General features: G+C 42.0%; 3 protein-coding genes across 4 annotated transcripts in view; 2 read left to right on the top strand and 1 right to left on the bottom strand.

The window, feature by feature from the left end:
- Positions 1-2,668, bottom strand: part of LOC121862383 (GTP-binding protein Rheb homolog) — a 52,495-nt gene extending 49,827 nt beyond the window's left edge. Inside the window, exon 1 of the mRNA XM_042360649.1 lies at positions 2,447-2,668. Within this exon, the coding sequence (XP_042216583.1) occupies positions 2,447-2,495 (49 nt within the window). The 5' untranslated portion in view covers positions 2,496-2,668. The remainder of the gene's footprint in view (positions 1-2,446) is intronic.
- A 19,533-nt stretch (positions 2,669-22,201) lies between these two features.
- On the top strand, positions 22,202-52,362 carry LOC121862382 (facilitated trehalose transporter Tret1-like). Of its 2 annotated transcripts, XM_042360647.1 has the most exons (9): positions 22,202-22,303; positions 29,368-29,480; positions 31,384-31,519; positions 34,304-34,512; positions 37,312-37,544; positions 38,209-38,314; positions 39,213-39,492; positions 40,134-40,333; positions 48,379-52,362. In XM_042360647.1, the coding sequence occupies exons 2-9, from the start codon at positions 29,442-29,444 to the stop codon at positions 48,631-48,633; spliced, it is 1,458 nt and encodes a 485-aa protein (XP_042216581.1). In that variant the 5' UTR covers positions 22,202-22,303; positions 29,368-29,441; the 3' UTR covers positions 48,634-52,362. The 2 variants fall into 2 exon arrangements, with proteins under 2 accessions (XP_042216581.1, XP_042216582.1); XM_042360648.1 differs by lacking the exon at positions 22,202-22,303 and having other exon boundaries at positions 29,297-29,480.
- Positions 52,363-60,324: 7,962 nt separating this feature from the next.
- The window catches only part of LOC121862519 (proton-coupled folate transporter-like), a 51,578-nt gene continuing 39,813 nt past the window's right edge, over positions 60,325-72,089 (top strand). The window contains exons 1-3 of the mRNA XM_042360824.1: positions 60,325-60,614; positions 64,157-64,283; positions 67,027-67,237. Of these exons, the coding sequence (XP_042216758.1) occupies positions 64,182-64,283; positions 67,027-67,237 (313 nt within the window). The 5' untranslated portion in view covers positions 60,325-60,614; positions 64,157-64,181. The remainder of the gene's footprint in view (positions 60,615-64,156; positions 64,284-67,026; positions 67,238-72,089) is intronic.

Here is a 72,089-nt window from a genome sequence, read left to right as displayed (position 1 = left end):
TTGACTTTATTTTTCTTTAAAACTGCTCGTTTTGATAAATGAAGCATGCTTTATTTGCTAATGAATAAACTATCAAAATGTACCTGTTCATCTCTTCTTTATTCCTCCTTAAATTTTAATTTTAAAAGTACTGCCTGAGAATCCGGAAAATCCGAAAATCCGGACCGACCCAATCCCCAAGCAGTCCGGATTTTTGGACTTCTACTGTACATTAGTTAGTCGAGTGATCAGAACTTTTTTCTAGACATGCGTTATGTTGTATACTTTCCTCTTCATGTTTAACAGTGACACTCTAAATTAAGTAGCATAAATGATAAAATGCTCTCCTATTCAAACCTTCCTCTACCCTTTAAATCATATTTATTCACCCTGATAAACCTTACAATTCAAAAGATGGGTTAATATTCATTCATTGGCTGTCTGCAAGATTCCAATTTTCTATATTACAGACAAAAAGACTAGAAAAAGAGAATCTTTCGACTTCATATAGTGTCTTGTGCAAATCAATATTAACGAAGCATTTCACAAATTTCTACGCATATAGTTCTGTATCCACCATGTTGTCAGAGTCACTTGTCTCCTCCTTTCCTCCTCCTCTTCGAGACATGACAACCAGTGACCTTCAAGTATCGTGTCATGTGACATGGCTAGCCAATTATATTTAGCCAGTTTTCCACTTTCAAATTTGAAGGCTCTTGTGGTGGAGTGTGACAAGTGTTCTCTCCCATACCTAGCGGTTATTCAGCGAGTTTATGAGAACGACAGTGTAGCAATAAAATTATTATAAGATCACGGTGTCCTACCAACATCATGACTGTGTCCTGTGTGTGGAAATTGTTTACTTTTAAGAAAAGGCAGAAATTACCATCCTCCACCACGTCCTTCTCCAGATCGTCCAGCTGTTTCCTCCACCACAGTAGCAGGTAAGCTCCAAAAAACTGGGCTAGGTTGTATATATTGTAGGCTAGGTTAAGTATTTCTTTTACATAAGAACATAAGAATGGAGGAAACTGCAGAGGGCCTGATGGCCCATACTGGGCAGTCCCGTTTACACCCAACCCCTATTGCTCATATAAGCTATCCAGCATATTCAAGTTAATGATGATATTTGGTAACGTGTTCCATTCATCCACTACTCTGTTTCCAAACCAATGTTTACCTATTTCGCACCTAAATCTAAATTTGTCTAATTTAAAACAATTGTTACGAGTTCGCTCCTGGTTGGATAGTTTGAGTACATTTTGTAATGTCCCCTTTGTTTAGCCCTGACTTCCACTTATACACCTCTATCAGGTCGCTCTACATCTCTCGAGGGAGTGCAAATTAAGATGCTTTAACCTGTCTCTATACTCAAGGTTCCTAATGCCCGGGATTAGTCTTGTCATTCACCTCTGAATTCTTTCCAAGGATTCTATATCCATTCTGTAATACGGGGTGTTTTATGTGTTTTTCTCAAACCTGCCGCCATTTTTGTGAAATTTAGCTGTTTCTGCTACAAATGAAACTGTTCATTTTTTGCAAAAAAAAAACACTAATTTGCACAAGAAATGAAGGTCAAATTTGAGTAAAACACATAATACACCAAAACAAACTATTCTTGTATCAAAACCAGAAGGCAGCCAATGGACAAATATTTAAATTCAATCAAATTAATTACATAGTAAATATGTTGCCGTGACCGGCTAAGTTTCTACTAACGGTCCGACTAATTACCCAAATGAACCCAAATGAACCCAAATGTACCTAAATGTAGCCACAATGAAGTCAAATGATGGTCCTACAAGCGTAAATAGGGCTGTGAATCACTTCTCGATTAGTATTTGGTGTCACGGTCACAAAAAATTGGTAAACTTAATTTAATCTGAGTTGAGTTAGGTTAGGTTAGGTACATGCACTCGATCTATTAACTCAGATTAAATTAAGTTTACCAAATTTTTGTGACTTCGTGACACCAAATACTAGTCGAGAAGTGATTAGCAGTCCGATTTATTCATGTAGGACCATCATTTGACTTCATTGCGGCTATATTTGGGTACATTTGGGTAATTAGCCGGACCCTCTAATAATGCTATTTTACCGTGGGTGCACTCTGATTGGTTAAGTATTTTCTATTTAATAGGACAGGGGATCCGCCTCCGGCTAGGAAGTTAGGTAAGGTTACTGTAGGTAGGTTTCTTGGGTTGTTTAGGCCAGGCTCTACTAGGTTCTAGTAAATGTCGCCCCATTTATAATAAGTTTCCATACACAACATAAATATGGTTAGATATGTTTACAGCTACACAACAATCATCTCACGGCTAAATAAATGCCTGTAGTAGACGATTAGCCAATCAGAGCGCACTCACGGCAAAATTGCGTTTGTAAGACCTTTGCCCGTCATGGCAAAATATTCACTGCCAATTAATTACAACATACTTGCAAAATGGTTTCATGACCCTATGCTTACCAACACTTCTGTAGCCCATTACGGCTACTTTTCTGTTTTTTGGAGGCATAACTATAAGGAATGTTTCTCACTGGTCCATACGATAGTATTCAATCACAGGAAAACTGAAAAAAAACCACAGGTAAAGTCCTGGTCACGGGAACTTCTCTGCCACACAATGTTTTGATGATGGCGACACACTCGTGGTCCTCGCCTACTCCACCTCAAAATATTTTGCCCACTTTATTACTTTTCCTCCAATTCCTATCATATCATTATTAGATTTGATATATACTTTAGTAATTATTTTACAACAATTACAATTCTGTTATCTATCATACGGCAGTTTTCCTTAGCCAGTAATAACCAGTTGACAAACGCATTTGTCTGACTCTTCTTTATATTTAGCTTTAATACCACACAGTGTGACTTCTATACGATTTGAGAATATTCCTACAGTATTACTTTTATTTTTAATTTTAATTATTTTTGGAATATAATGAGTGTCACACACTATCGAAAACACACTACAAGTATATACCAGATGCCAGCAGGATCAGCTGACACCTTACCAGCTGATTATATCAGCGGGAGTATTTAACTAACTCAGCTGCCCAATAAAAGTTACGTAATATCAAAAGCCAATGCGTCATGCATTAGACAAATGACACTGTTTATTAGTCAATTTTGCTATAACATCTAAAGTATTCCGAAAGGTACAATGATATATCCATCCTACGTTGTAGATCGAGCAACAATTACGTCACTTGTGTGTTGGTTTTTCCCCAATACAGTATCAAGCGGCTTCAAGCCTCAAGGTCACTTCTTTCCTACTTCCGAAATAGTAAACACCCGTAACATTTACGAACATACGTTTATTAAATATTGTATTTTGCAATGAAATTGCGTACAGTTTTGGCCCAATAATGTGAAAAAAAAAAGTTGATAAATACAAGTGACTAGAAAGATTGTTATATTTGGGTGGTTTATTTCTATAGACTCAGTTATCCTGCCCCGAAGAGAGAGGATGAACCTATCAAGGGTCAGAGAAAGGTCGATTACCAGATTGATGAGGACATACTGTACTAGAAAATACTGGCAATATAATATAATATATATATATATATATATATATATATATATATATATATATATATATATATATATATATATATATATATATATATATATATATGCAAGGCAGTGCAGGTGCATGTATATATATATATATATATATATATATATATATATATATATATATATATATATATATATATATATATATATATATATATATATATATATATATATATATATATATATATATATATATATATATATGTTTTCATAATATCTTAATTTCTGTAACAGTTGATATCAACTGGAACAATGAACCAAACGACATAAATAATACTGTAACTTTATTTGTAGAAACTCTCAAGAGAAATTGCCCAATTCCAACTTGCCAGAGAGTGTTGTGACGGAAATTGAAATTGAAATCGAAATACTTTATTGACAATAAAACTATTACAACAAAAGGACAGGGTAGTATACTATTCCCACCCTTACCTTTGGAATCCCCTTCTGGGGCTTACAGAAAGTTATACACAGGGCCGGATTTACCTACTTGTGAGTCCCAGGCCAAACTCATCAGTGGGCCCCCAAATTTATAGAAATGTTTGCATGTTTCAATAATCAATATATATATATATATATATATATATATATATATATATATATATATATATATATATATATATATATATATATATCGATAAAATCACACGGGAAAAGGGCAACTGGATTACATGGACAGAGAGAGGCTTAAATATACAGTGACCCATTGGAATTTTTAGACAAGCTTAATGATATTGTCCCAAGTATCATATTCAAAATTGAAAGATAAATAAATGGATCCCTTCCATTCCTTGATATGCTTATCATGAGAAATGGCCAAAACTACAAATTTAAGGTATACAGAAAGCCCACACAGGTAGACAGTTTCATTTACTTTCTATCGAATCACCTGGAGTCTACCAAAATGTCAGTTTTTTCTGCTATGTTCTTAAGATGTCTGCATATTTGTGACTGAATTTATTGACGATGAATTGAAACACATTCGTTCCATTGCACAGAAACTCGGGTACCCTTCTGTGTTTGTTGATCGTTGTTTTAAAAGGGCTAAAAAATCCTTTCATTCTTCTCAAACCAGGCAAATTCCTACACTTAAGAATATTTAGACTCTGCCCTATCGTAATGAATTTGTCCCGTTAGTTCGGTCCCTCAAGCTTCTAAATATTAATGTTGTTTTCAAGTATGACTCAACCATTACCAATATGTTAATAAGAAATAGCCCAAGTTTGAATGTAAATGGAAGTGTTTATTGTATTCCATGTAGCAAATGTAATTGTAATTATGTAGGACAGGCAGGAAAAACACTGCAGCTCAGAATCAAACAACATAAGTACGGTATAATATCAGAACAGCATCTGAAAGCAGTGCCTTGTTTGTTCATGTTAGGAATAATAATCATCCCATTGCTTGGGATAAAAGCTTAGAAGTATTTAAATCATCATGTGTCACAGAAAGACTTCTGGTTCAAGCTAGTTTGATTAAGGAATTAAAATCAATAAACCTAAGTGATGGTCAGTTCAAAACTGATAATATGTTACATAAATTTATTTGTCAGTGGCCCAAGGTTAAAAATGCTCTGAAAACCTTTGATCTAGATGTATAATAGTTATTTAGTGGGTCCCTTATTTTTTACCTGACCTAACTAGTCACGTCACCCCCCTTCTCTTAAGCTTGTAGGGTTTCGTGATATTATGTTGTCTAGCACTCAGGATGGATGGAAACTCTAAGGTGGTTTTCTTATATAATATAAGTTATATGGTAGACAGTCTGGTGCTGGAGGTGCCGTGTGGTGAGGAGCTACTCAGTAGACACGTTCGGTGAGTAGCGTGTTGAAGGAGGTAGATGTGCAGGAGCTTCGTTAGAGAAGATGTTGCCTGTTGCTGGCCTCCAGGTTGAATGAGAACGGGACAGCGAGGAGCTTGCTTGGAGGAGGTGTTGCGTGTTCAGGAACCGAGAGCAGAATGAGAGAGCTGGTTGGTGAGGACGCTCAGAGGACAGCTGGTGGGTTGCCATGCTCGCCGGCGGGAGCGAGGACCGCCAGGCAGGCGGAGGAGAAGCGAGGGCCGCCAGGCAGAGGCGGAGGAGGAGGTGTTGCGTGTTCAAGAAGAGAGGCCAGAATGAATCTCAATGGAGAGACAGAGCTTATATACACAGCAGCCGTGAGTCACCCGTGGGAAACCCCGGTCTTTTGACTCCGTTGCTAGGATACTGTGGCATCTGGTGACGCCCCCCCCCCCTGGGCCGCTCGTTTGGTTGCTAGGGAAGACGTAGCAGGTGGCATGCGGCTACGCAGTTGTAGGGGGGACGTCCACTACAATACTCCCCCTTCCCTCCAGGCGGTGTAGGAGACTTGTTGTCTGTAGAGTTGCTTAGCACATGTGAGGCAGAACGGGCGGTGCATGACTCATGTGAGACAACGGCGATGGCGTGGATGAGCCGGTCGCTAGATACAACTGTCCATATACACACTATCTGTGGGAGAAGAGAGAGAGAAAAAGGGTGTGTGGAGGCGATGAATGTTGTGCTTCCCTCATGACAGGTACAGAGTCGTCAGATGCGCCTGCTGGGGTGTGTGGGCCTGGGTCAGGAGCAGGGGCTGCGTCAGCAGAAGCGGGTGAGGGCTCGTGACAGCAGAAGCGGGTGAGGGCTCGTGACAGCAGCTGGGTCCACGACAGTAGCAGGGTGCAGGACATTAGCAGGGAGTACCTGAGGGAGAAAAAGGGTGTGTGGAGGCGATGAATGTTGTGCTTCCCTCACCGCAGGTACAGAGTCGTCAGATGCGCCTGCTGGGGTGTGTGGGCCTGGGTCAGGAGCAGGGGCTGCGTCAGCAGAAGCGGATAAGGGCTCGTGACAGCAGCTGGGTCCACGACAGCAGCAGGGTGCAGGACATTAGCATGGAGTACCTGAGGGAGAAAAGAGGGGTGTGTGGGTCCGCACTCAGGAACAGAGGCCGCGTCAGGGGCGACAGGGGTTACTGCTGGGCCGGGGTCGGCATCTGAGGCAGGACGGGTGTGCTGGGGTGGGTAGGATGTGGTGCTTGGGGCAGGAAGGGGAGCTGGTGTCTGCTTAGAGTAGCAGAGCTGCTTCTGTGTGGATAAGCCATCTTCCATGCTGCTTGAAGACTGGGAGCGTGATCAGTTTCTCCTCCATCCTGTGTGAGTGCGAATCTCCGGGAGTCACCATTTGTCGGGTTTCGTGATATTATGTTGTCTAGCACTCAGGATGGATGGAAACTCTAAGGTGGTGGTTTTCTTATATAATATAAGTTATATGGTAGACAGTCTGGTGCTGGAGGTGCCGTGTGGTGAGGAGCTACTCAGTAGACACGTTCGGTGAGTAGCGTGTTGAAGGAGGTAAATGTGCAGGAGCTTCGTTAGAGAAGATGTTGCCTGTTGCTGGCCTCCAGGTTGAATGAGAACGGGACAGCGAGGAGCTTGCTTGGAGGAGGTGTTGCGTGTTCAGGAACCGAGAGCAGAATGAGAGAGCTGGTTGGTGAGGACGCTCAGAGAAGGACAGCTGGTGGGTCGCCATGCTCGCCGGCGGGAGCGAAGACCGCCAGGCAGGCGGAGGAGAAGCGAGGGCCGCCAGGCAGAGGCGGAGGAGGAGGTGTTGCGTGTTCAAGAAGAGAGGCCAGAATGAATCTCAATGGAGAGACAGAGCTTATATACACAGCAGCCGTGAGTCACCCGTGAGTCACCCGTGGGAAACCCCGGTCTTTTGACTCCGTTGCTAGGATACTGTGGCATCTGGTGACGCCCCCCCCTGGGCCGCTCGTTTGGTTGCTAGGGAAGACGTAGCAGGTGGCATGAGGCTACGCAGTTGTAGGGTAGACGTCCACTACAAGCTCCTCTACGTGTGTGTTGGTCTGGAGATTAGTGGATGACTTCATTATGACCTGACCTCATGTTTTTAAGGTCACCTTGTATATTTAAGCCTCTCTCTGTCCATGTAATCCAGTTGCCTCTGAAGATGTCTTGAATAAAGACGAAAGCTAAGGTGCTCCGTTGTTTCCCTTTTCCCGTGTGATTTTATCAAGATTTATCTTATCCACGTTTTCATTGTGGATCTACATGAAATATATATATATATATATATATATATATATATATATATATATATATATATATATATATATATATATATATATATATATATATATATATATATATATATATATATATATACTGTAATTATTATGCAATGGCCAAATGTCATCAAATATTACATAATATCATAATATTATAATGTAAGAAATAAGAATTTCAACACTATGTGTCACATCATTACTTTTATTCAAATTAGTTCTATATCATGTGCATCTTATATATGGGAATAATGAAAGAAATACAATTAACTTGAAGCATAATCAATTTTGCAAGCACATGAAGTACAGCAAATTGTGCGAATTTCAAAATAACTTCTTCCTACTTTTTTCATGGAAAATTTGTCAATGATACTGTTTGTGTCGGGATTGTAGGAGGCCAGATTCAATGCATAATAATAAGAACATAAGAACATAAGAATGGAGGAAACTGAAGCGGGCCTATTGACCCATACTGGGCAGTCCCGTTTATACCCAACCCCTATTGCTCATATAAGCATCCAACCTATGTTTTAAACTATCCAGCGTATTCGAGTTAATGATGATGTTTGGTAACTTGTTCCATTCATCCACTACTCTGTTTCCCAACCAGTGTTTACCTATTTCACGCCGAAATCTAAATTTGTCTAATTTAAAACCATTGTTACGAGTTCGCTCCTGGTTGGATAGTTTGAGTACCTTCCTAATGTCCCCAATGATTCTATATCCATTCTGTAATACGATGACCAGAACTGAACTGTGTAATTCAGGTGAGGTCTCACAAGCGCTAGATATAATTTTAAGATGACCTTGCTAGTCTTGTAACTAACACTCCTTTGTATGAACCCAAGTACTTTATTAGCCTTGTTACGAGCAAAAACACATTGTTTACTTGGCTTAAGATTTCTACTTATCATTACTCCTAAATCTCTCTCGCAGTCGGATTCCACAATGGCATCGTTGTTCATCTGGTAACTGGTTTCCCTGTTTACATCTCCTATACTGAGTACTTTGCATTTGTCCACATTGAATTTCATCTGCCATTTTCCCGACCATTCGAAAAATTTGTTTAGATCTTCCTGTAGTTTTGCAAAGTCCTCGTCAGATTTAATTACACGCCCTATATTAGTGTCATCAGCAAATTTACTTATGTTGCTGTCTATGCCGATATCTATGTCGTTTATGTATATAATAAATAATAATGGTCCAAGTACTGGGCCTTGGGGAACTCCACTAGTGATGTTGCTCCAATGCGATTTAGTGCCGTTTATGCTCACTCGCTGTTTCCTGTCCCATAACCACGCCCTAATCTATTTAAGGATATTACCTTTGATGCCATGCACTTCTACCTTTCTAATTAGTCTTTCGTGGGGGACTCTGTCGAAGGCTTTGCTAAAGTCGAGATATACCACATCATAATTGTGCCCCTCGTCCACCGATTCGAAAACTGATGAAAAGAATGTTAATAGATTAGTTAGACATGAACGCCTGCTTTTGAAGCCATGTTGGGAATCATTGATCAACTTGTGCTTCTCCAGGTGGTTTCGAATAGAGTTTGAAATAATTGATTCTAATAATTTACCTACTATTGATGTTAGACTGATTGGGCGGTAGTTAGAGAGTAGTGATCTATCTCCCTTCTTGAAAATCGGTATTACATTCGCTATCCTCCAGGATTCTGGTACTACACCTGTTTTTAATGACATGTTAAACAACTTTTCTAAGGGCATACTAAGCTCATCCTTACATTCCTTTAATACTCTGGCAAATATCTCATCGGGACCAGGTGACTTATAAGTTATTAGGCTTCAGTTTGTCTATTTGCTTATTAACATCATTACTAGTCACTACTAACTCGCTTAATTTGTTTTCTTCACTATCTCTGAATAGAGTCAGTGCCTCGGGTATCATGTTTAAATTTTCGGTGGTGAAAACTGTTGAAGAATATTTATTCAGATTATTGCTCATTTCTCCATTGTTATCAGTTAGCTCGCCGGTATCTGAACGTATTGGTCCAATCTTATCTCGTGTTTTAGTTTGATACATTTGATAGAATCCTGTGGGGTTTGTTTTCGCCTCTCCAGCTATCTTCAGTTCATAGTTCCTCTTGGCTTTTCTTATCTCGGTCTTGACCCTACCTGCCAATACCTTATAATACTCCCGGAGGTAAATTTCGCCACGATTTATCCTTCTACCTATAGCCTTCCTTTGGCCAATAATGTTCTTTAAATAATTATTTATCCGTTTAGGGTCATTGTTGTCTGATCTGAGTTTTTTGTATGGTATGTTCTGCCTTTGTGCATTAATTAACTCATTATTTAAATTGTCGTGGAACTCGGCAATCTCAGATCTCGTTATCAGGTCGGTGTCATCTGCCAGGTTCACATCCAAGCGTGACACCCCCTCTCTCAGCTGCCTCTTTAAACTATCAAAGTCTGCCCTTCTGAAATCTGGGACTTTAATGGAATTCCCTTTACGTCTGACCTGAAAATCTAACTGGAATCTAATTTCTTTGTGATCGCTGTTTGCAAGTTCGTTCCCTACCTCGACATTGCTAATGAGGTTTTCTTTTTTCGACAGAACTAAATCGAGTATATTATTACCCCGGGTGGGTTCGGTTATATGTTGACTTAGGAAACAGTCCTGGATCGTTTCGAGGAAATCCTCTGATACTGAGTTACCCGTAAGGTCAGTCCAATCTATTTGGCCAAGGTTAAAATCGCCTACTATACAGACTTTGTTGTGTATGGAAGCCCTGCACATTTCATCCCAGATAAGTCGCTCATTAACTCTATCAAGATTGGGAGGTCTATATATTACTCCTATGATTAATTTTTTCCTACCGTCGTTTAATTCAATCCAAATTGTTTCTATATTCCACTCAGTTTTTATTTCCTTATTTATTTCGCACTTCTGATTATCCCTGACATAGATGGCTACTCCGCCTCCTTTCCTGGACGGCCTATCGGTATGGCACAATTTGTAATCCGCAATTTGGTATTCGACAGGTAACTCACGTGAGTCTAGGATGATCCATGTTTCAGTGAATGCTATTATATCGATTTTTTCGGTACATACCAAGGCCCTAATATCATTCATTTTGTTTCTCATACTTCTACTGTTCGCGTAGTAGACATTTAAGTTAGTCGTGTTCTGAGTCCTCCCTTTACCGCGTTTAGGTTTAAACTCCCTGTCTAATTTAGTTTTGTCATCATTCCTAACACTATTTCCCTGTAATCTTTCACTTTGTTTACCCGCTCCCGCTGCAGTCTCCCTCACCCCCGTGCCCATATATTCCCCTAGCAGTTTAATCTGGTTTGTCCCATGGTAGACTTCAGGTGATTTTTCACCCTAGATAGAGTAGAGAAAGACCTCTCTCCTTCACAATTTGTAATGGGGATGGGGAAAATTGTTACCAAGATACTAGTGTTTGGAAAGACAGTTGTCAAAATACCATCTTTGGACCTTAGCAAAGTGGAGATGTTCGTCACTGACCTGTCAGATTCAGAAGACAAAATATCTTTAAATTGCAAAAACTCATCTAGAACAAATGCTTCCAGGTCACTGGAATAGGTACTGACAACCAATTCCAGTTGGGCTTTGAGGTCATCATATTTCATACTGTCATACTCCGTTAAGAAGCTAAACAGCTTCTTTATTTCTGAGTAGGCATTCACTCTGTGCTCTAATTCATTCCTAAGGCAATCTAATATGGTGTAGAAATTGTCCACCTTGAACTTCTCACGTGGATCAAGTTGAGTTTCAGTGCCAAATGATTCATCCAAGAAATGTTTTCTCTTTTTTGTTCTTTTTGTTGTCTCTGTGTAGACAGGCTCAGCAAAAGCCCTAGCCTGATCTTCTATTTCATCAAACTAACCCTGTTTCATTTCTTAGACGAAGTAGATCAAACTCTCATACAGTTTCACAACTGACAGAAGGTCGCTCTCAACTTTTTGAAGTGATAAGCTGGTTGCATTAAACCTTGTTAAGATTTTATACCATATTACAGTAAGAAGTGCTGCTTCAAATGCTTCCATTTGTCTTATGAGGCCTTCACCTTCAAGCTTTGTAGCCACAGTTTGTCTACTGTCAGAACATATGTTCTCCAGTGCTGACTTTATCTCAAGGGAATGTAAAAACACTGCTTTAACAGCATCAGCCCTCGCACTCCAGCGAGTTTCTGAAAGGGATTTCACTACAATCCCTTCAGCTGGTAGTGCAGCTTTCAAGTGATTCCATCTATATGTGGAGGCTGAGAAGAAGTTGTATAAGGCTTGCAAAAATCTGGAATATGAAACAGACCCAAGGCAACTGCTGGCAGCTGATGTTCCTACAAGGTTCAAGGAGTGACCTGCACAAGGGACATAATATGCCAGGGGATTCATAGCCTTTATTCTGGCTTGGAAATCAGTGTAAATGCCTGACATATTGGCAGCATTGTCATAACTCTGCCCTCTCATGTCATTCAAATCAAGACCAACATCTTTAATTAACTGTACAACAGTTGAGGCTATGCTCTCTGCACCATGGTCATGTATGTCTATGAACTTTAGAAATCGCTCAACAGGTTTGCCATCAGGTTTGACATAACGAACTATGAATGTAAGTTGGCCAGTATGACTAACATCCGGTGTGGAATCTACACTAACTGAATAATATTTGGCTTGTTTCACTTCACATATGATAATTGAGTGAATTTCTTCAGCCATCAGATTGACCATTTCCTCACAAATCGTTTTTGAGAGAAATGAAGTCTTTCCACTGCCTACAGCACCATACTTCTCCAGATGCTGTGCAAGAAAGGGTCAAATTTTGCCAGGCGTTCCAGTACTCCAAAGTAATTCCCATTGTTGCTAGAGCCTATTCTTTCATCACTACCTCTGAGAAGAAGACCTCTTGATGTTAAAAATTTTAGTGTTTCAACTATGCGCAATAGAACTTCTTTCCAGTATTTTCTCTCCAATTCTACTTGCAAAGCCAAAGTGGAATCAATTCGCCTTGCTGTAATTGCCCTCACACCCCAATTAGTAACTGAGATTTTATGCTCTTTGCTACTTTCATGTTCAGTATCTCTACGCTGGCAGTTTTTCCAGTCGCTAAACCCATTAGTAAACAATGAGACTTGTTTGCTGAATAGCTTGCATAGAACACAAAATACATCTCCAGTTTTTGGAGAATACACAAGCCATTCCCTTTTAACTTTTTCATCATTTGCCATTTGACGTGTAAGCAAGGATTTGGGCACATATCGAACTCTTTCCTTTTCACCCACATTTTCACTTCTTGCAGATCTTGAGAAGTCACCTTGTTCACAATTTAGATCAAGAGGATGGTTTAGTAAATACTTGTGGGGTTCAGGATGTTTGGTTCACACTCAGGATGGGATGGAGAAAGGAAACTCACGATGTGCTCTCTATATACATGTTGTATTGGATGTACAATGCAGCTTGGTGCTGGGAAGGCAGCATGGTTACAAGCGTGATGTAGAGAGAGCTGGTTGGTGAGGACGCTCAGAGAAGGACAGCTTGTGGGTCGCCATGCTCGCCGGCGGGAGAGAGGACCGCCAGGCAGGCGGAGGAGGAGCGAGGGCCGCCAGGCAGCGGCGGAGGAGGAGGTGTTGCTGGCTGCGGCTGTAGGTAGAAAGAGAGAGGTCACCACGAGGTCAGGTCTTAAATAACGGGGGTAGACGTGGCTTAGTAGTTGACCCCCGCTCCGTGATGTATGGCGGCGCTGGTTGACCTAGACCTCGAGGCATACACTGGGGAATTGGTGGGGTCGGCTACTCAGCGACAAACAGCGTTTGTAGGGGAGAAATCCACTACAATACTCCCTCTTCCCTCCAGGCGGTGTAGGAGACTTGTTGTCTGCAGAGTTGCTTAGCACATGTGAGGCAGAACGGGCGGTACATGCCTCATGTGAGACAACGGCGATGGCGTGGATGAGCCGGTCGCTAGATACAACTGTCTATATACACACTATCTGTGGGAGAAGAGAGAGAGAAAAAGGGTGTGTGGAGGCGATGAATGTTGTGCTTCCCTCACGGCAGGTACAGAGTCGTCAGATGCGCCTGCTGGGGTGTGTGGGCCTGGGTCAGGAGCAGGGGCTGCGTCAGCAGAAGCGGATGAGGGCTCGTGACAGCAGCTGGGTCCACGACAGCAGCAGGGTGCAGGACATTAGCAGGGAGTGTAATGACCACGGTCTTACACGTCAGTTAGCGCCAAAATCAAATGATTCATATTACGCTTAATAGCTCACAAAACATGTAACTCGGCTTTCGTTTGAGTCCTCCATCTGAGGAGTCCGTTTTCTCATCACTTCAAGACACCTCAGTCCTCCGTTATCCCATTTTCTCTGACTTACTGAAACCAACCTCTCTATAAAATGAATTTGAGTGTGAGAGAGAACACCCTTGTTTTGAGTCAACTTAGATATGTCTGTTTACAGTTGGAACATTCAAGATCCATTGTGAGTGGGGTAGAATGCTTCAACTGTCCTTATCGTTAGTAGAACGTGTCAAGTAAGTGAGTGTCGAGTTTGCCAGCTATAGTGGCGTATTTTATGTCGTCCGTGGGGGGTATCCATGAGTTTCTGATCGCGCCTGAAGTTATATCATTTTGTCGCCCCGACATCAGAGAATCTGATGTTTATAGTTTAATTAGTGTCAGTTGTCTATTTGAGAAAGTCATTAATCTCCTGAACTATTCTGTCAACTGGTATAATCTCCAAGATCTAGCGCCTCCCCGTGACTAGCTCCTTGTTCGCCTCAGGCCTGAGCTTGCAGAATTAATGTTATCGACGTGTATATTCCACCTTTTCCTGGCAAGCTCAACCTCTGATTAGATTATATGAATAGACATAGGAAATTACCCTGATCAAGAACACCGGAGTTCATAACTAAGTATACAGTGATCCAAAATGATAGAGAAGTTATGTTGTTGGTAAGATCGACCCTTCTGGTATGAATACGGAGGCCCAAGCTGCCCGCGGGTGCACGTATATACCTCTACACGAGGGAGAATCACGCATTCGTGACTTCCTCAACGTCTCTCCAGGTATGTTAACGTGTGTTCCCGCCGCCTATTAATTCAGTTTAACTTAGTCAATTTTGGTGAATATTAGGGCTCATGTGTTAACATAGTGAATTCTGTGCCAATTAAGTCGAGTAACGTAGAGATTTAGATATTGTCTGAACCGTTGCCAGGCGTATGTTTTGTATAGTTGAAGTTAGACCTTTACGCATTCGTGACTTCCTCAACGTCTCTCCAGTGTGTTGAGCTGAATACTCATCGGCTAACGTGGGGCGGTAACCGGGTTGGACGATGCCGTTGATTCGACAGGACTGAACTGGGAAGTCCGTTTCCTGCAAATCAGGCGCCCACTCCCGGAGCGTGTGTCGGTCTACAACCGACCCCTAACAGCGATCTTCATTTGTTGTAGAGACCAGCGTTACCCTGGGGTACTCCTCACGGTTACATAGACCTAAGTATTAAGGTATCTTGTTTGGGGGATAACTAGCAGAAATATAGTATCCCAGGTTAAGTATTGAATCACTGAATGAGAGTTAAAAGTGCCATGTCGTTCCTTGTGAATTAACAGGAGGTATTGTATGTTGAGATAATTGTGGAGTTGTTCATTGTGCTATGTATTCATTGGTAGTGACCATGAAATGATAATCTGAGAGTATAATGATATAACCAAGAAGTGAAGAGTTAATTTGCTACTTGGTAAGGTAAGACCTGAGGGTCCAGTGATATCTGGTGTATACCCAGTACTGACTATCATGTGGCAGAGTGACAATACCACAATTGTCGATTGAAGTAATAAGAATTTGGAGGTATTTAATGAGGTAATAAGTTCTTGAAGTGTTTGATGACTTAAGAAATAAATTGCAGTTCTGCTTTGTCTGAGTGAATTTAAGATGCATCTTATCCAATCACTGTGTTAATAAATATTGAATTAGTAATCTACGTCTCCGAATATCACCACTCTATCCTTTCCCACATTGGTTCTCAGAAAATAACTAACTCACGTGCCTAGAAGCTCGCTACCTAACAGTTAACCAAGAGGTGTTATATTCTAGAAAAATCCTGGGTGGTGGCAGTTCTACCGGTGTAAGTATAATAAGTGTGGTAATAAGACAGACATGGTTTCCCAGGTTAATCCATGGTTTAGAATATAACTAGAACAAAATATATGGAAGAGATTATAATATATGAAAGGAAATGAAAAGAAAGAACATTGACTTGAAAAATATAAGCAGAGAAGCATATAAGCTACTTATATAAGAATATAGAAGAATAAGGATATATATGTAAAGAATTGAAGAAGGATAAGTATATAAAACCGGATACTCATTGAAAAGAATAGCTGGATGGTAAATTATTGAAAAGAGAAAACTCGGCCCGTTACAACAGTAACGTAGTTGATATGCTCTGAGTGAAGTCATATTTACGTCTTTAACGTCCCCTGAAACGTGATGTTGTCACCGTTAGTGAGTGCCCGTCCCTTCACCCATACAGGTCCCTAACGCAGCCAAGGCCGTATCTGTAGCATGGATGTTGTATCCACTATGTCTGGGGAGATGTCCGAGGTCCAGTAGGATCAGTTACCTTCGTGAGACCCGGCCGTCAGACACTTCAGACTACCTATGGCCCCCATAGCTGGCTCGTCTGGCCCTAACGCTCGGCCTGCGAGGTGACCCCGGATCACCAAGCCACACACCACTACCAGCCCCCATCAGTGGTGGATGAGTGTCTAACTCAGTCGGGCTATTTGTGTGGTGGGATTAATCCACTGGGATCTTCAGAGATCGTCGGAAAGTACCCCATGGTGGCTGGACCCCATGGCTGTTGCTTGAGTATCACCCCTGACGACTGAGTGTTGAAGTGGCAGTTGCCCCTGGTCTTTATGGTGCTAAGTGACTATAAGAGTTATGTGTTATTGAGTATGTCCACCCAGTAGTGGTGTGAATGTTATTGAGTATGTCCACCCAGTAGTGGTGTGAGTATGTTGAGCCTGAGGGCCTAGTACTAGATTTCGTCTGTTGGTACATATATTCTTTCTCCTACCTCCATATTAATGTTTAAATAAATTTTGTATTTGTATATTGTGTCTATTATTGACCTACAGTATCTACCGTTATTTCTTCCCTATTGCTTGTTACTATCATTACACCTACCCACGAGCCTCCTCTCGTCACGCTACCAATGGTAATAAGTATGAGAGTAAAAGAAATTGTTACTGACACACAGGCCCTCATAAAATGGTGGCAGCTCAGGCCCTCATAATATGACCACCAGAATAGAAGTCATGCAGCGTGAACTGATCCTACTCCCCGTCTGCGATCAATTTAGTGCTCACAATGCCATCCTTGGTGTTAAACTTCTTCGCAGTGAGCAACCGACTCCCCTGTCGCGCTCACTGAACTCACATCTTAACACCCTCCTGCGCCGGCCTGTCCCCATTACCTTTCCCTCCCCCTCTCAACAGTGGCCCGTTCACACTGCTGCTGACATCCTGCGTTATCACCTCTACACCCCCTCGACCTCTCTCCCTCCCGAGTACACTCATCCGCCTCTACCGCCGTGGACTTCCCCGAGTGTTGATGTTGTCGTCCACACCTTCCCTGGTCGTAAATCCACCCAACTGCTGTATATGCTCAAACTTAACTGCCTTGAGCAGATTAATGATGTCGCCTCCTCCCTTATGACCTCCCACCCTCCTATCCTCGTCTACTGTGATGGGTCTGTTACCACGCTGGGCAGCGCTGGGGCAGGTGTGTGGATTCCTGAGCGCCAGGCCCGCAGGAAAATCAGGGTCCACGACTGGGCCTCCTCCACTGATGCTGAAAGCATAGCCATCCTCGCGGGCATTCATGAGGGGGCGACCTATGCTCGTACTGAACCTCCTTATAATCAGTGACAGCACTTCTGTGCTAGCGAGGCTCAAATTACCCTCCCGTGCCGCCCAACACACCCTAGCCGCCGTCGCCGGGCTAGAACAAACTGATGACATCCGTGTCAAGTTTATTTGGATCCCGTCACATATAGGAATAACTGCCTGTGACACTGTTGATCGGCTTGCCAAAGAAGCGACACAAGAAGATATTGAAGTCACTCTCGCCCTCTCCCTGAATCATCTCAAATCTCGCATACAAGCCGTACAACGAGAAGCATTCGACGAAAATTGGACACACCTGAAACAACGGGGTAGCGTCACACTATGCCACTATGACGCTGTAACAGGTGATGACAACCGCCACTACAAAGAGTATCAATCCCTGACTCGATCTCAACAGATTATGTACATGAGACTGCGCCAGTGCGCCTAGGGTACAGGTACCTATGGGAGTACATTGGCAACCCTGAGCCTGGCCACACTGTTTGTAAACTTTGTTGCCAACCCGACTCTCACACCCTCTCTCACTACATCCTCACTTGCCCTATGACCACCTCCTACAGGTCCCCAGCCGTTACCAACACCTCTTCCCTCCCGGACCAGATATCTCTCCTCCTAGTCACAGGCCTGGCACTTGACATTATTAGGGACCTGCCACGCTTTGCCATAAACAGATGAAATGTACCGGGAACTCCCCCCACACATTCATCATTCCGTCATTTTATGTAACTTGCTGACAAAACCTACGACCCTTCAGGCTTTTACGCCCTTAATCCATGAGTCATAAAGGCAAGCATGAACTTAGCATGCTTCCCAGATGGGAGCTGTAAACGCTTCTGCGCTTCACCTTGCACAGGATGTAAGGGGGTGCCCAATTAACTAGCCCCCTCGGGGGCAATCTAAAAAAAAAAAACTTGCTACGAACCTGCCGTGCTTTCTTTGGCCTTGGTGATGCCGGTGACTTCCATTGTGACGACTGAGCTTTCGTTTCTGGGTCGTATCCATACACCCAAGACTCATCTCCTGACATGGCTCCCTGCGACTTTTGGCTGTTTTCTAAAAAGTGAGCTAAGGGCGACTTTGAGGCACAAATAAAACCAAAATAAAAACTTTTTTTCGCATAGCGCAGTCGGTATTTGGCCTGACTCTGTAAAATCAGTGTCGGTTATAGTGTATATATATATATATATATATATATATATATATATATATATATATATATATATATATATATATATATATATATATATATATATATATATATATATATATATATATATAAAACACTGACCGAAAACAAAAGATGTTACCGATTTTGTTCTGTCTATGTGGAGGTGTCTTTTTGTAAATGTAAGTTTTGTATATAATAATAATAATAATAATAATAATAATAATAATAATAATAATTAACGGTTTATTGAAAGAGCTTGGCAGCCAGAAGGCTGAAAATTTACAGTTACATATTTGGGGAATGGGTTACGAATTACAAATAATATACAAGTAACATAAGTGACACAAATAAGACATATAATAACTTAGATGGGGATCAGCTCAAACTACAGTTCATTTCAACATAGTGACAGTGTAAGGAGCAGTGTTTACCGGGAGTGAATACACTGATTTATTATATGTTATTGATAATTTTTACAATGGTTGGGACTGGGCTGTTCTTATAGCGATCAGTTCGTGCACGTATGGGCTGGATGCGGTTGTGGTGTCGAACAGCAATTCTCGGACAGGGGATGTCAGGTGGTAGTAGGAGCCGGTGTCGGGGATGGTGTAGAAGCTTCTTACCAAATTTGTAGATGAGGTCGTGGTGATGGTCAGTGAGAGTCGAAAGGGTCAGTGTGTTGAGCGCTTCTTGATATGTGGAGTAGGAAGGGGAGAGAATAATCTTGCATGCCCTCTTTTGCACTTTTTCTAGGTGTTTACGTTGTGTGGCATTTAGGGAGGAAGACCAGGTGGGGGAGGCATAGGTGAGCTTGGGAAGTATGAATGTTGTGTATACACTGAGGAGCTCGTGTGCAGGAACTCCGAGGGACTTGAGTCGGCGGAGCAGGTGGAGACGGAAACTGGAGGCTTTGACAACTTCACTGACGTGTGGTTTCCAATTTAGTTTGTTGTCTATGGTGACGCCGAGGAGCTTCGTGGAATCTACAACCTGGAGTGTGTTCGGACCTAGGGTAATGGAAGGAGGTGGGACAATGTCGGAGGAGAGGTTGATGTGCATAACCATGGTCTTGGTATGGTTGATGGTGACATGGTTGTTGGTGGCCCAGTTTTGGAGACTGTTCAATAAATCCTGGAGGGCGGTATAGTTGGGAGCAGAATTGTTGACGCTGATCCCAATGGTGGAGTCGTCGACATATTTCCAGCGAGCAGGGGTTTCTCTTAGGGCATCATTGATGAGCATAAGGAAGCAGAGTGGTCCCATCTTGGTGCCTTGGGGGACGCCACAGGTGAGTGACTGAAAGGTGGAGACAGCCCCTCGGAAGCGTACAGCTTGGCGTCGGTCACTGAGGAAGTCTGTAAGCCATGGTATGAGACTTCTCCGAAGCCCGAGGTCAATAGCTTTGTTTATGATTATATTGTGGTCGACTAGGTCGAACGCTTTAGTGAAATCAATGAAGGCGACAGCTACAGACGTTTTTCGTTTCTCGAGATGGCGGTATATGTAATCGAGAAAGCTGACAAGACAGTGAGTGGTGGAGGAAGTTTTCATGTTGCCAAATTGCTGAGGGTCTACGACTCCTGCAATATCAGCATAAGCCCAGTCAAACACAAAACTTTCACAGATTAGGCTGGGTATTGGGGTGATTGCAATAGGTCGTAGCTGATTTAAGGATTGTGGGCTGGTTGACTTGGGCACTGGTGATACATAAGAGGTGTGTGTATGTGGGGGGGGGGGCGTGATTCTGTGAGTCACTCAAAACAACAGGGTGGGGTTGTGAGCACTCAAAACAACAGAGTGGGGTTGTGAGTCACTCAGAACAGTAAGGTGGGGTTGTGAGTCACTCTGAACAGCAGGGTGGGGTTGTGAGTCACTCAGAACACCAGGGTGGGGTTACTTTTACTTTTACTTTTATCCTCTTCGCCACTGATCGGCTTGTTAGCCGCTTGGGCGATCGGTCATGTTTCTTTTCATTTATCTTCACCAAAAGATCGGCTCACTAGCCGCCCGGGCGATCGGTCACGTCTCTGTCACGCACTGTTGGCAAATACTGGGCATGCACCGGCTCCTGAATGTACCTGAACTCGCTCCAGTGTTGGTCAAGTCTTGTCTTGAAAGAGCTCACACTCGGTGCCGTCACAACACTCTCTGGTAGATTGTTCCAAGAGTTCACAACCCTCACTCCGAAAAAGTTTGCCCTCACGGTTTTCTGGACTTGCGGCTTCTTCAATCTTGAGCTGTGACCCCTTGAGGGGCGAGCGTCCGCCAGCTCCAAGTAAGGACACTCAACTGAGTAGTGCCCCCTGAGATGCTTATACACCTCAACTAGGTCCCCCCTTGCCCGTCTGTAGTATAAGCGAGGCAAGTTCAGGCGCTCCAATCTCTCAGGGTAGCTGAGGCGCTGAAGTGCAGGCACCAGTCTGGTGGCCCTCCTTTGAACATTTTCAACCAACTGACAGTCCCTAGCATATCTCGGGGACCAGATGGGGTGACAGTATTCCAGATGGGGAAGCACTTCACTCCTGAAGATCGTTACGAGGGACGGACCGTCTAGATATATGAACGACCTTCTTATAAGACCCAATAATTTGTTTGCCTGATTTACCTTCTTCTCACAATGGCCCGAGAACTTCAGCTCATTGTCAACATACACACCTAGGTCCTTCTCACACACAGTCTCAACTAGTGCAGTTTTTTCATCCCGTTGGGACATATGATACGTTTCCTTACCGTTGGTACGCCCCAGGTGCATCCTCTTACACTTCGTGACATTGAATCTCAGCAGCCAATTCTTCGACCATTCCTGGACCCCACAGAGGTCCTTCTGCAGCTCTTCACAGTCCGCTTGGTTCTTAATTTCCCGAAATAACTTGGCGTCGTCGGCAAACATTTGTATATAGGAGTGTACAACGTCAGGCATGTCATTTATGAAACAAACAAACAACAGCGGGTCCAATACACTTCCCTGTGGTACCCCACTTGTTACAGGTACAGATGGCGATTTCGTGCCATTAATCACCACACACTGCTTGCGGTCATGTAGAAAGTCTTCTATCCACGCAGGGACATTTCCCCGAATTCCGTACCCTTCCAGTTTGCTTTTCAGCCTTTCGTGGGGTACACTGTCGAAAGCCTTGGCAAAATCTAGGCAAATATTGTTGATATTACCACCCCGTTCCAGAATATGGGTCCAAATATCCAATACCTTGAGCAATTGTGTGGGGTGGGGTTGAGTCACTCAGAACAGCAGGGTAGGGTTGTGAGTCACTCAAAATAGCTGGGTGGGGTTGTGAGTCAGTAGGTTTGTGGTTATTTATTACAAGTGGTCAGTGGCTGGGGGCGAGGCTGGAGATTCATGTGAGGTTGAGGCAGCATCAGGTGGTGTGGGCAGACAGGCGCGCGTGACCCACACAGAAGAGGAGTCTTTGTAAGATGCTCATGTGATGTTGACTCAGCATTTTCCTGGATTACTGACTGTTAGTCTGTGTGGTTGCGCCTTGAGGTGGCTCCCAGTATCTTACCTCATGATCTAAGCTCTGGTCAGCTTCCTTTTGGTCTTGGGAGTCAGGACCACCACCATCTCTGAGTGCCGAAGGTTAGTCCAACCCTTTCTTTGTGCTGTACTGTAGATCTTCAGCTTTTTTGGTGCTTATGCATGGCATCATCATCAATGTTGTTGGAAATCAAAGTGTCTGCATTTACGTGTATAGAGGTCTTGGTCTACTCCCTATGCTTGGTGAGTCTGAGAGCAGCGTCTCGTAAGTGTATTTGAAGATGTGGTAAACCTTAATGAGTACTGTAACTGAAGTTTCTACTTTGTGTGTTTAACAATGGTCATGTCTTTAATGTTTGATGGAAGTCAGGTTTACTCAGGTCACTATATTGTGTGGTGCTTTAGTCCAATGCTTGCCTGCGGAGAGAAAATGTGATCATCCTTCTACGTTGAAGAGGACAGATAATAAGCCCTCTCTCCTGATTAGATATTCGAACTCAGTGAAATGATATTCACCTAAAAGTAATTTAATCATTGATAAGCATTGTTCCATATCCAGATAAATATAGCCAAAGAACGACGTCTTCACATATCTATAAAGAAACTAGATATTAAATAAATGAATGTAAATATTTGGCATAGCGTGTCCGACCACACGCTGTCACTGGGTAATAAGGCTGGCGACTCAGTGGTGACCGAGAAAGAGTAAATTAGGAATAACAGTGTATACTGACCATCACGTATGAGCTGGATTCGAGTGAAATTTTGTATAAGTGAAATTGGAGCAAAAAGATAACTGAACTGTTTGAATAGGATGGGTGTCGTCGAAGGTATTTGAATACGTGACTTGGTCAAAGAGGATCTCTATGGTACAGCGGTAGTGCACTTTCCTTTCACCACTGTTATTCGGGTTTGATCCACGCTTGGACTGGAAGTGAGAAAGGTGTTCTCCTTTATGACTCGACAGAATATTCGCAAGATTTTTCCTGGAGTACCAGTGCCCTACTGTATTAATACTGGAATAGCTCTTCCGGCTAGTAAGCTGAGAAGTGGTGAAGATGATAAGCTTGTAAATAGTGACAGTCAGTATGATATAAAAACATCAGTCACGTGTTTTGGATAAACCTATAAGGGAAGCATGGATTACTTTTAAGGAAAGTTTAAGCCTCCTAGAGGAGTTGAAGGGCGTCCTCAATTGTATGGGATGGCAGGAACTGATGTGCCGGTGGAAGTGAGGTTAAGGTTGACCATTGTGTTGGCAGTAAATTCCAAATAATTTTAGTTTTTTAGTGTTGTTGTTCGTCGTTAGTATTTCCAATAAAACTGATGAAAATGTTGTTTTCTTCGTGGCACAGTTCCAGCCCTCGACGCGACAATATTAAAAATGATTGTAAATATTTAACAAAGGCCAACAATATATGATGACGGAATCAATGAAATTAACTTCATTACAGTAAAATATATAAATTTTGTTTTAGCAATTTATATTATGCAAATTTTATTTGGAATTAAGTAATAAATAATATCTTAAAATATCAAACTGAACATTCAATATTGTATTAACCATACACATACCGGTACTGTACTGTACATCCCCATGACAGTTGAACTGTAAAAGTGAGGATGCTACATTGCTATGAATGCATATGATTGCTGTGGAGTCTGGCGACAGGTCTCTGATATGACATTCAAGTGATTGGCAAGAGGTTTGTTTTAAAAAAAATAATATTACGTCTTCTGAAAAGAAATTGTATTTCATACTTAAATAATATTATCTATGTGATTGTTCTTGATTTAAACACAACTTTTATATATTTGACATATGGAGTTTGAATTAAAAAAAACATATTATTCATGACATATTGTGCACATAACAAGCCACCTTTCTGTTCCTCCTTCAAATGATGTCGTCAGAGATCTGGTTAAATCTCACTCACGCATTTATATATACCTAAATTCTGATAATATATTACTTTAATTATTATTTTGGCATTATATCACAAACATCGAACCAGTATTCTGTGAGCATTACATAGAAAAATATTTTTCCTCGGTTCTCTTTTAACATGTGATATCATGAAGTCCTTAATCAGCCTCAGCTCTGATGCCTCGTGTGACATCATCAACTACCCGAGCATGATACAAGCATTAAATTTTAAAAAAGGTGGGGGAAGTTTTAAGACTTTTTGGCGTGAAAAGTTGACTCTATCTATCTAATGGCCACCCACAAAAGGTGGCCATGTCGACGGAAGGAGGCCAGTAGCCTATATAGGATCCTCAATTGTTCTTTATAATTTGTCAAGTGCTATTTTGAAGCCCACTACTGTTCTTGATTCCATAGCTTGGGCTGGTAGACTGTTCCATAGGTCTTTCTGAAGGTAGGTTTTCCATGCCTGTATACAGTAATCCAGACTGGGATGTACTTGAGATTTGTATTCAAAGGTACAGTTTTATAATTCCCGCATTCAGTAAATGATCTATCACAACGCTCAGGTGAAACTTGAAACATGTGGGAGTTGCTTAAGAAAGTATTTTTCCTCTGGAGTATGAGTGTGAGGGTATGTAAGGGTGTGAAGGTATGTAAGGGTGTGTGTGGGTGTGTGTGGGTGCGTGTTGGTGTGTGGGTGTGAGGTTGAGTTCAGCGGGATTTATACTTCACCAGGGCTACCTACTGCTCTGGGCTCTTATAGACAGGATATATAACTCTAGGCACAAAGCAGGACAAGGTTTCTTTAGAGAGACGTCAATATGTTTTTAACAGACCATACATGTAGTGGGTGTTCTTGAGCTTACAGTAGGTTACGGAGGAAGGTCTAGAGGACGGTGTGTGAGGTATGTTTGAATATTTTTAACCCTTAGCTGGCTCTTTTATTTCTTCGTGTTTCTTGTGCTTCTGCTTTCAGTTTAATTTGATTGAATTGCAAGTTTCTTTCTTAGGTCATTGAGTTTTTTCTGTGCCGCTGTAGGTACCGTACGTTTGCTTCATGAATATGAATACACGATTTTTTTTACACAAACATGTCAAAATATGCAAAAAAAATCAAATTATTTTTTATCAATAATTTATATTTTAGGTATGTTGGACCTATATGTTGGCTCCCCTATAATTTATATTTTGGCTAATTTTGTGCCTTTTATAATTCCTTGGCTGTACAGGGTCAGAGTCCAGGCCAGACTATCAGTGGAGTGCCTAACATAAAGAAGTTTGCGCTAGTTACAGTGCCTGCAGGGAGAGAGGAATCCAGGTAGCGGCTAACGAGCCGATCAGTGGTGAAGTGGTGGCTTTGGTCTTATTGGCCTTAACTTGATAGCACTTTAGTGATTCACGAACACAAGGCTAACTGAGTAAAACACAAGTCCTATTTATATCACACATAAATTATGTTGTTTCCTGATCATTCCTGGCAAGGTTCAACGAATTCCGTCTTTGAGAGAAATATAAACTGTTCCTAATATATTCGCAGTTTTATGATACAATGTCTGTCTCTGATTAATAAATATTCGGTCCAATGATGAGAATTATACTGTATAAAGTCCGTTCTTTAAGGAGAAAATCTTAGTCCAAAGAGGAATACAGTACAGGTATTACAATGTCAAGTCTGTCACTTACTGAGACAGACTCTATCCAAAAATAGTCAATATGTCGTAAAGTCCACCTTTGATGGGGGCAAAACAAATACTTGAATTTTGGAGGAGAGTGATTAACCAAAACCTTCTTCTAAGAAAAACTTCACTCTTGAGAGATGTATTTCTTTTCTTTTTATTGGGCACCCCCCTACATCCTTGTGTAAGGTGAAGCGCAGAAGCGTTTACAGCGCCCAACAGGGAAGCATGATAAGTTCATGCTTGCCTTTATGTCTCATGAGTTAAGGGCGTAGAAGCCTGAAGAGTCAATGGTTTATGTCTAAGCAAGTTATTGGAAGTTCCAACAACTTGTCCCTGAATACGAATTCGCAACTTTCGATTTACGGCTGCTAGGTGAACAGGGACCAAGGGAGGCTGGGAAGTGTGTCTGAACAACTTTCCACCGGCCCGGGAATCGAACCCGTGACATCTCGCTTGCGAGGCAAGAGCGGTACCGTTCTACCCTGAGAGGCATTGTTGTTAAAATTCCATCTCTGACAGGAAGAGACTAGACCCCCCTCCCTTCCCCTCCCCTCGAGTTCAATAAAAAGTAAAAACGCCTTTTTTTTTAGTTTAACAAATTTATTGACAAAGCTTGGAGTGCAGTTTGCCTATTCTGAGTAATTCAGTCAGGTCTTGACACTGAGGGTGGTATCACTTCTCACTGCCACGCAGGACAGAGGTTCATGCACAAAGAAATACATCATGTTCATTAACAGTATATATATATATATATATATATATATATATATATATATATATATATATATATATATATATATATATATATATATATATATATATATATATATATATATATATATATATAAAGACACCACAACAGAGCAGCGCCTTCAGACAGCCTCAAGTAACAAGAATGGTGAGGATAAACACAGGCCCTCTGTACCGTAAGCCAGGCCAGCCCGACAGAGTCACGTCCTGGTGCAAGACGCAACAAGTAACATGGACGTGGAAGATTCTCGAGGCCGTTAACTTATATAAGGTATACAGTACAATGATGTAGACGAAATTCAGAGGTGGATGGAAGGGCTGCTAACCCGAACATCCGTATTTGGGAAAAACGAGGTCCTAAAATTGATATAGTCCCGTTTACACCCAACCCCTATCGCTCATACATCCATCCAACCTATGTTTGAAGCATTCCAGCTTATTCAAGTTAATGATGATGTTTGGTAACTTTTTCCACTTATCCACTGTTTCGCGCCTAAATCAAAATTAGTCTAATTCAAAACCAATGCTACGAGTTCGCTCTTGGTTGGATAATTTGAGTACCTTTGTTATATCACCTTTGTTTAGCCCTGACTTCCAGTTATACATTTATACACCTCGATCATATCGCCCCTCACTCTACGTCTATCGAGGGAGTGCAAACTAAGATGCTCAAACCTGTCTTTGTACACAAGGTTCCTAATGCCCGGGATTAGTCTTGTCATTCTCCTCTGAATTCTTTCTAGGGATTCTATATCCATTCTGAAGTACGGTGACCAGAACTGAACTGCGTAATCCAAGTGAGGTCTCACAAGCGCAAGATGTAGCTTTTAGGATAACCTCGCTATTCTTGTAACTAACACTCCTTTGTATGAACCCAAGTACTTTGTTAGCCTTGTTTCGAGCAACACATTGGTGACTTGGTTTAAGATTCCTACTTATCATTAGTCCTAAATCTTTCTCACAGTCGGATTTTTTGTTAACAACGTTGTTCATCTGGTATCTGGTTTCTCTGTTTGCATCTCAAAGATTAAGTACTTTACTTTTGTCTACATTAAATTTCATCTGTCATTTTTCAGACCATGCAAAAATTTTCTTTAGATATTCCTGTAGGTTTGCGTACTCCTCGTCAGATTTAATTACACGCCCTATTTTAGTGCCATCAGCACGTTTACTTATGTTGCTGTCTACGCCTATCTATGTCGTTTATGTAAATAATAAATTGCAATGGTCTAAGTATACTGAGCCCTGGGGTACTCCACTAGTGATGTTACGCCAATCGGATTTAGTGCCGTTAATGCTCTCTCGCTGTTTCCTGTCCTGTAACCACGCCCTTAATCCATTTTAGAATATCTCCTCTAATTCCACGAGCTTCCACTTTTCGTATTAGTCTTTCGTGGGGGACTCTGTCGAAGGCTTTGCTAAAGTCGAGATATATCACATCATAATCGTACCTGTCACCCACTGATTCGAAAACAGTTGTAAAGAATGTTAATAGATTAGTCAGACATGATCGCCCACTTATGAAGCCATGTTGGGAATCATTGATCAACTTGTGCTTCTCCATGTGATTTCGAATAGAGTTTGAAATTATTGCTTCCAGCAATCTGCCTACAATTGATGTTAAACTGATTGGACGGTACAGTACTTAGAGGATAGTGATCTATCTCCCTTCTTGAAAATCGGAATTACATTCTCTATCCTCCAGGATTCTGGTACTACACCCGTTTTTAATGACATGTTAAACAAATTTGCTGAGGGCATACTAAGTTCTTCCTTACATTCTTTTAATACTCTGGCAGATATCTCATCGGGACCTGATGACTTATTAGGCTTTAGCTTGTCTATTTGCTTACTAACATCGTTACTAGTTACTACTATCTCGCTTAATTTGTTTTCTTCACTATCTCTGAATAGAGTCGGTGCCTCGGGTATCATGTTTAAATTTTCGGTGGTGAAAACTGTTGAAAAATATCTGTTCATATTATCGCTCATTTCTCTATCGTTATCCATTAGCTCGCCTGCATCTGACTGTATTGGTCCAATCTTTTCTCGTGTTTTAGTTTGATACATTTGGAAGAATCCCTTTGGGTTTGACTTTGCCTCCCTTGCTACCTTCAGTTCATTATTCCTCTTTGCTTTTCTTATCTCGGTCTTAACCCTACTGGCCAATACCATATAATAATCTCGGAGGTAAACTTCACCACGAATTATTCTCCTACCTATATATCCTTCCTTTGTCCAATAATATTCTTTAAATAATTATTTATCCATTTGGGGTCATTGCTATTTGATCAGAGTTTTTTGTATGGTATGTTCTGCCTTTGTGCACCAAGTAACTCATTAATTCAATAAAGTATCTCATTAATGAACTATTTTAAGCAGCAACTATTGACCTGGTTTCCAATTATTTATATATATTATATAACGTGCCTGCAATTATGCAGGTGGGACAGTGGGTGTGGATGTGAGTTAGTACAGTACTTGCAAGTGCGGGTTAGTGTCTGATTTTATACGTACTGTAGGTATACTGTATTTATTTCAATGTATATTTTTGTATACATATAGATTGTAGAACAAAAAGATAAACATAAGCAAGACAATAGAGCCGTAGTAGTTAAAACCTACAAGGAATGAGTTGAAAGTTAAGCTGGTGGACCTTTCGGACAGCACGGTCAAGGCGACGCAGCTTATCTAATCTTTTAAAGATACTGTCCATCTCACAGCGACCTCACAACCTAATCTTCTTTTCTGGTATTATTGCACAGATGTTGTCCATCTTACACAACCTCATACCTGATCATATTCCACAGATCGTAGCAGCCAGGTTACCGCAAGTCCCTGAAGAGGGACGCCGTAAAAGAGTGACAGCTGAGCCAGCCACAAGATGGCGTTCAAAGCCTGGTTAGTCTACCGATGGCGTCAGGTGAGATACATCTACTCTTTGAATATACCAAAAGTTGCATGCAAAGTTAAATTTGGGTGAATCCTACAATATCCAGAAATATAAATGTGAGAATAAAGTCATCTTTTGCTGTGCACCTAAAGTTGGGATATTCAGTTTACGTATTCATACTTTCCTATAAAGATCGTATTTCGTAAAAGATAATTACCCAGCGTACAAAAGTTTCCCCAACACTCATAAAATCACCTTCTCACAATAATTTCTTCACTTAAATGTTTCTTAAAATTATGACTTGTTACTTATATATGCTATGATGTCACTTATTTGTGTGCACTAGAGATTCCCCTTTTCCACTTTAATTTTATAGTTTACAACTTGAGTCTTTGTCCACACATTATATAATTGGCAGTTAGTACGTTCCTCCATTCACCCACTTATTCCGCCTGCAGTTATAATCAGCATCAATCTTGCATTAGTGAGTCGAACTTCCGTTTTTATCCATCTTGTCATACAATACCACACTCGGCGACTTACTTTCTTACTTCAGAGCAATTCTCTCTCTCTCTCTCTCTCTCTCTCTCTCTCTCTCGTAAAACAGGCTCACATAATCACTACACATATATTAATGTAGTGGGCATCAACGTTGTCTCTCATGGTGTCCCGTAAGGTTCCATCCACGGTCAAGTATTACTCCTGTCACAGATAAATAATAGACTCGGCTCCAATGCGCACATGATTTTCATTTACTCTATTGGAAATCAAATGTCTTGTACTTTTGTTTCCCAATTTTACGTAAAAATAATTTCAATATAAATTTGCCGTTAACAATAAGCTTACAGCGTCCTCCCGTTAATCATGAGTTAGCAGCTTCCTCCGTTAACTATTAAAATGGGACTCATAGGTCAGACAACCCCCTTTAGGGAAGAGAACATACAGCACGCTGAACTATAAGGTTTCAGTACACAAGGTCGGCATTGCACTCGACCGCCCTGACTTGGCCAACTGCAAAGTTAGGCATCCATTTACAAATAAATGGATTAGTCATCCTCAGGGCATGGCGTGAACTCTATGCAATCGACCTATTAACTCTTTGTGAAAAATGTCTCGTTAAGTACGGGATTTATTTATTTATTTGTCTTATTTATTTACTTGTTTATTTTTTTACAGGGATTAACCCACCCGGGCACAGGTCATAGTAAATAAATTTTAATACAAAATACACAATTATAAATAACATAATAAAATAATGATAACAATAATAATAATAATAACAACACTATGCTTTCAATATCTTCCCAGGGGGTAGTACTTCCCTGTGCCTACTGCCTACTACAGCATTTCCTCCTGTTAACTACAAGTCAACAATGTACGTCTGGTAAAAACGAGTTAAAAGAGTTCTCGTCTGACTTGTTTGTTAACTTTATCTTTCTATTTAAGTGTCATCCTGTTAACCATGATTTAGCAGCATCATCCTTTCAGATATTAGTTAACACGGCCATCCTTACTGCTCAAGTTAACTGCAAGTCTGTAATTCCTAAGTAAAGAGGAAAATTACGTACAAATTTGTTAAGAGCTTGAGTCGTGATAATATGTCCCCAGATCACTGCGCCATGGGTACTGATGGAGACCTATAGTATTGTGTTCCCTAGTACGAACACACCAAAAAACATCTTTACGATTTTGTGTTAGACAATATGATCGAGACAACAGGAGTCGCATCTCTGAGTCGGTTGTGTTGGTGTACGGGTTGCAATAACCTCAGGATTACTGTATTTTCTTTTTCATAGGAGCAGATCTGGGCGTACTGACGTGTGCACAACACTACACATGATCATCCTTTCCATCCTGGTGCAAAGATTTATGTCAGGTGCGCAGTCCTGTGATTGGATAACTAGGCTAACCCCTTTATTCCCTATATGCGCAGATTTGTGCGTCATGTGTGGTGGTGTGCGCAGTGTTGTGTACGGGCAATGTGGTAGGGTGGTCGGTGGAGGTGTCGCGTATCATGGAGGATCCCACCACCAACTTTAACCTCACCCAAGACGACCAACAGTGGCTAGGTGAGTCTCCTACCAGCTAAAACTCTACCATGGTTAGGTCAAACTGAGTCCAGCCTTGATCATGCCAAGCTTAGGACACATTAAGCCCAGACAAGGTTAAGGGCCAAGTCGTCAAGCCTACACTAGGTTGAACATACAGTAGGTCAGGTGCATTAGCTAGGTCAAGTCAAGCCCAGAGTAGGTCAAACCCTGATAGTATTCCCTCGAAATAATATCAACAAATACAGCTTCGCTCTCTGAATTTAAAATTTCGATTTATTCTTTCTAATCCTGATTATAGGGTGTTTCCATGTATAAAGCTGTATTGTGCTTACTGCAACGGAACTTGTATGTGCACATACAGACGTGTGTGTAAATAATAATAATAATAATAATAATAATAATAATAATAATAATAATAATTAACGGTTTATTGAAAAAATTCTGCAGCCCGAAGGCTGAAAATATACATTGGACATAAATGACTTATTACATACATTGGTGGTTTAACAAAAGCCTTCATTAGAGAAAGGTAAAGGAACATACAGTGAACATACAGATTAATGTAGGTGTTGAACAGCAAACTCGTAGTGTAGTAACTCCCTCCCAGATGGTGTTAGAAGGAACTCACGTGGTGTAGTAGTTCCCTCAGATGGTGTTATGAGGGACCTGGCGTGGTGTAGTAATTCCCTCGCAGATGGTGTTATGAGTGGCCTCACGTGGTGTAGTAATTCCCTCACAGATGGTGTTATGAGGGACCTCACGTGGTGTAGTAATTACCTCACAGATGGTGTTATGAGGGGCCTCACGTGGTGTAGTAACTCCTTCACAGATGGTGTTATGAGGGGCATCACGTGGTGTAGTAATTCCCTCACAGATGGTGTTATGAGGGGCCTGACGTGGTGTAGTAATTCCCTCACAGATGGTGTTATGAGGGACCTCACGTGGTGTAGTAATTCCCTCACAGATTGTGTTATATGAGTGAGGTGTGGTCTTAGGCCTTCCTATCGTAGACGAATTAACACATAGCTGGTTGTTGTTGGGTCTCATGGGCCTTTATCACTGGGTACCTGGGACCTCACTGTGTGAAGGTTAACTTGGGTACGACTGTTACTGTTGAGTTGTTCTCACTGACTTAAGCACTGTTCACCATTGTTCACCTCTGTTTAACACTGGTTCCGTTCCTTTCCTAAATGAAATTGTAACTTCTGGCGAGAACTTGTTGATATTCCGGTGGGGAGGAGGGTTCAGGGGAGGGGGTTGGTATGGGCCAACTTAACAGTTGACCTGGCTGCTCCGAGAGGAGCGCCAGGTACGTCTTGACCCTTCGGTGGTCAAGGCTGTAGTGAAATTACATAAATGAATATTCAGCACCTCAAGACCAGCTCCAGTATACTCCACGCCAGTATGAAGGCCACCGGGATGAATTCTAGTCCTAAAATAAGGTAAACAAGGTAAAACATATTCTACGTGTAATTATCAACCATAGTTATCATCGTGGTGGCCGACGGTCAGGTCAATGATCATTCAACTTTACAGTACTGGAACCGCAGACTATAAAATAAATTGACTCAATAATACCATGCATTATTATAAGTAACGTCTGGTCTGTATCCCATACTCCTGAAGATGTGTGTGTCCCAGCGGTGTTCCCATGATGAGATGTGTTGGGAGGTGTCAGTGTACACATGTGCCTACAGTTTGGTATATGGAAGTGGTGTCAGTGTACACATGTGCCTACAGTTTGGTATATGGAGGAGGTGTCAGTGTACACATGTGCCTACAGTTTGGTATATGGAGGTGGGGTCAGTGTATACATGTGCTCACAGTTTGGTGTATGGAGGTGGTGTCAGTGTACACATGTGCCGACAGTTTGGTGTATGGAGGTGGTGTCAGTATACACATGTGCCTACAGTTTGGTATATGGAGGAGGTGTCAGTGTACACATGTGCCCACAGTTTGGTATATGGAGGTGGGGTTAGTGTATACATGTGCCGACAGTTTGGTGTATGGAGGTGGTGTCAGTATACACATGTGCCTACAGTTTGGTGTATGGAGGTGGTGTCAGCGTACACATGTGCCGACAGTTTGGTATATGGAAGTGGTGTCAGTATACACATGTGCCTACAGTTTGGTATATGGAGGAGGTGTCAGTGTACACATGTGCCCACAGTTTGGTATATGGAGGTGGGGTTAGTGTATACATGTGCTCACAGTTTGGTGTATGGAGGTGGTGTCAGTGTACAGTTTGGTGTATGGAAGTGGTGTCAGTATACACATGTGCTACAGTTTGGTATATGGAGGAGGTGTCAGTGTATACATGTGCTCACAGTTTGGTGTGTGGAGGTGGTGTCAGTGTACACATGTGCCAACAGTTTGGTGAATGGAGGTGGTGTCAGTGTACACATGTGCCAACAGTTTTGTGTATGGAGGTGGTGTCAGTGTACACATGTGCCAACAGTTTGGTGTATGGAGGTGGTGTCAGTGTGCACATGTGCCAACAGTTTTGTGTATGGAGGTGGTGTCAGTGTACACATGTGCCCACAGTTTGGTATATGGAGGTGGTGTCAGTGCACACATGTGCCAACAGTTTGGTGTATGGAGGTGGTGTCAGTGTACACATGTGCCCACAGTTTGGTATATGGAGGTGGTGTCAGTGTACACATGTGCCAACAGTTTGGTGTATGGAGGTGGTGTCAGTGTACACATGTGCCAACAGTTTGGTGTATGGAGGTGGTGTCAGTGTACACATGTGCCAACAGTTTTGTGTATGGAGGTGGTATCAGTGTATACATGTGCCCACAGTGTCGTGTGCCGGTGTGGTAGCCATCTTCACTACAGCAGGGAGCGGGGTACTGGTGGAAGCTATAGGTCCGTGTCGTCTACTGAGCTTCGTGCTGCTGCCCGCCACGGTGGGCTGGGTGCTCATGGCTGCCTCAAACTCCCTCCCCTGGATCTATGTGGGCAGGATCATCACCGGTGGCGTAGGCTTTATGCTCACCACTGTGGTCCAGGTAAGTGCTGAAGGCTTTTTACGGTCTGTCAAAGCGATACAAGAATATTGACTTCCATTGAAGTCAACATTATTTTGTTTTCACGCAACTTGCCTGAAGCCATTATTACTATTCTTAAAATCCTTTTACTGAGTGAAATACACACACTACCTTATAAACCTGACGCTAGAGATACCCGCTAAGGCTTGCACTCTCCTTATTTCTAGTCAGCGAAATTTGTTACAGATCCTTTTCATATAAACAACTTCACAACTGCCCTCTAACCCTGCAGCTCTTATCAACCCAACACTTATTTTTTTTTTACTTTTATCCTTTTCGCCACTGATCGGCTCGTTCGCCGCTTGGGTGGTCAGTCACGTCTCTGTTACGCAATGTTGGCAAGTACTGAGCATGCACTGGCTCCTGAATGTATCTGAACCTGCTCCAGTGCTGGTCAAGTCTCGTCTTGAAAACAACTCACACTCGGCGCTGGTAGGTCATTCCATGAGTTCACAATCTCACTCCGAAAAAGTTCACCTTCACAGTTTTCTGGACTTGCGGCTTCTTCAACCTTGAGCTGTGACTCCTTGTGGGGCGAGTGTCCGCCGGCTCCAGGTATGGACCATCGACTGAGTAGTGCCCTTTGAGATGTTTGTACAGCTCATTTAAGTCACCCCTTGCCCGTCTGTAGTATAAGCTAAACAATTTCAGGCGCACTAATCTCTCTGGGTAGTTGAGGTGCCGAAGTGCAGGCACCAGTCTGGTGACCCTCATTTGGACATTTTCAATCAACTAACAGTCCCGAGCATATCTCGGGGACCGATCGGGGTGACAGTACTCCAGGCGGGGAAGCACCTCACTCTTGAAGATCGTTATGAGGGTGGACCGTCTAGATATCTGAACAACCTTCTTATAAGACCACCTAATAATTGAGTTGCTTGATTCACCTTCTTCTCGCAATGACCTAGGTACTTTTCGCATTCAGTCTCTATTAATGCAGTTTATTCGTCTCGTTGGTACATATGATACGCCTCCTTACAGTTGGTACGTCCCAGATGCATCCTCTTACACTTAGTGACATTAAATCTCAGCAGCCATTTCTTCAACCATTCTTGAAGCCCACGGAGATCTTTCTGCAGCTTTTCACAGTCTGTTTGGTTCTTAATTTCCCTAAATAACTTAGCATCGTCCACATATCATTTATGAAGCAAACAAATAACAGCGGGCCCAATACACCGCCCTGTGGACTCCCCGCTTGTCACGGGTACACATGACGTTTTCGTACCATTAATCACCACACACTGCTGGCGATCATACGGAAAGTCTCCGAACCACGCTAGGACACATCCCCGAATCCAGTACCCTTCCAGTTTAATTTTCAGCCTTTCATGAGGTACACTGTCGAAAGCCTTGGCAAAATTTAGGTATATATGTCGATATTACCACACCGTTCCAGAATTTGGGTCCAAACATCCAGTACCTTGAGTAATTGTGTTAACGAGGAGCGCCCTTGCATAAAACCGTATTGGCAATCCTTTACAATGTTGTTTCGTAGTAGATTTTCCACCATGGCATCTCTTATATTACTCTCAAGTACTTTACATACTGTGCTGGTCAGGCTCACCGGTCTATAATTGTTCAATGAGTGACGATCGCCCTTCTTGAAGATAGGACTCACGTAAGCCATTTTCCAATCACTGGGGACCTTTTGTTCATCCAGGCATTTGCAGAACAGGATCTTCAGGGGCTCGGCAAGCTCGTTGCACAACTCTTTTAGCACTCTAGGATGCACCATGTCAGGGCCGGGACTCTTATGAACCTTTAGCTTTGACAATTTATTTCTTATAACTTCTTCTGAGAACACAATGTGGGTCAGTGCTGTGTCGAACCGTCTGTCCTCAAACGCAGGAAGATTGTTCGCATCCTCTCTTGTGAACACTGAGGAAAAGAAACTGTTCAACACCTCCGCCTTGTCCTGGTCAGAATTTGCTTAACTACCATTTTCAAGCCTTAGGTCCAATATACCTACTCGCCTTTTTAATTTCGACTTTGCATAGCAGTATATCGCCTTTGGGTTTGGCTTGACCTCGCTTGCAATCTGACTCTGAAATTCCTTTTCAGCCCTTCTACACTTTGACTTTGCTTGGTTTCTGGATTTGGCATACATCTGCCTGTCTTGCTCATAGTTTGTCCTAACCCACGTCTTGAATTTCTGAGTTTTCTTCTAAACTTTGTCGACCACCGCATGGTTCATGTATAGCGGTCTCATTGTATTCCTAGAGGCACTGGGTTTGGTCTTGGGTATATATTTATCGATCAAATGGTTCACTTTACTGGCTATAATATTCAGTGTAGTGTCTGCGTTCTCATACCTTAGTGAGTCAGGCCAGTGGATACCCCTCATCTCCTCGCCGTAATTACCCTTGTAATATTTGAACCTTGGCCTAGTTTTGTCATGAACCAAATAATTGTTAAATATGAGGGACAACGTTACGTGATGACTGGTGCCAACCAATAGCGTGTTGTCAGTTATTTACCTCTATATAATAAATTTTACTCTAAGAAATCTAACTGCAACAACATTGTAGGACAGTGCTGTAATCAATAAGAGCCTGATAGAAGTAGATATTTGTTTATTCAAACACTCTCTCTCTCTCTCTCTCTCTCTCTCTCTCTCTCTCTTTCTCTTCTTTACCTGAAAATGTCAATAAAGAGAGCCAAGAAGTTTGTGGAGGCAATCATGATCCTCCCTTATCGTGCTGACTATAATTATATTACTATATGTTTCTCCCTTCGTGAACTCTTTGTGACCTCCTACAGCCCCTGCTGGCAGAGATGTGCACAGCGGACGTTCGTGGGCTGCTATCGACGCTGCCTGAAATGATGGTGAGCGTGGGCATGTTGCTGGTGTACGTGTTGGCTCGCTTCCTCGATTGGGAAAGCACCACCCTCATCTGCGGCATCCTCCTCTTCCCTGTCACCGTCGGGGTCCTCTTTATCCCCGAGTCGCCTTACTGGCTACTCAAGAAGGGCAAAGAAAAGATGGCTCTCAGGTGAGTGGGCGTAGGACCCAACGCAGCATTCCTAGAGGGCTGTCATGTAAGGGGTGGAAGGTTCTAGGGGGTTGTCAAGTTAGAAACGAGAGTCCTAGAAGGACTCTCAGATGATTTGAGAGTCTTGGAAGGGATCGCAGATGATTTCGAGAGTCGTAAAGGCTTTTAATTGAGGAATGGGGATCCTAAAGGGATCATAAAGTCGCCAAGTTAATGGATCCTAGGTTTTAAGATGATAGGTTAGAGTCGTAAGGAACTCTTAGTTTAGAAATGTGGACCGACGGGGCTCTCATGTGTGTACACTAAAGTCCAAAGGATTTTCTGACGAAGATTAAAACTCTCAGGGGTTCTCACACGGGAGCTAATGGGAATTACAGGGCAATCTTCCGAAGACCTTCAATGAAATCAAACGCGCATGGACTTCAGATAGACAGTATTAGTTGCAAATGATTTATATGTCAGAGGTCAATGGTGACAGTGTATATGTTATGACAGCAATAAAAATGTATAACTGGCAGCAATGAGCAAGGCCTCGCTCACAGTGGCAGGAAAAAATCTTCAAAAGTTCTCTCAGCGAGATGACTATGTATCGCTTGGACGAAATGATAATTCCCACCTGTAAAAACTTAACAAAGTTTACTCAGGAAAATTTCCCCTGTCGTAGGGCCCTCATGAAGCTAAGAGCACCCGAGCACGACGTGGACGCTGAACTGAGCACCATCCGCGATGCCATCAACCAGCAGAACCAGCACGCATCCATCGTCCAGCAGGTGCGTCCTACCTTCACCTGTCTCATCTCGTTACCTTTTTTGTTTACTGACACACAGGTGTTCTGAGTGAATCTTTGGCACACACACACACACACACACACACACACAAATGGGGTATATTGGGGATACAGAAAGATACATAGACAAATGGGGACACACACAGACACACAAACAGTGAGTACACAGAAAGGTATACAAACAAGTGAATATACAGATAAGCAAACCGAAAAGTATAAATTTCGATGCAAGAAAAGGGAACATACAGACATGTACAAACAGGGAACACACAGTAAGACATGTACAGACAGGGAGCACACAGTAACACAGCTACAGAAACAGGGAGCACACAGTAAGACATGTACAGACAGGGAGCACACAGTAAGACATGTACAGACAGGGAGCACACAGTAAGACATGTACAGACAGGGAGCACACAGTAAGACATGTACAGACAGGGAGCACACAGTAAGACATGTACAGACAGGGAGCACATAGTAAGACATGTACAGACAGGGAGCACACAGTAAGACAGCTACACAAACAGAGAACACACAGTAAGACATGTACAGACAGGGAGCACACAGTAAGACAGCTACACAGACAGAGAACACACACAAAGACATGTACAGACAGGGAGCACACAGTAAGACAGCTACACAGACAGAGAACACACACAAAGACATGTACAGACAGGGAGCACACAGTAAGACAGCTACACAGACAGAGAACACACACAAAGACATGTACAGACAGGGAGCACACAGTAAGACATGTACAGACAGGGAGCACACAGTAAGACAGCTACACAGACAGAGCATAAAGAACGAGAGAGAGAAAATAAAATACACCCCTTCCCGTACAATGTCTAAGTAGGCGCCTCTCTCCCTCCTATCCACAGTTCAAGGCGCTGAAGGAGCCGTGTAATTACCGCCCGGTGCTTCTGGTGACAGCTATCTTCATCTTGAGGGAGCTGGGTGGAGCCATGGTCATCTTCATGTACGCAGTATTCTTCTTCGAGAACGCCGGGGTGACGTTGGACCCATTCACTTGCTCAGTGTTGTTGGGTGTCTGTCGCCTCGTCTTCACATTAATCTCCGCTACGATCATCGACAAGCTGGGAAGACGACCCTTACTGATAACTTCCTCCATTATCTGTGGCATCGCGCTCTTCGTCACCGGTGTGTTAGCTACTTACGTTAGTTTAAGGAAGAATGAGTGAGTAGTATGATGGTGGTGGGGGTGTGGCGATGGTGAGAGTGATGGGATAGTGGAGGTGATAGTGTAGTGGTGGTATGGTATGGTGGGGCGTGATGGTGTGGAATGGTGGTGGTGTGACAATGTGGTGATAAAGTTTGATAGTGGTGCAGACAAAGGTAATGTGACACTTTTACTTTTACTTTTTTTTTTTTTTTGTTATCCTCTTCACCACTGATTGGCTCGTTAGCCGCTTGGGCGATCAGTCACGTCTCTGTTACGCACTGTTGGCAAGTACTGGGCATGCACCGGCTCCTGAATGTACCTGAACCTGCTCCAGTGTTGGTCAAGTCTAGTCTTGAAAGAGCTTACACTCGGTGCCGTCACAACACTTTCTGGCAGATTGTTCAAGAGTTCACAATTCCCACTCCGAAAAAGTTTGGCCTCACAGTTTTCTGGACTTACGGCTTCTTCAACTTTAAACTGTGACCCCTTGTGGGGCGAGCGTCCGCCAGCTCCAGGTCAGGGCACTCGAGGGCAGGAACCAGTGTGGCATAGGTAGTGTGATGCAGGTGGTAGTATGACAGGCAGATAAGTGATACAATAAGCCCTGGTGTTCCTACAGGTGGGGTGCTGTACACACAGGACCAGGGTGTAGGCTGGGTGCCCCTCACAGCCGTCATGGTATACGTGGCGTCGTTCGGGCTGGGGGCAGGACCTGTGCCCTGGATCCTGTTGGGAGAGTTGCTGCCCACACCCGTCCGCTCCTTGGGTGCCTCCATCGTCACCAGCATCTTCGTCATCACCCTATTCACCATCGCGCAGGTTAGGCTCTGGTTTTGTTTTGTTTTCATTGTTGTTCACAAATAAACACACTAAACCTTCTAAGATGTGATTTAAAAACTTTATGTAATAATATCTCTCTCTCTCTCTCTCTCTCTCTCTCTCTCTCTCTCTCTCTCTCTCTCTCTCTCTCTCTCTCTCTCTATATATATATATATATATATATATATATATATATATATATATATATATATATATATATATATATATAATATTGGCTATTGTTTACTTATGTTCTCTTTTCCCGTTCTCATCAACGAATATATCTCTGTGCTATCACTGTGTACACTGTATCTCCCTATGAATGATGGATTGTAGGCACAATTTCAGTCCTTGAGAAAGCACACACACAAAAAAAAATCTTTGTGGCGCCAATAAAAATAATACGACTTGGTTACTGCCGGCAGTGGTGCCTGATTTCTTGCCCAATTTGTTCTTCACTTCAAATTATTTACAACCTCCTCCGCGGTCACTGATGTCATTATGAACTGTTTTAGCTAAAGGCACAATACTGCACTCTCTGGTTGGCCTTTGGATGGTCAACCACAGCCATGAACACAACTAAAAAAAAAATCCGGGTAAATCTTGTCATATGCCAATGATTTTGTCGTTGTATTGTAGAGTTATGAGATATTGGTTCACACTCAGGATGGGTTGGAGAAAGGAACTCACAATGTGCTCTTTGTATACATATTGTATTGGATGTACAATGCAGCTTGGTGCTGGGTAGGCAGCATGGTTACAAGCGTTGAGTAGAGAGAGCTGGTTGGTGAGGGTGCCCAGAGGAGGGCACGCGGCTTGAGGGACGCCAAGGTCGCCGGCGGGAGCGGGAGCCGCCAGGCTGGAGCGGAGGAGGTGTTGCTTGCTGGTGGCAGTAGGTAGAAAGAGCGTGGTCACAGCGGGGTGAGGTCTTATAAGGCGGGGGTAGGCGTGGATTGATAGTTGACCCCCGCTCCGTCAGGCGACGCTGGAGGCGTAGGCTGAGGAATTCGAAAAGGGTTGGCTACTCAGTGACAAACGGCGTTTGTAGGGGAGGAATCCACTACAGTATGCCTCCCGACCTAGGCTGTACCTCCAGTCGGTGGAGAGTGATTTTCAAATATACAATCTCGAATAACGTTAAAAATCCTACATCGATTTACACATTCACATCACTAAGACGGTCTTCATGCTCTTATGTAATCACTGTCCATTTTCTGCCGCTGTTAGGCGCGCGGGTCGGATCGTGTTGTGTCTCTGTAACAAAGTGCGTTCGGCATTCGGGCCTTCGTTGTTGAGCGGCAGGAATTGGACAGTGATTACATAAGAACATCAAGATCGTCTTAGTGATGTGAAAGTGTAAATCGATGTAGGATTTTTAATGCTAGACGCAATTGTATTTTTGAAAACTTAATTTCCACCGAGTTGGAGGTACAATCCAGGTCAAGAGGCCTACAACCACAAAATCATTGTCATATGACAAAGCTTTTATTTTATTTTTTTACGGAGTTGTGGTCACGGCTGTGATAAAGGCCAACCAGGGAGTGTAGTACTGTGATTTTAGGTAAATCAGTTCATAGTGTCATCAGTGACCGCGGAAGAGGTTGTAAATAAATTAAAGTGAATACAAACTGGCAGGCAAGCTGGTAAGGCACCACTGCTCGCAGAGATCAAGTCGTGTCATAGGTGCCACAGAGACTTTTAATTTTAAGTTGTTTGGGGGCTTTCTAAAGGACTGAAACTGTGCCTATAATACACCATTCACAGGGAGATACAGTGTACACAGTGATAGCACAAAGAGATATAGTCGTTGATGAGAATGGGAAAAAAATATAAGGAAATAATAGTTTAAAAAAAAAAGTCAACAAGCTTGGCTATCCTAAAAGGCATTCTATTACCGCCCCCAAAGAGTTATATTTAATTTTTCTGTGTTTCAAAAGGACTGAGTGGGTGTATAAAATCCGTTATTCATAGCAAAATGCAGTGTACATACTGTAGATCCAGCACATAAATACCTCACTTGGATTACGCAGTTCATTTCTGGTCACCGTATTACAGAATGGATATAGAATCCTTGGAAAGAATCCAGAGGAGAATGACAAGACTAATCCCGGGCATTAGGAGCCTTGAATACAGAGACAGGTTAAAGCATCTTAATTTGGACTCCCTCGAGAGACGTAGAGCGAGGGGCGACATGATAGAGGTGTATAAATGAAAGTCAGGGTTAAACAAAGGGGATATTACAAAGGTACTCAAACTATCCAACCAGGAGCGAACTCGTAACAATGGTTTTAAATTAGACAAATTAAGATTTCGGCGTGAAATAGGTAAACACTGGTTTGGAAACAGAGTAGTGGATGAATGGAACAAGTTACCAAATATCATCATTAACTCGAATACGCTGGATAGCTTCAAACATAGGTTGGATGCTTATATGAGCAATAGGGGTTGGGTATAAACGAGACTGCCCAGTATGGGTCAATAGGCCCGCTGCAGTTTCCTCCATTCTTATGTTCTTATGTTCTTAACAGATGACAACCCTAAAGGCAACAGGGAAGGTTAAAACCAACAGAGGGCAGCTAAGTACTGTTTTTTCCTCTTTATTTTTAAATAGGTGTAGATCTATACACAGTCTACACCCTTAACCATGAGAGATATGATGATATATGATATGTGACTACTGCGGGGAGATGACGGATATGGATGATACAGGCCTGATCAATGCAACGTTTAGGAAGATGCTAACTGCAGTAAAGCATGAAGGCTGTTGCTGGTATTGCCCTGACTGCATAGTCAAATAGTCAAGATGCAGTTTAAGAATATTTGTACAGAGGTTCTGAAGATGCCATCAACCCCTCAGGATGTGAGGAGGCTGGGACAAAAGCAGGGGGACAAGCATTGCCCCCTCAGAATCACACTAGTGAGTGAGGAGGAGAAATGGGAGGTTATTTGGCGGGCAAAAAACTTAGCAAGGAGCGAGGCATCTCGGAGTGTATTCATTCACCCAGATTGCACAGTAATGCAGAGGGAACAGCACAGGAAGCTCCTGCAGGGCTTGAAGCAGAGAAGGGAGGAGTCGAAGAGGAGCGGGGACAGGTGTACATGGGTTGCATTCAGGGAGAGGGTGGTGGAAGCAAGTGTGCCGACACAGGGCCAGGGGACAGCAGCACCCCCTCCACCCGCTCTACCCCCTGCCCGGGAGGTGGCACCAGCTCCGCCTATCAGCCGGGAGGAAGCTAGCGCCTTGTAAACAACGACATTTCTAACCACACCCTGAAAAATACAGTGCACTTAGCAAATGCTGCAGCGTCTGAGAATGGGGGGGTTACTACTTAGAGCAGAGACGTTACCGAGAACAAATTCTAGCTTGAATGTCATGTACACTAATACTGACACGTTTCTTGATAAGAGAGAAGAGTTTGAAACAATACTGAAGGTACACCAACCAGATATTGTAGGAGTTGTAGAGCTGCTGTACAAGAACAGGAGAATCGACCCAGAGGAATGTGAGTTCAGTACTGCTGGATAAGACTCATTTACGAACCTTTCTCAAGAAACTTGCAAGAGGGGTGTGGTTATCTATGCTAGGCAAGACCTTAGAGCCAGCCAGGCGAGGGTACAGGGAGAGGATGCTTTTGAAGAGTCCAAGTGGTGTAAAATTAAACTAAAAGGAAGGGACTTACTTTATGTCGGGTGTATCTACAGATCCCCAAACTGTGGCCCACTAAATCAAAGGAACTTAAGAGCCTTAATATACAATGCGGCGATGCTCAACCCTAGCCACCTCCTTATCATGGGGGACTTTAACTATGGCGACATCGACTGGAGAAACGAGTTCACCCCAAATGACTGAATAACCCTGCTACTCTTCTTGTAGGGGAGCAAACACCCAAGCCACTAGACTTCATCATAACAAACGAGGAGGGTATGGTGGCCAAACTGGAACACCTTGCCCCAGTTGGCACCAGTCACCATATAGTGTTGTCATTCAGATATAACTGTTAGTTCAAGATAAGGCCAGGCCAAAGTACAAATATTACAAGGAAAATTACAACGGGATGAGGGAAGAAATGAGGGGTATCCACTGGCCTGACTCACTAAGGCACAGGAACGCAGACACTAAGCTGAATATCATAACTAGTAAAGTGACCCATTTGATCGAGAAATATATACCCAAAACCCAGTGCCTCTAGGAATACGAGCGGATCCCTACACATGAGCAATGCAGCAGTCGACAAAGTTAAGAAGAAAACCCAGAAATTCAAGGCGTGGGTTGGGTCAAATGATGAGCAGGACAGAAAGATGTATGCAAGAGCCAGAAACCAAGCAAAGATTGAATGTAGAAAGGCTGAAAAGGAGTTCCAGAGGCTGGTTGCAAGTGAGGTCAAGTCAAACCCAAAGACGTTTTACCGCTATGCAAAGTCGTAATTAAAAACGCGAGTAAGAGTATCAGACCTGAGGTTTGAAGATGGTAGTTATGCAGATGTAGGTCACATGAGAATAACCCGTTATAGTACCTCCTTCTTTCCTCACACAGCCAAACTGTGGAATGCTCTGCCTTCTTCTGTGTTTCCATGCTCTTACAATCTGTCTCACTTTAAAAAGCTGGTTTTCCGGGATCTTCGTGGTGTAGATTAATACAGTATAACCTTTTTTTTCTATATTTACAATTTCTTTCCGTTCTTTTTTTTTTCGCCCCCCAGGCTCCGTTGTGGGTCGTTTGACCTGTGCCCGGGTAGGCTAATTCCCGTAAAAAAAATTCTGACCAGGACATTAGACAGCTTCTTTTCTCCAGTGTTCACAAGAAGAGCTGATGGCAGCTTCTGCGTTTAGGACACGGTTCGACACGGCACTGACCCACATTGTGTTCTAGAGGGTATGAAAATAAGCTGTCAAAGCCAAAGTCCATAAGAGTCCAGCTGACATGGTGCATCCTAGAGTGCTAAGGTTGTGCTGCCAAAACTTGCGGAAGCCTGAAGATCCTGTTTTGTAAATGCCTGGATGAACAAAAGGTCCCCAGTGAATGGAAAGTGGCTTATGTGAGTCCTATCTTCAAGAAGGGCGATCGTCACTCCACGAACAACTATATAACAACTATAGATCGGTGAGCCTGACCAGCATAATATGTAAAGTACTTGAGAGTATTATCAGAGATGCCGCAGTGGAACATCTACTACGAAACAACCTCGTAAAGGATTGCCAACACGGTTTTATGCCGGGGCGCTCCTGCTTAACACAATTGCTCAAGGTATTGGATATTTGGACCCATATTCTGGAAAAGGGTGGTAATATCGACAATATTTACCTAGATTTTGCCAAGGCTTTCGACAGTGTACCCCACGAAAGGCTGAAAATCAAACTGGAAGGATACGGAATTCGGGGAAATGTCCTCGCGTGGATAGAAGACTTTCTACATGACCGCAAGCAGTGTGTGGTGATTAATGGCACTAAATCATCATCTGTACTTGTCACAAGCGGGGTACCACAGGGGAGTGTATTGGGCCCGTTGTTGCTTGTTTGTTTCATAAATGACATGCCTGACGTTGTACACTCCTCCATACAAATGTTTGCCGATGACGCCAAGTTATTTCGGGAAATCAAGAACCAAGCGGACTGTGAAGAGCTGCAGAAGGACCTCTGTGGGCTCCAAGAATGGTCGATCGAAGATATGGCTGCTGAAATTCAATGTCACGAAGTGTAAGAGGATGCACCTGGGGCGTACCAACGGTAAGGAGGCGTATCATATGTTCGAACGGGATGAAAAGACTGCATTATTTGAGACTGAATGTGAGAAGGACCTAGGTGTGTATGTTCACAATGAGCTGAAGTTCTCGGGCCATTGCGAGAAGAAGGTAAATCGGGCAAATAATTATTGGGTCTTATAAGAAGGTCGTTCAGATATCTAGACGGTCCGTCCCTCGTAACGATCTTCAAGAGTGAAGTGCTTCCCCATCTGGAGTACTGTCACCCCGTCTGGTCACCGAGATATGCTAGGGACTGTCAGTTGGTTGAAAATGTTCAAAGGAGGGCCACCAGACTGGTGCCTGCACTTCGGCACCTCAGCTACACTGAGAAATTAGAGAGCCTGAACTTGCCTCACTTATACTACAAACGGGCAAGGGGTGACCTAATTGAGGTGTATAAGCATCTCAAGGGGCACTACTCAGTTGAGTGTCCTTACTTGGAGCTGGCGGACGCTCGCCCCACAAGGGGTCACAGCTCAAGATTGAAGAAGCCGCAAGTCCAGAAAACTGTGAGGGCAAACTTTTTCGAAGTGAGAGTTGTGAACTCTTGGAACAATCTACCAGAAAGTGTTGTGATGGCACCGAGTGTGAGCTCTTTCAAGACAAGACTTGACCAACACTGGAGCAGGTTCAGGTACATTCAGGAGCCGATGCATGCCCAGTATTTGCCAACAGTGCGAAATAGAGACGTGACCGATCATGAAGCGTATAACGAGCAGTGAACTGATGTAGAAAGAAGGGATAAAATGCAAAAAACAGGCCCGAATGCCACCACGCTTTGTTACAGAGACGCAACACGACCCGACCCGCACGAAATATAAACATTAAGTAAACAGAAATAATTTTTTTTTCAATGTTCAAATAACAAAACATGGACAATGACACATTAAATACAGCCTCTGTTCCAATGTTCATATATAAGCCATTGGAAATATTCTCTTAGGACCTTACAACTGATACATTATTAGTTACACGTTTATAGTGACATCCATCCTAGTTGTCGACTTCACACTTTAAACGCATGGATAATTACCGAAAGGAAATTGTCTCTCAACTTCATAAAAAATCATAAAATGTTACAGACCCGTATGTAATCCCTTCCGAGTGCTTACAAGAATTTTCCTACTAAGATTCATCTAAATCTAATGTAAAACAGAAGACTTCGCATGCCTAAAAGAGCTATAAATTTTCTAAAGACAGAGACACATGCACACAGTTCTGTCTATAAATGAACGACTCCGAACTGTCTTTCATCCATCTCATTATTTCAGATTGAGAGAAGAAAGATCACGGTGAAGTAACCTCAACGATATGCCTCTTAAAACACATTAGAAAAACTATTACTAATTAGTACTCATGTAAATAAACCCCAGCATACCTAATATCTGTTAACGTTTCATGTTTTTCGAAGTTCTTTTACGCGAATATTTTTTTATATGATGACCAAGATTTTCATCACAAGAGTCGAACACATTCTTTTGTGTTGGGCGGGAATATCATGACGCCTCGACCAACTTAGTCGCTAGAACTTTAAAAATAAATGACGCCCCAGATATTTCCCTTATTATAACAGGACTGAAGTGCCTGTTAGTTATTAAAACCTTTTACGTAAAAAAGGCGGCGACCCAAACTCGATTATAAATTCTTTTAACATGTTACATATGGTGTACCCAAACCCTTCAACTTTGAAAATGTTAGTACAGTACAGGTATTGTACTGGAAAATTTCTAGGTATTTTCATGTATCTGCTGAAGGTACTGGACTGATGGCGATAGCTATATACTGACTGCTCTCTCCGTCGTTTGTTCACGCAGATTATAATCATCATCACACAAACTTTTTTCTTTCAAATTTGATGTGTGGGTAGCTTGACGCAAGGCTTATCTTCGGTGTAATATCATGAGCCAGTAAGTTTGCACCAACAGGGAGGCTCGTGGTGAAGCAAGTACCAACCAATCTAGCCTTCATTTGTTACACCCTGAGCACGTACAGTTTATTTGTTATACAAAAATTAAATCTTGCAAATACAAAAACTGAAAAAATATAATTTTTCCTGTTATTCCTGTTACTTTTTTCCACGTCATCACACTAAAATACAGTGAATCAAATCTATCCCATTATTTCTGCAAGACATTAAAAATAAAAGGAAATTTAAAGATTTTGTAGTTACGTAATATTTCACTGGTTCTGCCATAATTTACCAATTTTCAGTATTATTCTTTGGCAGGTCTTCTGAGCTGCCGACTGTAACCCAGGTGTGTGCATCATCAGTGCAGATAAAATAATTGAACTTTTCTGCCACAGGTGTTCCCTGACCTGACTGTCGCCATCGGACTTGAAAATGCGATCATGGTTTTCGGTTCCTTTGAAATCTTGCTGGCTCTGTTGGCCTTCCTCTTCCTGCCTGAGACCAGGGGGCGCACACTAGAGGATCTGCAGCACGCCTTTGTCGGTAGTCCTGTCCTCACGCCCTTCTCCCACGCCGGGCGCGATGGATACACACCGGCTTACGGCAGCACCTTCCCTTCAACCTCCCAGGGCCTGGAAAAGGTCCGCTAGTGCCCTGGCCTAACCCTGGTTATCTATAGGTACCGTCTGTTGGCTTCCTGCCTCTATAAAAGCAAATTCTTCACTACTATTCACATCAGAGACTGAAGTTCTGATAAGCCGCCCTACACAAGACGATCTTTTGTGTCATTTATATTTTTGTCTCGTGATATAAGGTATCGTCGGTCGTCAAGGACTGTAGCTGAATGAATGCATTCTTAATCTGGCGCTTGGAATAATAGTGTGGATATAAACTTTTAATTAATTTGTAGAAAACAGATTTACATTTATACGTATAAAAACTTGTTTGTTCATATTTCTAAATTTTTCGTTTACATTATTTTGTATTTATTTTTTATTGTTATAGTGTTTCCCATGAGCTGTATGAGCTGACTCTGGTCAAGAAATACAGTTGTTAATACATGTATGATTGCTGACATTAAGAAAATTATATATCAATAATAACACTTGGCACCAAATTAAATAACAAGCAAAATCCGTAACATGGTTCAGAGCAGCTTCCTATCGGTAATTTTGAGGTGCTGATTTAAAATCTGGCAAAAAAATTATCTGGCACGTAGAGTTTATTTGTTATACAAAAAATAAATCTTACAACTACAAAAAACTGAAAAAATACTTTTTTTCTTGTTATCTCTGTTACTTTTTTCCACATCATCACACTAAAATTCAATAAAGAATGAAATAAATCATAAGAAGACACAAAAAGTAATAAATTAGCCACTGTATGGGCATTTGTTATTTTATTTCATCCTTTTATGTGTTGTATTGTCCTCCGATTGTAAACACCAGCAATAGTCCCCCATCATGGCAGGATCCCATCTACCCTGGTACCTTTCCCCCATACGTCTAATGTCCTGATGAAATCGCTCTCCCTGTTCATCACTAACCGACCCCGGATTCTCAGGAAAAAAGTCAAAGTGCGAGTGTAGGAGGTGGACTTTCAGGGACATCCTGCATCCTAAGTTTTTGTAGTGTTTTAAGAATTTCTCTACAAGTTGGGAATAGTTTTGTTCTTTCTTGTTCCCAAGAAACCCCTTGACTACAGATGTGAAGGATTTCCATGCAGCTAACTCATTTTCATTCAGGTTGTTTTCAAAGTCGTCATCACGAAGTAACTTTCTTATCTGTGGGCCAACAAAGATACCCTCTTTGACTTTTGCATCACTGAGCTGTGGGAATTTTCCCCTCAAGTACACGAACCCATCACCTTGTTTGTCCATAGCCTTCACAAAATTCTTCATTAGTCCCAGCTTGATGTGTAAAGGAGGTAGAAGTACATCGTTTGGGTCTACCAAGGGAGTATATTTAACGTTGCTTTTTCCTGGCACAAACTTTTCTCTCTTTGGCCAGTCCTTTGTGTTGTAGTGTTTTTCTGTTGCTCTGCTGTCCCATAAATACAGAAAACAGCAATATTTCGTGAACCCTCCTTGAAGGCCGAGTAGAAGGGCTATAACCTTCAAGTCGCCGCAGATCTGCTACCTATACTACTTGTATTTAATAGCGGTCAGTAATTTCTCCAAACTATCATTCGTTTCCTTCAAACCTACAGAATGCGCTACTGGAACTGAGGACTTCTGGTTCCCATTATGCAACAATACTGTTTTCAGACTAAACTTGGAGGAATCTATGAACATCCGCCATTCCTTTGGGTCATGTTTTTCTCCCAACCCTGACATCAGTCCATCTACATCACTACACACACAGAGGGAATCCTGCATATTGTAGAATGGGGTTAGCGACAGCATTTCCTCCCACTTGCTGTTCGGTATTGCTAACCTTGCATTTAATATAACCCTACCAACACAAGTACGTATCTTACATTCCTACACTACATATACACATATATCATAAAAATGTTACGTGACTGACATTTTTTATTGCCATATTTGAAATCAACATCCCAAAATTAATAAAGTGCAGCGTATGTGATCCATGTTACCGAACCCTTGTCAACTAGTGTAAATAAAGTATTACTTCACTAAGTGAAAATCTGATCAATAGTACTAATAGACTGAAAATAAATTTTGATTTGGCTGACAAAAAATAACGACAGTTTAATATAAAACCACTGTTTCTTTCCTGAGTAAGCAATACATACACACATTATCTACAACTGGAGCATTTATGTGGCGGATCTGAAATAAATAGACGTTGTAATTTTGGCAGTGTCTGATAGGATGATGGGTATGTCAAGTGTTATTGGTAAAAAAAAAAAAACATTACAAGTTAAAAACCTTAAGTTTTTTTTTTTTTTAAGATGGCAGAGGCAGAGATACTCACTCAAAGAAGGAAGCTGCTCTTCCCGTAATGAAGTAGGTAGATAGACAGTAAACAAAAGATTGGCATAGTTAACTTCAGAACTTGAAGTTGCTATCAATAGTAACAGAACATTCGAGTACATTTATGACCTCTTGTAAGCCGAGAAGAAAAAGTAAAAACTCACTTAAACATTAAGGTCACTTGAAGACATTTCCAACAGATAACATAAAGTGAAAGTTATCAAAGACATTAGAGTGTGTCCAAACCATAAAGTCAAACTGAAACTGATGTGGTCATTTAAGCCAAAAATAGAACTAAATTGTACCTCATAAGAACAGAAGACAAAAGAAGCTTCAGTTAACGAGCGGCTCAGAAATGAAAAATAAAAGAAAATCTTAAGAAACAGACTATACATGTTTATATTTTCCTGGTTTCATTGGCAACAGGAGGACACAGAGCAGCTCACGATACAATAAACAGATCCCCACATTAGTTTCCCAAGCGTCTGGTACCCATAGCGTAGAGTCGTAGCATTATATTATACGTATATAAGACACAGGAGCCACAAGGGGATGATAGCAAAACTACACTTTATTGAACTTTCCCTAAACACTACTGCTAGTTTCTGGTATATTCGTTGGGCTCGTAGCCTTATGCATAATACTAGCGTCAGTTCATCTGTAATGAGTCTCAAGTTTGTTATCATAATATATTGTTCTCTGCTTTAACCGGTGCACAAGTATAGTTGTCTTCCCTTTTTTTTCTGTTTTATTAAAGATAGATAGATAGAAGAGATAGATAGATACCTAGATAGACAGATAGATACCTAGATAGACAGATAGATACCTAGATAGACAGATAGATACCTAGATAGACAGATATTTATTCAGTAAAATCGTCATATACGTTCATAATTAGATCTACATGTAAATAGACAATGCAGGTATATACAGTAGTTCAGTATACAGTACATATAGACAATGCGAAATATAAAATTTCCAGTTACAGGTATACACATAATGGTAAACAGTAAGGCAATTCCACCAAGGAAAGTCAACAAAGCCATCAGGTGCTTATTTCCTGGAGGGTTCTTTGCTTAGGCTTGGTTAATAATTAGTAATAGCAAATATAAAATAATGAAATTGTAATTTGTTGAAAACTATAACAAGCAATTACAATGTGCTTATACCATTCGCTTTAGCAATACAACATTCTATGGTTAATAATTTAGAAAACCACTCTTTTCTTGCTGTGGCTTCATCGGCTATGTATGCTTTAGTTTTAGCTTTGGACTGCTTGATATGATCAGGCAAATTGTTCCAATCCTTTATAGCTGTAAAGAAAGTCTATTTTGTTTGACCGCGGTTAATGAATTTCTTTATACATGTAACTTATAAATGTAACCCCAGCCTGACTTTTTTTTCTTTGACAAGTGTGTACTAAATAAACATTCTTTTTCAACGGAACGTTTTATTAACCTGCCAACAAAAAATACACTTTTTTCTATAATTGACATTAATGAAAGTAGTTATACTCCCGATTGCTTATAAAGAACATTGGCAAAGTATAAAATCATGCAGACTGACTTCAAAGTATGAATCCGAGAGTCAAAAGATCTTAAGTCGTTCTTTTGAACACCTGGTGTTTAGACATGACCCTTTTCAAGTGAGACCACCGGGGACGACTGCCTGTATACTTGGGCCAAAAACGAAAATCTGGAAGAAAGTAAAGAGGGACATATCAAGTATCCACTACTTTAGAACATAGACCATTGGACCTAAGTCACAGAAGAACGACATGAATAAAGAACTCACGTATGCCATTTTCCAGTCGCTGGGGCCCTTTTGCTCCCCCATGCCCCTGCAGAACAGGATTTTAAGGGGCTCAGCAAGCGCATTGCACAAGTCCCTAAGCGCTCTGGGATGCACACACAGGGCCAGCGGGGCTCTTATAAACCTTAAGCTTTGACAATTTGTTTGTAATACACATTAATCTGGGAACACAATATGCGTCAGTGCTGTGTCAAACCGTCTTTCTTTAAACGCAGGGAGATTGCTCGCATCCTCTCTTGGGAGCATGGAGGAAAATAATTTGTTGAACGCCTCTGCCTTGTCCAGATCGGAGTCTGCGCAACTACCTTCTTCAAGTCTCAGTATTGATAATTATGTCTACGTGTGTTTTTAATTTCGATTTTGCGTATCAGTTTGGTCCCGGAAATATATTAAATACTAACTGCCCTTATAGTTTATACTATAGACGGGCAAGGGGTGATTTAATTTAAATTTATAAGTACAACGAAGAAAATTACTCGGCCACGAGTTCAAAATCTGAAGCTAGCGGATGCCCTCCCAACAAGAGGTGAGTGTTTTAAGTTAAAGAAGCCACTCGTACAGAAAACTGTCAATGCGAACTTCTTTAGAGTAAAGGTTGTGAACTCTTGGAATGACCTGCCAGAACGTACTGTGACGGCACATAGTGTAAGCTCATTTAAGGACGGATTCGACCAACACTGACGTTTGTTCTGGTACATTATGGAACCAGTGCATATCCAGTATTTGCCGACGGTGCAAAACGGCTAACAGGCCGATCAGCGGTGAAGTAATGTGTGGTGATATATGGCACTAAATCGTCGTGTGTACCTGTGACAAGTGGTGTGCCATACGGCAGTGTGCTGGGACCGATGTTGTTTATTTGCTTCATAAATGAAATGCCAGATGCTAATCATTCCTCCGTACAAATGGCTGCGGACGACGCTAAGCTATTCAAGGAAATTAAGAACCAAACGGAATGTGAAGAGTGATAGGGAAATCTCTGTTGGCTTCAAGGGTGGTCAAAGGAAAGGCTGCTGAGATTCAACGTTACGAAATGCAAGAAGTTGCATCGAGGGTCCTAGACTCTTATAATAGGTCGTACCAGTATTAAGGAGGTGTATCATATCATTGTCCCAACCTCATGAAGAAACATCATTCACTGACACCAATCTGTGAAAAAGTCTGGGTGTGTATATTGACAACGAACTGATTGTTATCGGAACCATTGTGAGAAGAAGGTATGTGGGACAGACCATCTAGATATGACTACGATCTTCGTAAAAGTTATATGGCGATCGTACTCATGCCTAAATGATCTGTTCCACATATAAGGGCCTGTACTTAGCTGCAGCATTTTACATAGAACAGACAGTCCAGCCGGCTAGTGAGCTGACAAGTGCCGAATAGATTCAATATATAAATCTAACTGAAGTTTCTTATCAAAGTTTTATCTTTTCGCTGTGGAAACAAAAAAATAATGCAAATATACTGATTTACTTATCAAATTTTACCCGTAAGACCCTTTACTTGGCGCTCATACAATATCGCTTGGACTATTCCTGCTCGTCGTGGTACTCTGCCCAATCACATCTCGATCGCAAGCAATGTCTGGTGATTAATGTCATGAAATCATCATGTGAACCTGTGGAAAGCGGGGTACCACAGGGTTGTGTATTGGACCCGTCGTTGTTTGTTTATTTCATAAATGACATGCCAGAAGCGATACACTCATCCATGCAAATGTTTGCGGAGGATGCCAATTAATTCAGGGTAATTAAGAACCAAACCGACTGTGAAGAGCTACAGAAAGATCTCTTTGAGCCTCAAGAATGGTCGAAGAAATGGCTGCTAAGATTCAATGTCACGAAGTGTAAGAGGATGCACCTGGGACGTACCAACGCTGTGGCAAAGCTTCCGTCACGACTCCCGTCCTGTCCCACAGGTTAGAGGCTTGGTTCTGTAGCTGGACCCGGTCGCCTGGCGTCAGAGGTACCAACCTCCTGCCGGTACCCTGACGAAGAATAGACTGCTGCTTGCTGGCCAACTGAAACTCTCTGTTGCGGAGGGTCTGATGCCAGTGCCTGTCCACCTTGTAGTGCCGTCTAGTCAAAGGGACCCCATCACGTATCTGCCTCCCTGTGATCAATTGAGCTGGGGACTTGTTCGTTCCGTGAAGTGGGGTGTTTAAATACTGTAGGATGGCCATGGATGCCTTGTCGGTGTCGAGGCTCCCTCCCCCACCACTGTTGGCCCTGATGTCCCTATTGACAGTTTTGACAGCCGCTTTCGCTCTGCCATTGGACTGGGGGTTCTGGGAGGACAGACGTACTGACACACCCCATCGTCTGAAGAAGCTGGTCATCTCTTCACTCACAAGATTAGTGCCTCCATCAGTGGAGACCTGTCCAGGGGCCCCCCACCTGGTGAAGAAGTTCCTGAGCTGGGACGTAATCCTGGCGGAAGTGATACCGTTGGGGAAGTGGGCCACCTCTAACCAACCAGTTAACCTTTCAGCATAGGCCATGTACAGTAGCTAAAACAGCTATCTGTGTAGGTGGGGGTCGATATGCTCCGAAACTTTACGTGTGACTATTGACAGCCCTCATATACCAAAATTTATCGCCCCTGGTCTCATATTATTTCCCACAAAGTATGCACAGATAGTTGTTTTAGCTACTGTACATGTGCCCCTCAAGCTGAAACATGTTGATCACCGTTTGCTGGAAGAGATAATCCAGGGGTGGTGTGAGAACCAGGGCTTCAGGCGATGGGGCACGTGTATTACAGGAAGAACATGAAGACCTGTGGAACTGAAGGTCGCCTTCTAAGCCGGGCTAGTAAACTGACTGTCTGACCCTCCGCAGCATGGAGTCCAATCCTTGGTGGCTAGCATGTACGTTGGCTGCTACCTGGTGGCGTAGGCCTTCTGGGATGACCAGGCAGACACTGCCCAAATCAAAGGTGTAGGTGAGCAGGCCCTGGGCTACAGCCAGCCTCTCCCTGATGTTGTAGAATGGCCGGAGGCAGGCAATTGCTTGAGACTTGTGAGGGTGCCAGTCGTCAGATAGGACCCTGGCCACCACCAGCTCATAAATTGGGTCGAGGCCTTCCATGTCTAATGCAGCGACGGCAGCGCATGCCATGGCCACCATCATGTCCTCGTCGTGGTCAGCGTCGAGGGTGTCAGGGGATATCTGGAGGACGGGGTAGCGCGACAGGAAGTCGGCAGCAAAGTTTCCCTTCCCGGGCAGTTGCTTAAATTGAAAGTTATATTGTAGGGTCTTTTCATTGAGCCAAAAGAGCCTGGGGTTGACAATATCTGCAAGTGCCCTGTCCCCGAGAAGCTTAACGAGAGGACGGTGGTCGGTGACGAGGATGAGGTTGGGGTAGTGGGGCACCCCAGCAGGAACAACCGGGCCTTTTGAAGGCACCATACAACTGCCAGTGCCTCCCTTTCCACAGCAGCGTAGACTGCCTCAGCGGGGGTAAGGTGGCGGCTGCCACAAAGAGCGAGGCGCCACCCACTTTTGCAACAGAATGGCGTGTCGGCGAAGGACTAGGTACAGGGTTGCTGGAGGATGACGAAACCGATTCCTTCCTTGCTCCAGTCGGTGACGGCGGCCATGAGTCTGGTCTTGTCATAATAAACTAGACCATCTCTGACCAGCTGGCAGATGGTGTCCTGAGCCTGACGGAACTTGGCCTGCAGCTGGTCTTCCCAGTAAACCTTTTTCCAAGAGGGCTTCTTGAGGAACTCCCTGAAGAGTTCCATGGTGGGGACTGTGGCAAGAAACAGGGCCAGCTTGTTAATAAACCTCACACAGTACTATAGTATTGTTACGAACCCCTCTTTCGCCGTTTCCCAGCTTCCATCACTGGTTACTAACGGCCACGTCGTATATATAGAAGCAGTAGATACTGTATATCAAAGTGTAGTTGAATTACAACTAGCTGCCCCGCCAGTCTCCGGTAATTTCCCGACGGTCAGTATCAGAGTCCAGAAAAACAACAGGTAGGTAGATTTCCACCAGGTCACAGAAACACACTTGTGAACTGTAGTATTCTTTAATAATCACTAGATCTTCACAAAACTGTTCACAGGGTATGTCTTCACAACTGGGCTTCTCACAGAATATATACAGTCAACACACTACCAGTGTACAATTTCTTAGTCTTTTCACTTTATATCGCTCACAACAATTCCACAATACTTGAACAACAACAATTATACTTCACACTCTGTACATAAACGATCGACTGACCACCCTAGGTAGCTAGCTGGCATTTATATACATCTCAGGTGCTCAGAACACCCTCGCACCATCCAGGCATTACAGGTTGGAACGAGATACTCCCTGAAGACTCTAGAATAATCTAAGCTTAATTCAGATACATTCAGGAGCTAGTGTATGCCCAGTACTTACCAACAGTCGGGGTATCACAGGGCAGTGTATTGGGCCTGCTGTTGTTTGTTTGCTTCATAAATGACATGCCTGACGCTGTATAATCCTCCATACAAATGTTTGCGGATGACGCAAAGTTATTTCGGGAAATTAAGAACCAAGCAGACTGTGGAGAGCTGCAGAAGGACCTCTATGAGCTTCAAAAGCGGTAGAAGAAATGACTGCTAAGATTCAATGTCACGAAGTGTAAAAGACTGCACCTGAGACATACCAACGGTAAGGAAACGTATCATATGTCCCAACGGGAAGAAAAACTGCATTAATTGAGACTGAATGTGAAAAGGACCTACTGTAGGTGTGTATGTTGACAATGAGATGAAGTTTTCGGGCCATTGCGAGAAGGTGAACCAGGCAACTAAATTATTAGGTCTTCAAGGGTGAAGTGCTTCCCCATCTGGAGTACTGTCACACCGTCTGGTCCCCGAGATATGCTAGGGACTGTCAGTTGATTGAAAATGTCCAAAGGAGGGCCACCAGACTGGTGCCTGCACTATGGCACCTCAGCTACCCTAAGAGATTAGAGCCTGAAATTGCCTAGCTTATACTACAGAAGGGCAAGAGGGGACCTGATTGAAGTGTATAACATCTCAAAAGGCACTACTCAGTCGAGTGCCCTTACCTGGAGCTGGCGGACGCTCGCCCCACAAGGGGTCACAGCTCAAGGTTGAAGCCGCAAGTCCAGAAATGTGTGAGGGGCAACTTTTTCGGAGTGAGAGTTATGAACTCTTGGAACAATCTGCCAGAGTGTTATGACGGCACCGAGTGTGAGCTCTTTCAAGACCAGACTCGACAAAGACTGGAGCAGGTTCAGATACATTCAGAAGCCAATGCATGCCCAGTACTTGCCAACGGTGTGTAACAGAGATGTGACCGACCGCCCAAGCGTTTAATGAGCCTATCAGCGGTACAGAACGCGAACCTGCACTTTGAATATCATAACTAATTAAAATGACCCATTTGATCGATAAATATATACCCAAGACCAAACCCAGTGCTTCTAGGAATACGAGGGGATCCCTACACATGAACCATGCGGCGGTCGACAAAATTAAGAAGAACACCCAGAAATTCAAGACGTGGGTTGGGTCAAACGATAAGCAAGACTGGAGGATGTATGCAAGAGCCAGAAACCAAGCAAAGATAGAGTGTAGGAGGGCTGAAAAGGAGTTCCAGAGGCTGGTTGCACGCGAGGTCAAGTCAAACCAAAAGGCGTTTTACCGCTATGCAAAGTCGAAATTGAAAACGCAGTGAGAGTATCAGACCTGAGGCTTGAAGATGGTAGTTACGCAGATTCTGACCAGGATAAAGCTGAGGCATTAAACAGCTTCTTTTCCTCAGTGTTCACAGAGGATGCAACTAACCTTCCTGCGTTTGAGGACAGACGGTTCGACACAGCACTGACCCACATTGTGCAGAAGAGGGTATTAGAAATAAACTGTTCAGGCTAAAGGTCCATAAAGTCCTGGACCTGACATGGTGCATCCTAGGTGCTAGGGAGCTGTGCAACGAGCTTGCAGAGCCCCTGAAGATTCTGTTTTGTAAATGCCTGGATGAACAAATGGTCCAGTGAATGAAAGTGGCTTATGTGAGTCCTATCTTCAAGAAGAGACGTAGGCACTCCACGAACAACTATAGACCGGTGAGCCTGACCAGCATAATATGTAAAAATACTTGAGAGTATTATCAGAGATGCAGCGATGGAACATCTACGAACTGTAAAAGATTGCCAACACGGTTTTATGCCGGGCGCTCTTGTGACTTGCTCAAGGTATTGATATTTGGACCCATATTCTAGAACGGGGTGGTAATATCGACAATATTTACCTGTAACAAGTGGGGTACCGCAGGGTAGTGTATTGGGCCCGCTGTTGTTTGTTTGTTTCATAAATGATATGCCTGACGTTGTACACTCCTCCATACAAATGTTTGCCGATGACGCCAAGTTATTTCGGGAAATTAAGAACCAAGCGGACTGTGAAGAGCTGCAGAAGGACCTCTGTGGGCTCCAGGAATGGTCGAAGGAATGGCTGCTGAGATTCAATGTCACGAAGTGTAAGAGGATGCACCTGGGGCGTACCAACGGTAAGGAGGCGTACCATATGTCCCAACGGGATGAAGAAAATGTACTAGTTGAGACTGTGTGTGAGAAGGACCTAGGTGTGTATGTTGACAATGAGCTGAAGTTCTCGGGCCATTGTGAGAAGAAGGTAAATCAGGCAAATAAATTATTGGGTCTTATAAGAAGGTCGTTCAGATATCTAGACGGTCCGTCCCTCGTGACGATCTTCAGGAGTGAAGTGCTTCCCCATCTGGAGTACTGTCACCCCATCTGGTCCCCGAGATATGCTAGGGACTGTCAGTTGGTTGAAAATGTTCAAAGGAGGGCCACCAAGCTGGTGCCTGCACTTCGGCATCTCAGCTACCCTGCGAGATTGGAGCGCCTGAACTTGCCTAGCTTATACTACAGACGGGCAAGGGGGGACCTAGTTGAGGTTTATAGGCATCTCAGGGGGCACTACTCAGTTGAGTGTCCTTACTTGGAGCTGGCGGACGCTCGCCCCACAAGGGGTCACAGCTCAAGATTGAAGAAGCCGCAAGTCCGGAAAACCGTGAGGGCAAACTTTTTCGGAGTGAGGGTTGTAAACTCTTGGAACAATCTACCAGAAGTGTTGTGACGGCACCGAGTGTGAGCTCTTTCAAGAGAAGACTTGACCAACACTGGAGCGGGTTCAGGTACATTCAGGAGCCGGTGCATGCCCAGTATTTGCCAACAGTGTGCGTGACAGAGACGTGACCGATCGCCCGGGCGGCTAGCGAGCCGACCTTTTGGTGAAGAATATAAAGGAAAAGAGTCGTGACCGATCGCCCAAGCGGCTAACAAGCCGATCAGTGGCGAAGAGGATAAAAGTAAAGCAAAAATAAAAGTCAAAGATATCGCTCTTATTTTGTCCTGAGTTCAATCCCTGGTCCGGGACAGATGTGAGAAGGGAGTTTTCCATGGACCCTACCATTTCACAAAACATTTCTTTAGGGTACTCCGGTTTCCTTCTGTACTAACACTGGAAAATATAAGTCATAAACTAAGAAAGAACAGATTGACCGTTACAATGACTAAACAAAAAGATAGATAAAAATCCTCTCATTAGTTTATTTTGTTTTCGCATTTCTATAAGGCTGATCATTTGTTTACATATCGTCAAGGTGACAGTCAACACACTACAGTGCAGCTGATGGGTGTGGCATATCTATAAAACACTAACTCCAGCATGTGGGAGTAATGTCATGTCATAATGATGGGCCATGAGTAAAAGTGGAAAAAATTAGCTAAGTTTAAGGTTGTCACATGATTTTTATTTTTTTTTTGGCCATCGCGAGAAACTGTTGCACCATACAGCCACGTTAAGGAGTCTACAGTCATAATTATAAAATTTTTGCTAAGGTAAGTCGTCTTAATCATGAGGATTTAATAATTAGGTGATTATTTTCTTTTAAGTCGCTGATTTTTCATAGAAAACGAATTTAAAACCCCGCAATTTCACCGCTTTATATAAAGTGGACACTCGTAGTTATGGCAAATGTGTTCGTGTTTATTTAAAAGTTAAAGTTAAGCTAACCTAACCTTACTTTTAACATTAACCTAACTTAACCTTAAACTAATCTAAGCTAACAACCCTAACCTAACATAACATAATTTAACACCTGCCATGGGCGAGCTTATTGATACCGAGACTGGGGGAAATGGCTGTGAATTCCTCCATATTAGCCAGTAATTATTGATAAAGATATGGGATAATCGTGTATTAACAGGTGTAAAGTCATGTGGGTAATTATTGATGACTGACCTACCAGCGATTTTACATAATAAACGATTATAAAAACGCCAAAATTTCAGTGTGTTTTGTAGAGGACTGTCGTAGTTTGTGCAATTTTTTTTAACCTAACCTGTCCGTACTTGAGCTTCACCTAAACTTTTTTTTTATATGATTTCCTTGTAATATTCCTCCCCATCATTCAAAGATCATATGTAGCTAATTGCTCTCTGCAGTCATGCAGTGATCCCACCAAAACATTCTGTAAACAGCATGAATAGAGGGGTCCGACTAATTACCCAAATGTTCCCAAATATAGCCGGAAGGAAGTCAAATAATGGTCCTAGATAAATAAATCGGACTGCCAATCACTTCTCGACTAGTATTTGGTGTCACAAAGTCACAAAAAATTGGTAAACTTAATTTAATCTGAGTTAATAGATCGAGTGCATGTACCTAACCTAACACAACTCAGATTAAATTAAGTTTACCAATTTTTTGTGACTTTATGACACCAAATAATAATCGAGAAGTGATTCACAGCCTGATTTACGCTTGTAGGACCATCGTTTTACTTCATTGCGACTACATTTGGGTAATTACTCGCTCCCTCGGTACATGCATGCTATCTATTAACTCAGATTAAAGTAAGTTTTCCAATTTTTTTTTACTTTGTGACACCAAATACTAGTCGAGAAGTGATTGGCAGTCCGATTTATTCATGTAGGCCCATTACTTGACTTAATTGCAGCTACATTTGGGTACATTTGGGTAATTAGTCGGACCGTGAATAGAGAGGTAATGGGTATTACAGTATTATCGTTTTGGTTATCCAGTGAATTTTAGACTTTTAAGCTGCCATCGTCTGAGAGAGGTTTAGGTTAAGTTAGGTTAGGTTGAAATTATGTTTTTCTGGTTGTTTTTGATGTGTTGTGAATGAATTTGAACTTAATATCTGGTGCAAATCAGTAGTTTCTGAGATGAGCCCCCCTCTCATCTCAGAATCTAGAGATTTGCTATAAAAATCAAGGTAAAAAGTGTTCAAAACACATCAAAACCCATTGGAAAACAGTTTTGACTCTCACCTAACCGGGGGGCTTCACAGTCACTCGATATTCTGGGTGTGTACCGCTGGATACACACCATTTCGTCACCAAAACCCCATTTCGTCACCAATATCAAATCTATTTCACCACTAACAGTCGCTGATATTAGTGACAAATTGTAAGTTATTACTTTACACGAATAGAAATTATACATGTATACAGACGACTCGAGCAGTATTGTGTTATTATTATACATGAATATTAATTATTTAATAAAGAAAACGATTAAAACATTGGTAAATAAACAAATACAGAACAAATGAAGGTGATTTGGCACCAGTGCATAAACCACCAAGCAGCAAAGAACAATCTACACTCTACCCTCTTCTTCACAGAGAAGCCTCAATGGTTGATTTGCAATTACAACTAGATGCTGAGCACAAGCTAAAATCATGCACAAGAAAAGCAAATCATGACAAACAAGTCCATATATGGAAGCTGTGGGATGAATATGAAGAAAAAATATCACCACTTCTAATTTCCTAAGAAAATTGTCATTGTCTTCTGCCAAGCTTACATGAGTAAATTTTGGTCTTTCACATATTATTTAAGAGATGATTGCAGGTATATTATTTTTTTTCTTCGTTTTAGTCTATCATGAATTGTTTAAGTGAGATGCTTGTGTAGCGTAGTGGATGTGGTCAGTATTCAAAGTTCTCTTTCTTGGGTATCAATTTTCTCTTTCTTAGGCTTACATTCACATATACTGTACATAAAGGAGATCACATACTCAGGATGGAGGTGAGAAAGGAAACTCGCAATAATGTTCTCTTTACATATATTGTGTGTACAGTGCAGTAAGATGCAGGGGAGTTGCTGTGTTGTAGAACAGCTTGTTGAGAGGAGGTCTTGCTGGTTTGAGAGCTCGTGAGTAGAATGACCTTCAAAGCGAGGTCCAGAGATGCAAAATGAAAGGCGCCGCTGATTGGCTGAGGTGAGGGTGATAGCTGGCCAATCTGCGAGCAACTCGGGGGCAGAAACTGTGGTCTGGAACTCGCTGTGATTGGCTAAGGAAAGGACGGCAAGTGGCCAATCAGCGAGCAGTTCAGGAGCGGGGGCTGTGGTATGGAACTCGCTGCTGATTGACTGAGGCGAAGACGGGAGATCAGTTGTAGGGAAGAGTGTCCACTACACTTGCACGAGTAATAACGTTTTTATTTTCTTATTTTCGTCTTTAATAATTTGTCTTAGTGAGATGCTTGCATGATCCAATGTATTGTTATGCCGAGGCATAATTTCGTAATACAATTTTGTAAACTAAGTTTTTTGATTAAACATTGATAGATATTACCGGGCCACATAGCCTGTTGCGTCTTTCACATACAGTATTGTTTAAGTTAGATGATTGCAGACATATTAACAATGTTTTTATTTATTTTTTTTAATTTTAGTCTTTCACATACAGTACTGTGTTTTTGATTATTTTCTATCCCAAGCAACAGCTAATTTCGTGTATATAATGATTATTGTTTAAGTGAAATGATTGCAGGCGTATTAACAATGTTTTTATTTTATATTTCCGTCTTAAATAAATTGTCTTAGTGTTTTTTTATTATTTTCTCTCCCAAGCAACAGTTATTTTCGTGTACCCGTATGTATTGATGGGAATGAACGCGGTGATGAAACGGGTTGAAAACAGTGTTGATGAAATGGGCATACCCCGTACCGCTACGTCGTTCAATGTTCTGGGTGTGTGCCGCCACGTACGAACATACGGTACATAATAAAATGTTAAATATCTCGCTTAAACGTAATTTGTGCCAGAAATGCCATTGAAGAAAAGTGTCTTAGAATTGTCAAAATTACCAATTGCCACTATGGTCGTATACAATCCCCGGGATACGTTTAGTGGCAATAAGTGAAATACCGCATTTATGATGTCTTCCTTTACAAAGTAGAAGAGAAGGTAAAGTGAAATTAGGTTGGATATGATAAATTTGTTTTGTATGTTTTAATGTTAAGTCAGAGTTTGTTCCCAAATGCTAGAGCTTTGCCAAGTTAGATTAGGTCTATTATTATTTTCTGTCATGATCTTTTGTGACATGTATATTAATTGAAGCTCATAGTTTCTTTCTACAGGGAGTGTAAATCATGGCGATTGACTGCAAAATTACGGTAGAACCTGTGCTGTTCTTGTACATGTTGTCAGTGTTTATGCTATACCCAGCCCTGCAGGATCTCATTTACACCAAGGTAACGACTGCTGTTGGAGGCCCTCAATGGAAAAGAGGTTCAGTTCCATAGGGTCTTTTTCTTTAATGAATCAGTCTTTATCAAAGTTAACTTCTTAGGTATATATCTTTAGGAAAAATTACATTACCGGTATTTTCTTATCTTCTATACCACTTGTCAGCTTACTCGCTGTCTGTACAAATGGTCTGTTCTTTGTTGACTTAAAAGATTTTACACATGGTGTTGTCACATCTCTTACTTCAAAGAAATTAGCGCTGACAATTTTGTGTACTGTTAACAGACGTATAGTGCTGTGAGAATGCATGGGAACCACCGTGTTCCCTTACTTATTTTGGTAAGTACTGTAGAACGACGTTCCCTCACTATATCAAATAAATCCAAACTTACGAATTTCTAACGTCATGAAATTCTAATTCCCACCCCAAGAGGAAACATTTGAAAGAATTATTCTCTATCTTTTCTTTTAGCTTCAACTGAGGCAATGCTTGCCTATATTATAGGTATGATTATGCACGTACCTTATTTGTTGTCCACAAAAATATCAGTTTGTAAACAAGTTGAAAAGGGCTGGGAACAAATCTCTGATCTAAACATTCACCATCTAATTAAGATACAAACCTACTGTTGTGTTGCCTACTCCATCCATATGCTGCTGTGTGTAGTGTAAGACGTGTTAGCCGATTGAATGGCCTACATCTGGTGAAACAGTCATCAATGAGCACCAGCTGTTAACTTTCTTTTTAATTAATCATTCCAGTTGTTAGCTATTATTACTGATCGTACTGGACGTTATACGTATATCTAATGTAATGACACTGGAAATATTACATCTTCAATTGTGGAATATATCCTAATATCCAGTTAATATGGCTTCAAAATATCCCTGAATTGGTCAGATTTCAAAAGATTTTCCTCGGGGCATACAGCCCCCCCCAGGACCCCTAGCTGTATGGGCTCGTTGCTTTCCCTCACTTCTTTATTTAGCACTACACCACTGACTGTTAGCATCTATAACTTGAGCCTGTGAACTCTTGTGTGACAGCCACCTGCTAACTTCAAATTTATACATTTAACTGGATGATACCTTTTAAAGCAATTATAACTTCTAATAAATCATATCTTGCCCTTCTATAGTATAAACTAGGTAACTGTGACCATTCTAATATCTCTTGGTGAGGTATCTGAATACTGGCACCAGTAGTAGTTTGATAGTGCTTTGGATGTTTGCAGTTAATAGCCTCTTAAAGCTCTTCATGATCAACTTTCACTTCAATAACCCCCAAGAGCAGTTTTCATATTACTCTTGCTTTGCTTTTTTCAAACTTATTTTTCTGTGGCTGGAAACTCTTATGAAACCACATCCTCTCAATTAAAATTATGGTCATACAGGCAACTCCCAGTTTGATCTCATTTTCTAATTTTTTTGTCTAAATTTACAAGTTATCCATGTCACACCATGCAAAATTTTACCAAGTAAGGAAAAGCATCAAGTGGGGCTGTGATGTAAATGTGTGGTAGAAAAGGCTTTCAGTCGGATAAAGGTAAGTGATTTTACTTTGTTCTCTAATTTCTAGCTTCCTTATGAACCGATCCATGGCAGTTGTTGTCGAGGGATCGACCTCTCGCTCTTTCTCTACCAATAGTGGTGTCCCACAGGGTTCTGTTCTTTCACCTACTCTCTTCCTTCTTTTTATCAATGATTTACTTCACGCTACGACAAATTGTATCCATTCTTATGCTGATGATTCTACTCTTCACATTTTTCCCTTCCCCCTAACTCTCAAACTAGATCTGTTTCTAGAGCTGATATCATTTCATCTATCAATGCAGATCTGTGCAGCATCTCCGAATGGGGAGGCAGAAACTTGGTTAAATTCAATATTAATAAAACTCAGTATTTACCAATTATGTTTTCCAAATTAGATGATCTCCCACCAATCACATTTCAGGACGCTATCATTCTGCCAAATTCTAAAATAGATATGCTAGGTCTCACTATTTCCTTTAATATGTCATGGAAGCTACACATCCTCAACATTGCTAAAGCTGCCTCCCAAAAGCGGGAATGCTGTCCAGATGCCGTAGCTACTTCACTCCTGAGCAGTTGCTTCAAGTTTATAAGGGATTCATTCGTCCTAACTTGGAGTACTGCTCTCATATCTGGGGTGGCTCTTCTTCTGTCCAACTGTTAGATAGTGTGGAATCAAAGGCATTTCCTCTTATTGACTCTCCTCCTTTAGTTGATAATCTCTCTTCCCTTTCTCTTCGCCACAATGTTGTTTCACTCTCTCTCTTTTACAGGTACTTTAACGGGCAATGTTCGGTGGATTTGGCATCCTGTGCACCGCCGGCAAGGCCATGGGCTCGTAACACTTGTCTTGCCTGCGGTGCCCACTGTTTCTCTGTGGATGTCGGTCACACTAGAATAACCCATTATAGTGCATCTTTCTTTCCTCACACAGCCAAACTGTGGAATGCTCTGCCTTCTTCTGTGTTTCCATACTAAAAAAAAATAATAAAAAAATAAAATAAAATAAAAAAATAAAAAAAATAAAATAAAATAAAATAAAAAATAACACTGGTGGTTCCATGGTATAGTGTACTGTATAAAGATCAACTAGTATATTACCTATACAGTACTAAGATTTTGCCCCTTGACATGATTTTGGTTGGCATTTTACACGTGTGTGTGTGTGTGTGTGTGTGTGATTTTAAGAATATTTAAATCGGTTAAATATTACAGGTTTGTCTAAAGGACTACAGCAAAAGGATATGTGATAATTTACATGACCCAGTAAACCATGTGGCTCTAGACACTGTCCAGACGGATTCCTCACATTGGGTACAAGGGTCTACCATCATGCTAGCAGTTCCATCCATTGTCACAGCTCAATTCCTAGGATCCTGGAGTGATACATATGGACGCAAAATTCCTATGCTTTTACCTCCAGTAGGTGAGTCTAAAACTGTTTTTTAATACAGTATTGTGAAACATTATCGTCACTGTTTTTGTCATAACCTACAGCTCATTCAGCTTTGTCCTTAGGGATATTTGTAAATTGTTGCATAAACATGTACTGGTACTTGTTCAAGTGAACTGGGGTGTTTAAAATAAGCTTCAAGCCCAGCCTGAGTGTACTGTACTGTACTCTGGAAAGTTTAAGATATCAGTAGGTACACCAGGAGTGCATTTACATGACTTTAACCCCTTAGTCATAAGCCTGGACTCTGAATTTTACTTCTCACAGGTCCATGCTTGTTAGCCTACTATCAACTTGTGTTATCCACTTCATGGAATTTGCAGGCTTATTGATTTATTTGCTGTGTTTCTTCATACTTTGGCTTTGTAACCTTCCGCCACACAGTGAATTGTATTTTGTTTATTTGTTCACTGTGCAAATGTCAATGTTTAATTTGATGATTAACTTAATGATTGCCTCTCAATTTACGGGAAGTGATAATTTATACCTGTAGTTGGCTCTGCCACCCTTTTTATGCATGAAGTAGATCATTTATCTGTATACTTACTGTATGCTTACTTTGTCCTAGAAAAGAATACTTATGGAATCATGCAGAAGGGTTTTTACCACAGTTGTCATTAGAGTCTTAAATAAATGTATACAGTAATACATTAACTCCCATACTTTACACTTATTTACCATTTATTTACATAGTTACGCTCTGTTTATCACAAGGGTTCCATTCCTGAAAACCCTGTGTGAAATTGCTATATGCAAAACTAATTTTCCCATAAGAAAAAATTTATTGTTACGAACCCCTTTTGCCGCTTACCAGCTTCCACTGCTGGTTACCAGCGGTCAGGTTGTATAGAGGTATACAGAAGCAGTAGATATATCACAAGTGTTGTCGAATTACAGTCATCTATTGGTTATCACGCCTAATTGGGACCGCGCTGAGTGCGTGATAATGAAAAATGCGATAACGAAAGTACAGAACCTATGGGATTTATTTTAATTGGTTCTAGGCACCCAAGACCCAACCCCAACTTTCCCATTTTACGACCATTTAGACCCACTAAAGATACAGTGGTCCCTCGGTTAACGAACACAATTCGTTCCAGAAGGTCGTTCGTTAACCGAATCCATTGTTTCAAAGGGATATTGGGTAAGTGGTTCCAGCTCAAAAGTACATAGGCTACAAAGTAAAAAAAAATGCAGTAAAGTACACTTACTTTGAGGTGTGTATGTAGAGGGCTCCTGGCTGATGATGATGATGGGAATTAGAAGTGGGGGTGGAGAAGGGAGAAAAGAAGGAAGTGGTATGGAGAAAAATCACCTTTCAGGGGACCCATGCTTCATGCCGTCATTTCACCAATAAAATTTTAAGTCACTAGGTGTAATTCAAGATTATTTTCTTTAAAACAACACTGTACAGTGGGGTATGCTATAACGAACGTAATTGGTTCCAGAACCTCGTTCGTTATAGCATTCGTTCGTTATAGGATTAATCCGTTCCAGGCCCCCAAATACAACCACCTAACACTGAAAAAATTCTGTGGAAAATGTAAAAAATACGGTACTTTATCTTACCTTAGTGTTATTCAGCATGCAGGTACCCCTAAACACTGGCACATCACTATCACTTCCACTGGGAGTCTTGGCTTTAAGGTCCTCAAACAATTGTCTGGCCTTCTCACAAATTATAGCTTCACTAATGTTACCACCTGCCATTTCTTTCTCCTTTATCCACACTAAGAGTAAATTTTCCATCTCTTCAATCACATTACACTTTGCTTTGCTAAGTCTAAAGATTCCCTTAGCCACTTGCACAGTTTTTAACTCCCCTTTATTCTTCAAAATCGTACATATAGTCGATTTAGCCATCCCATATTCATCACTAAGTTTCGCAATGCTTCTTCCATTCTCACGTTTCTTTATAATTTCTTTCTTAGTTTCAAGGGTTATTAGCTTTCTCACTCGCTTTGGACGACTCATTGTTACAATTGTATACTTGTATAACAAAATAGTTATACAAATAACGCGAATTTCCACATCAAAAGACGAAATTTCAACAATAACAGTGGTGCACTGGCTACACAATGAGACAAAGATGGCGCCTGACGCTCTTGTTGTGGGTCGCGGTACAACAATATTCATGCGCCAGGGGAAATAGTCCCGTATTCATCCGCGTTCGTTGTAGGAGTTGCGTTCGTTATAGCATTCTCAATTTTATAGGTAAAACCGTTCGTTATAGGAATATTCGTAGTAGGATCCGTTCGTTATAGCATACCCCACTGTACTGTGCTATATATTATCAATATGTTAACTAAAGTTCAGAATGACCAATAATTTCAATGGGAAATGAAAAAAAATATTCAAGACACCAACAAAATAGATGCTCTCTCCACTGTTTTAAAAGCCCAACTGACGCCTTGTAGCCGACTCACGCATCTAATGGGCTCACAACAAACTAGTTCCCTGTACTGCATATATTATCAATATGTTAAATAAATGTTAAAATTACTAAATATTTTAATATAAAACATTAAAAAATATTAAAAAGCTGAAATTTATTGATATTTAATCCATTGGAAACGAATTTAAACTTAGAACAGAGGACTGAATTGGCAGACTGGGCCATCAGCTGACCAGCTGATGCTCACAACAAAATGTGATTTTCATAAGGATTTCGTTAATCGAATTTTTGTTCGTTAACCGAATTGAGGATTCTTATGGAAGGTAATTCGTTAACCGAAATTTCGTTAACCGAGGCGTTCGTTAACCGAGGGAGCACTGTATAGATAATGTTATGGTAAATATCAGAAACACACACAGGCATGGCTAGGTTTATTACAAAGTGATGAAAAGGGTACGCTCAATACTGTAGTCCACAAAACATGTCGCTATGCTTTCTTTATTTGAGTCCCCCATCATAGGAGTCCGTTTTCTCATCGCTTCCGGAAGCCTGAGTCCTCCGTTTTCTCTCAATCTTTGAGTGCACCCGAGACTTCGTTATTCCTTAGTAATGACAGAATTTGAAATTGCAACCCCAATTGCAACCCCAGTTGCAACTGTTGAGGCAACTAGATATGTCTGATTACAGAAAATGTGTTATTGTCAATTTGTAGGTGAAAGATTTTATCCTCAATAGATGTAGGTGAAGTAAGGGGGTAACATTACACCTGGAGGCAAATGCGTGATAACCAAATTCTCGGCCTGAAAAATGTGCTATAACGGCAGGTGTGCAGATTTTGATGGAAGCGTGATAACGAAAATCGCGATAATCAAGTGCGCTATAACAAAGGGATGACTGTACTACTAGCTGTCCCGCCAGTCTCCGGTAATTTCCCGATGATCGGTATTAGTGTGCAGACAAAACAACTGGCAGGTAAATTTCCACCAGGTCACAGAAACACTCTTGTGAACTGTAGCCTTCTTTGAGAATTATTAAATCTTCACAAAAACTGGACTTCTCACTTTGAATATATATAGTCAGCACACTACCAATGTGCAATTCCTTTTCACTTTGTATAGCTCACAAGATTTCCACAATACTTTGAACAACAATTATCTTTAGCTGTCACTAGGCTTGTACTTAACCATTTCCTCTAATATGTCATGGAAGCCACACACCCACAACATTGCTAAAGTTTCCTCCCGAAAGCTGGGAATGCTGTACAGATGCCGTAGCTACTTCACTCCTGAGCAGTTGCTTCAAATTTAAAAGGGATTCATTCGTCCTACCTTGGAGTACTGCTCTCATATCTGGGGTGGCTCTTCTTCTGTCCAACTATTAGATAGTGTGGAATCAAAGGCATTTCGTCTTATTGACTCTCCTCCTTTAGTTGATAATCTTTCTTCTCTTTCTCTTCACCACAATGTTGCTTCACTCTCTCTCTTTTACAGGTACTTTAACGGGCACTGTTCGGTGGATTTGGCATCCTGTGTACCGCCAGCAAGGACGTGGGCTCGTAACACTAGTCTTGCCCGCGGTGCCCACAGTTTCTCTGTGGATGTCGGTCACACTAGAATAACCCGTTATAGTACATCTTTCTTAACTCACACAGCTAATCTGTGGAATGCTCTGCCTTCTTCTGTGTTTCCAAACTCTTACGATCTATCTCACTTCAAGAAGCTGGTTTTCCAGCATCTTCGTGGTGTAGATTAATATGGTCTTTTTCTCTTCTCTTTTTAATTTCTTTTTACTCCTATTTTTTTGCCCCCCTAGGCCCTGTTGTGGGTCGATGACCTGTGCCCGGGTGGGCTATTCCCCGTAATAAAAAAAAAAACCCACACAAACAACTGCCCACCGGACACCTCGCTGGTGTTTAAATACCTCTCCCCACACGTCTAAAGAATCCTAGCTCCATCTAGGCATTGCAGGTCGGAACGAGATACGCCTGGAAAGTTCTAGAATGATCTTCTCCGAGCTAGGGTTACAAAAATGATGCAAAACATTCTGGAAAATTTTTATAGATGTAATACATCAATATACTGTATACAAGAAAATCTCCCCAAACTTGCCAAAATAACTGCTGCTTGGAATAGAAAATAATCAAACCACCTATGCCTTGGCATAACAGTATTAAGGGGAATTCAGATGAATTTTTATACAAAAACACTCATAAATTTATAAAAAAATATGAAATATATATACAGTACAGTGAACCCTCGAAGATTCGGACTAAAAGGGGGGACACCTGTCCGAAAAAGCTAATTGTCCGGATTTTCCAGCGAATGTACAGAATGTATAAAAACGATATAAAAAAAACACTAAAAATACAGTACTGTAGTTTCACTTACTTTGCAGTGGATAGATGAGTTTATGTTGCCATGATCATATAGT

The sequence above is a fragment of the Homarus americanus genome, unplaced genomic scaffold (genome assembly GCF_018991925.1).
Source record: "Homarus americanus isolate GMGI-L3 unplaced genomic scaffold, GMGI_Hamer_2.0 scaffold31037, whole genome shotgun sequence".
NCBI classification, from domain to species: Eukaryota; Metazoa; Arthropoda; class Malacostraca; order Decapoda; family Nephropidae; genus Homarus; species Homarus americanus.
The sequence above is the reverse complement of the archived record's forward strand: the minus strand, read 5'-3'. Positions and strand labels throughout refer to the sequence as shown.

Coding starts and splice junctions, on each gene's coding strand:
- LOC121862382 (XM_042360647.1), top strand. CDS start 29,442: ATGGCGTTCAAAGCCTGGTTAGTCTACCGATGGCGTCAG. Junction 37,545..38,208: donor AAAGAAAAGATGGCTCTCAG/GTGAGTGGGCGT, acceptor CCCCTGTCGTAG/GGCCCTCATGAAGCTAAGAG. Junction 40,334..48,378: donor CCCTATTCACCATCGCGCAG/GTTAGGCTCTGG, acceptor TTTCTGCCACAG/GTGTTCCCTGACCTGACTGT.